Source organism: Magnolia sinica, chromosome 2 (assembly GCF_029962835.1).
Source record: "Magnolia sinica isolate HGM2019 chromosome 2, MsV1, whole genome shotgun sequence".
Taxonomy (NCBI): domain Eukaryota; kingdom Viridiplantae; phylum Streptophyta; class Magnoliopsida; order Magnoliales; family Magnoliaceae; genus Magnolia; species Magnolia sinica.
In genome coordinates, this window is record NC_080574.1 from 10,115,607 (window position 1) to 10,187,695 (window position 72,089).

The 72,089-nt window shown below is 39.6% G+C and overlaps 1 protein-coding gene across 2 annotated transcripts; it reads right to left on the bottom strand.

Moving 5' to 3' along the window:
• Positions 1-6,812: 6,812 nt before the first annotated feature.
• On the bottom strand, positions 6,813-29,933 carry LOC131234415 (uncharacterized). Of its 2 annotated transcripts, XR_009165707.1 has the most exons (10): positions 29,285-29,933; positions 23,321-23,527; positions 22,382-22,624; positions 14,312-14,378; positions 14,071-14,226; positions 13,780-13,871; positions 9,732-9,914; positions 9,510-9,649; positions 7,642-8,143; positions 6,813-7,488 (listed from the first exon to the last, which is right to left on the bottom strand). XR_009165707.1 is itself a non-coding variant. In XM_058231274.1 (9 exons), the coding sequence occupies exons 1-9, from the start codon at positions 29,804-29,806 to the stop codon at positions 7,933-7,935; spliced, it is 1,821 nt and encodes a 606-aa protein (XP_058087257.1). In that variant the 5' UTR covers positions 29,807-29,933; the 3' UTR covers positions 7,535-7,932. The 2 variants fall into 2 exon arrangements, 1 of the variants encoding a protein (XP_058087257.1); XM_058231274.1 differs by lacking the exon at positions 6,813-7,488 and having other exon boundaries at positions 7,535-8,143.
• Between the last annotated feature and the right edge of the window lie 42,156 nt (positions 29,934-72,089).

A 72,089-nucleotide genomic window follows, 5' to 3' on the forward strand; every position in this document is an offset into this window, starting at 1 on the left:
CATTTGTATCTATTTACAGCCATTTGTATGTATTTACAACCAACCAAACACACATATCATAGCCATTAGGATTGTTCAAAAGGCTAATCCAAATTAGGCCGGCTTATGTAGAAGTTAGGAGCAAGTTACATTTTCTTAAGTTAGATAAGTTTAGAGGTTTACTTGTCATGACAAGCAGTCCGTGTTGAGAGGGAGTGCTAGAGTGGTGATTTCGAACACAATGTTAAAAAGGGTGCAGAGCAGGCAAAAGAAGTGAGAGTTACTGTGAGAGGTGATTCTTGCTGTAATGATAAAAGTAATAAAATAACAATAATGGAGACTATTGGGAAGAACTATTAAAGGTTGAGCGTGTTTAAGATTAATTTTTTTTTGGCCGGATCCTTACTCTTGCTCAGGTGGTGCTCTCAGGAGTTTCAACACCCGGTCAAGGGTTCGAGTATCATAGGTGGTGAAATCCCACTGCGGCGTGAGTGTGTGGGGGTGTGTGTGCATGTGTAAAAGAAAAAGAATTTTTTATTTTTGGTTGATACGCATACAAGTAGCCCTAATCGAATAAGATACATGTTGTCGTTTTCTCAATAGGGTTTTGTTTAAGGAGTTAAGTACCTTTAAGTATGTCATATACAGTCTTTTAGGGTGGAGTTTGTGTACCTACTACAATACGTTAGACTATAAAAATGTTATTATTATTATTTTTTTTTGAAAGTTGTTGTTTACGCTTCATTTCTTTATTCTTTTTGTCCTTTTTCTTTTCCTTTTTTTTATCTAATCATTTATATCATACATAATACAAGTAGCTTTTAGACATTTTTATCCTTGTAATTAGTTTTATAAGGTAAAAAAACTTTCAATATTTCATGGATATGATAAGACATTTTAAGAACTTATTTGATTATCTAATTTTTTATGAAATGCAAAGTAAATAAGTCATTATTATCGTTTTTAAGTCTTTATTTAAACGAAAATTGTGGCTCAAAAAATGATATTCAAATAGACTTACTAAGGATGGGGGTAAATTAAATTGTAATCATTACGTGTTGAGATTATAAAATTATTACTTTTACTATGATTCATGGATGAAACAAACCTGATGTCACCACACAATAATTATAAGAGTAAATAATCATTACTCATTTATTACCATTTACTGTTTAATTGAAAAATCAAATAAGCTCTAAATGAAATGAAAGGTATCTTGATAATTGAAAAATATAATTATTATCTATCATGGAATTGAAATTTCTCCAAAAAATGCTTGCGATGGCTTAGATTTTACTTGTGTCTTTTCAACTCCATATCGTGCAACAAAGACTTCAAGCGGCTCACTACGATGATGGTGAGAAATCTCTACCCGATACCTATTGTTCTACCTCATGTTAGGACAACATCCTAAAAACAAGACAAATTTAAAACTTGAGTGGGCCATGACATGGAAAAACATAAAGATGAGTTGTCTGCCGTTGAATTGGCGATCGCCCGTCTCTCTTAAAAGACAATAAAAAGCAGTGCGTTGCATCAGTAGCCGGTGGTGTTTACATACACAATCATTTGGTCCCCGTGGGACCCACATTTCATGTGTTTACCTCGTGATCAGACCCACGTTGTGGAAGCGGATTGGCTGGTGTTTCTCACACTAGCTATATAGCTCTGCTTTATTGACGTCAGCAAGCTCTGCTATGTAACACGAGGTATGTGTTATATCCAAACCGTCCATCCATTTGGCGAGCTCTTATAAAGGCTTGAGACGAAAAATAAGATAGATATAACTATCAATGGACCACACTACAAAAAGTAGTGGGGGATTGAACGTCTACCATTAAAAAACCCTTTTTGGGGTTACAAAAGTTTTGGATTAATATGAAATTTGTTTTCCCTCTTCATTCAGGTCTTTGTGATCTCATAAACAGATTGTTAAAAAATAAATGTTATAGTGGGCCCTATAAATATTTTAACTGTGAAAATCATTATCTCCGCTGCTATTTATTGTGTGGTCCAGAATATCTTTGGATATAATTCCTTTTTTTGGATAATGCTCTAAAATAATCTCTAAAAGTAGATGAACGGTGTAGATATAATAAATACATCATTGTGGGGCCCATAAAACTTTGATCTCCTTTGAACCGTTCGTATAACTCAGACCTCGAGGAGAGTTAGTGCTCGTCTTCACACGACACTACCTAGAGCAGCTATATAGCTGGTGGAAAGGGATTGGCTACTCCCCCTCTACCAGCCAATGGCTGATGGTTGGTGGTCTTTGGGCCCCGCCATGATGTATGTGTTTCATCCATGCCGTCCATCTATTTTTAGAGATCATTTTACGTTATGAGAAAAAGAATGAGCTATATACCAATCTCAAATGGACCGCATTACAGGAAATAGTGTTGAATGAACGTAGAACGTTAAAAACATTTTGGGGGCCATAAAAGTTTTGGATCAAGCTGATTTTTTTTTATCCCTTCATCTGGGCCTGTATGACCTAATGAACAGATTGGATGTTAGATAAAAAATACAGTGGGCCTTAGGAGAATTTTTATGGTGGATATCCGATCACTATTGTTTTCATGTGGTGTGGTCCACCTGAGATTTATATCCCTCTCATTTTTTGGCTTAATCCCTAAAATCATCTGTAAATATTGATGAACGGAATGGATGAAACACATACATCATGGCGGAACCCACAGAGCTCCGACCACCAGCCCGGGGGTAGCCAATCCGTTTCCATAGCTGGTGTGGGGTACAGCAGCCAATCCGCTTCCGTTTTTCAGGGTGGGATGGAAAACTCGGTACGGTATCAACATTGGGTCTATGCACGTACGTACGTGTAACTAACAATACGAGTGCTGCAGAGTACTGCAATGTGAGTACGTCTTCACAGTTTTCTCGTGAATAGAAAGCGATATGCCTTCACACGTGGCACTAGAATCGCATGTGGTCCACCTCTTAATGGTGATATTGAGCTTTCTAACCCGAGGTGGGTCCCAGTCCCGGTCCCAGATGTGCCCTTTCCATCTGCTCAGCAGAAAACAAGTTCCATCTGATTTTGTCTCGGTAGCTTTCATTTTAAGAAAGCAACCTATCAACGCCAATGGAAAGACAGCCACCACATTTACTGCATTTCAAAACCCAACTTCCTGATAGATATCCAATTGATAACGCATGGTCACAAAACCACTGATTGGATGATCACAGCCATTGAACAATCCTGCAAAGTGGACCCATAAGACCGATCTAACTCTTCCCCCCACTTTGTTTGTCCTTATTGAACGGTTGCGATCATTCGTTCACGGTAATTTTGAACCATCCGCCATCCACGGTGGATCATCCAGTACAGTCCTGATCTACCGTCAAATCCCGTGCACACCCCAATATCCAAGCCGTCCATCTGGTGAGTATGACTGTGTAGATGTTATGGCCCAAAAGTTAAATCTGGTCCACTGATTAGACGGGCCATGACGTTAGGTTAGAGCGGCCCACCTGACCAGTGGACAACCTCATTTTTGGGCAGAGGATCTACCTAGTATAGTAATCTACTAATCCGATGAATGGATTGGATCCGGTACCCATTTGCCATGCTGGCACGTGTGGTGTACACCTAACTATCTCAAACACGGTGTGGTTTTCCGGCTTTGGCTCGTAGAGTGGATGGTTCATTGAATTCATGGGCGTATCATCTTGCGGTGGGAAGGTTCTAACGCAAATTTCCTGCCATAACTGTTGTAGTAAGCCCGTACAACATAAGGGCCTGTTTGGCCGGACCGATCCAACTGTATTAGGAGGGATGGGATCCCGGGATATGCATGACGAGCCAAACAGACCCCGGTGAACTTGTACCGAGATATAAGCAATTCCATGGATCTTAAAACAATTCACTGACATCACCATCGTTACCTTAAAATTGATCCCATCCCTTGGTTGGACGGATTGGAAGGTAAAATCCCAGGATATGCCGGGCATGCCAAACAGACCCAGTGAACTTGCCCCGGGCTATAGCAATCCCATGGATCTTGAACCAATCCACTGACACCATCATCGTTACCTTGAAATCCATCCCATCCCTCCTAATCCCATTGGATTCGCCCGGCCAAACAGGCCCTAAAGGCCTTTGGGGCCCACCATGATGTATACGAGACATCCACTCCGTCCATCATCTGACCCAGCTAATGTTAGTGCTCCGAAATCAGACCGATCCAAAATACAGGTGGACCACACATAGGGGACAGGAGGGATGCGGACGCCCACAATTTGAACCTTTTACTGATGGGGGGTTGCCTTATGAACGGTTTGGATGGCATAAAAACATTATTGTGGGCCCAGGAAGGTTTCATTGGTAGGCCTTCTCATTCCCACCTTTTCCTGTGGTGGGGCGCACTCGATTTTTGGATCTGCCTGATTTTGGGCTCATGTATTAACCTCATCTGGCCCAAATAAATAATGGACGAATTAAAGGTCACATTCACATCAAGGTGGGCCCCACAGCTTTTTGTTGCACGGTCTCTCTCCAACTGTCTCATCTGGAAGGTATCGTTATGACCCTGGGACCCACAAGGTCATTGATTAATAGTGTCGGTGGAAACCGTGTTGCAATCGAGAAAAGTTCGAGAGAGTGGGATGCTCCGTGGGCATCACACATAAACTGAACACGTGGCATACCTGGATCTGAAATTATACGTGCAGACAGGGGCGATGGACGGTCCACAGCCTAAGAATCCACTGCAATTATTATTCTAACCAGATGATTAGTATACATATGATGGGCCCCACTTGTAGATTCAAGATCAGAGCACACTGCATATTCTGCTTTCTTTCTTGGAGCATGGTATAATATAGGGCTAGACTCCTCTGTTGGCTCTGCACCGTTTGCAAATGGGTCTTCAACTGTATGCAGAGCAGTTGAAATCTCGACCGTCCAAATCCCTAACCCACTGGGGATGGAGCACGACCTAAAATTGCACTGAGAAGCTAATATTGACCATCTAACATTTCCCTTAGAATTTGGACCACTCATCATTTTACGTTTTCACCATTCGTTTGATCGCCATTAGTTGGATGGTTAGGATTTCTTTATACGAGTAATTTTAGTGACATGCTCCGACCGAAAGACCCACAAGTTGATGGTCCCGATAGCTGTAGTCAGGCCCACGTGCGAGGAGGACCAGTCACTCACCATTTTCAAAATGGTGGTGATCCAGCACGGGAGTCTACTCCTAGTAAAGGCGCCGCCTAAACTTGGAGAGATAATAATTCAGCACGTCAGATGTCGGGGACATTATGCTTAGGGCCTGTTTGGGAGCGTGGATTTGGAACCCCCTCGACTCGGAGCACTAGGATTAGAGACCCCTTGGATTTACAATCCTCAGGGTGAGTGAATCAACTTCAATCCAAAAGTACCAATCCATGGTAGGTTGGGGTTTGAATTTAATTACTAAATTAACTTTAATATGTCTAATTAGTGAGATATGTAATTTTTGACACAATGGTTGTGATAAGCCCGCATAAATATATGCTTTGCCTGAAATTGATGAAATTCTAAGTCTTAGTTGGGCTACAAGCACAAGATCATGCCTGAGTGACTAACCAGCGATTTTTAATCGTTGATTTACATGGGCAATGTTTGGATGGTGTTGATCATCATTAGTGGGCCATGTGCCCAGTAGAATGATAGTGTATAGTGACACACATATTACCTATATAACCATTGAAATGATTTTAGGTGTAATCCAAGCTCTCACAATGGTTGCAAACCCCCCTCAAATTTGAGGGGATTAGAAAACCCTTGGATTTGAAACCCGGTTACTTTATGCTGTCAAATAACCAGTGGATTTGAAACCCCCTCAGATCCCCTCCAATCCACGGTGCCAAACGACCCCCAGGATCTCATCAGTCGTCCACGTGCCAACTACCAAACATGGGAAATGCAAAAAGGACGAGGTGAATCGCAGCGCAAAACGCCATCTCACTCACTATGCCCTTTTCCCAACAGTGATGTTAGTCCGCTCATCTGGTGGGCCACATGCGCTGAGTTTGTGATCCATTTTCCTCGCACGATTGTGGATCCGCCCTAATTTCTTGGCCAAGTCATGCTGGTGGTTGGTCCCGCCTAATGATTGTTATCTAGGACTGGGTTTGGATTGAAAAACACCAGCCCAATTTGAATTCGGTGTTAGCAAGTTCGGGTCCGGGTTAGAATACCCATTTGAATTCGGGCCGAGGTAGATCGTGCTGGGAATACCCACATGTATTTGGGTTATTCAGGTGCAGTTGCACCTAGAAGACTTGGGGTTGGGCACCTCGTGTTGGAATTTGGGTCAGCTTGGGTTGAATCCTTTTCAGGTTAGCCCAACATAACCCGCCTAAATTGTACCCCTAGCATAGTCAATACAGAGTGTCCAAATTGTGGGGCCCACTGCTGACGGAGCATGGGCTGAGAATTCCACAGCTTTAAACAATGTCAACGGTCCAAATATTAGGCCATCAAATGGAGAGTTAGATTAAAATTTAAAATGTTGAATGGCCATCAGCTGTTAGTTTTCTCTTGGGTAGGGCAGTAGCCCAAAAACTGCAGTTACATTTCTTTCAAGTCAAGCTTAAAAAGTAAGGTAATTGCAATTCCTAGCTTAGATCATGAGTATGAATGGCTGCAGGTAGAGTTTGCCCATCCTTTGGGTAAAGCGTCCAAAGTGAACACAACCTTTTCTGTAATTGCCAAGGCATTCCCATATGGCAGTTCTACTCAAGGATAATGAATACACGAAACATGCATAAATTGGATGTGGGAGTGTTTGGGTGTACCAACCCTTGATTGGATAAACTGCTTTCATTAAGAATTGCAATGGTACACAAATCTGTGTAGTGGCGACTCCAGATCATCCATCTGGTGGCTCCAGGTGGGTGGCCCATGGTAGAAAACCAAACTGATGTTAATGCCAATTTTTCCAATTGCCAACTCCGACGACGGGTGGAAATGCAAATGATATAAAAGGTTTGGCAAGCGCAACCGAGAATGTACAGCCCTCCCAATTTACCAGCAAGCACAACGATGTGGCACAAGATCTGAGCCCTTCATTACATGGGACACGGTAATTAGTTCTGGCCTCATAATAAGGCTGTTTCACTCTTCGGGTGGGCCACTGTTTATAAAAACAAATGGATGGCTATAAGATTTTGATTTAACCATCCATTAGTTTTGTAAATTGTGAACCACCAGTGTTTTAAACAGCCTTATTGTTGAGGGAGAAGATTTGGTTGGTTTCCCACGTGATCAAAAGCTCGGCACTCCAACATGTGGTACGTGTGAATGGGCAGGTACCCTACAAAAACGCGCGCTTAGCAAACCTCTACCTAGAACAGAGTCCACAACTGGCATGGATTTTGTACCTTGGGTAATCCATAGCAGGAACCATCAGATGGATGGTCCTTCCAGATTAACCAACCACACAAACATGTGCACAGTAGCGAGCCGTGGTCAGCAGACCATGCGAAGAATGCTGCCTGAAGAAGCCAAGGAGATAACAGTCAGCACCAAAAAATACCAAGATTTATCAACTTTTTGTAACTTTCAAGTATAAAAAAATGATCTCTACAATGAGAACTTGTTTTCTTCTACAAAGAAAAGAATTAGGTTTACTTTGTTACAGCTCTTACCGGGCAATGACAATAAAATATTACAGCACAACGGATTAACACACTGATGCACAAAACCTGCAGCAAGTCTCTTCATCATCTAAGGCCTGGCCCACCATCCTACTACAATCAAACAACTCAGAGAAACTCGACACCAGTTGTGGCTAAGACATTAATGCATGCCTTACTGGACTCTGCAGCCTGTGGTTTGGCATTCTTGAGCTCTTCGCATGTTGGGACCATCAAACCGACGAAAAATCAGATTGCAAAAATTGATGGTTTATCTACAAACTTCTTAAATTGCTTGTGATTCTAATCATCATCGTCAACAGTCTTGATAGCATCTGTGAAGTGAAAATGGCTCTCGACCCCGAGGCATTTTGCAAGCCGGAGAATGTTGATTTCGACAGCTGCTGAGGTTGGAGAGACTGAATCAGGAAGATGAGGCAGGCAATCTGGCAGGTACTGATCACCATTTCCCAGTCGGCGGAAAAGAGAAAGGACAGATCGACAGAATATAAACCTGTGGAGGACATCATAACAGAGAAGAAAACCAAATATATGCGATCAAAGCTAGAGACAAAAAAGGAACAGGGGAATTGATCATGCCATTACAGTGTGTGGCCAACTTGCAGTTGTGTCGGCATAAATCACTAAACAGATCTTGGACATAGAATAACCCTGGGATTATGCAGAGGCTGGTGAATTCAATGTGCACCTGCCAAATCTCCAAGGACATTCATGGTTTCAAGGGCGTGTTTATTTTTAATGCAGGGGCATTTTCACACCGGGCTCAAGTGGGGTCACTTGTGGGATGCAGGGGCACACTTAGGATAGGTGCAGCCCACGGAGGAGGTCTCGTGTTCGAGACTTCTCACCGGGGGTGATTAATGCGCATTTCACACCAGGCTCGAGTGGGGTAGCCCGTGGGATACGGGGACACACTCGGGGTGGGCGGCCCATGTGATTTGGAGCCCACGAAGGGGGTTCGGCCGAGGTCCTAACCCATGCGATGTGGGGCCTGGGCTATGAGATAAATGGATTAATTCATCATACTCTAACAGTTCGAGCTTTTAGAGCAACTGGTTAATTGTCCTGCATCAGTTTTTGTTGAAACCATTTCGTGGATATGGAAAACGAGCACAGAATCTACAGGAAAACATGTATTACATATGAAATCTGTGCATTTGAATTGCAGCAAAGTATTCCATGGAATCATGCAGAAACATTAGAAAGTCAACAGTCAAATTGTGGTCTTCAGCAGTTGGAAATCAAGTTATCAACCTTTTCGCGACATAGATATCCCAGTTTCTGAGCATTTGCTTAGAAATGGGAAAAAGATTCTATGCCACTTTTTGTTTCACAAACAGTATCAAAGTTAGATTTTGTGCCTATCGTTTTCATTTCAAAGGTATTGCACAAAAACCAAACATGCCCTAGAGAAATTATATGATAAGCAGGCTACATATGGAGGATGGCACAGCCCCATTTAATCCAAACACATGGCACATATATAAAATGATCTGGTCCATTGACCAAGTATTCTACCAACTGCAGATGGGCTACTCAAAGGTTGAACTGACTGGGTGATTCTAACTTGCCAACTGATGGACTGCATATACAGAGAGAAACATACATATGCAATATCACATCACAAAGTTTTTGCAGGGGTTGAAGGGTCCAGATTATCATAAACGTGGCACATCGCCCACATGTCAGGTTTATAAGATGCCACACTCCATCCTCCATAGGAAAAGGCATCTAGGCTATAGTCCCATCGATGCGGCTTCACACCATCCAGACAAGATCCTTCTCATGTTAGTTATTTTTAAAAAAAAATAAACAAACAAACAAATTTTTTATGTCATCAAGAAATAAACCATCCTCACCTAAGAATCAGACGTCGTAGAAATGGATCGGACAAAACTTGGGCCCAAACCAGATCCAGGCATTTGGATGATGTACAGAGTATCACTTCCCACTCGGAAAAGCCAGAGGAAAGTATGGTGTCAGCCTCGTTGTACACATTCTGAAAGTACCCACAGGATGCATCAGAGCCAAGTGTATGCATATGATTCTTTGGAAAACTTCAAGTATTCGATCAAACTCACCATATCTGTATCTGAAGTGGAGAAACCGACCAATTGGCAGAAAGCTTGTAAAGGAGCAGTTAGGAAAAACGTAAACTGACTTCCATTATGTGTTAGATCAGCGGAAGACAGGCTTTGGAATGTTGGCCTCCCAGGGGAGAGGAGCAGGGCAGCTTTCTCACCTCTTTCCGCTCCATGCATGACCTGGAAAACTTTCAAATATGAGGACCTTAACAAATTGATACGAATGGACATTTACGAAGGACCCTAAATTCAGCAAAGACTCATATGACAAGGTGACATAAACAGACACATTAGTTGGAGACCCTGAAAAGGAAGACTAAACGGTGCTACCATAAGAAAGAATCATCATCATTGAAGCCTTATCCCAATTAATTGGGGTCGGCTACATGAACCCTGCTCTGCCATTCCACTCTATCACGGGCCAAACCTTCAGTTAAACCATAGGTCATCAAGTCTTCTCTTACTACCTCCATCCACATTTTTTTGGGCCTTCCCCTTGCTCTTTTAGAGCCTTCAACTTATACCAAGCAACTCATTCTAACTTGAGCGATTCTTGGTCTATACTGCATATGACTAAACCATATAAGTCTACTTTCCTTCGTCTTATTACCTATTGGTACAACTATTACGTTCCCTTGAAAATGCACTAATTTCTAATTCTATCCTTCTGTCACTCATCCATCTCAACATCCTCATTTCACCCGCACATCCTATGAACATTCTGTTCCATAAAGCATGGTTGGTTTTATAGATATCCTATAAGATGGAAAAAGATGGTTAAGGCTAAAAGACGTCCACATACTGCTTGAAACATTAACTAATCATGCTACATAAAAATTGGCTGCAAAAACCATGCCTGAGACCTTAAAATAGAAAAAAGAAAAAGAAAAAGAAAGAACCCTGCCCAAGAATGAGACATGATAAAGAGGGGTAAGGTCAAGATGTCCAAGAAGCTAAAAATGGTCCTTTCCATTATGAATAGCAATTGTATGGCTGATCATTGTGAGTATAATGGTAGATGCCCTCGCATTGTGCCTTAAAGAATTAATTGCTGGTTAGGAGGTATTGGTAGAAACTTTAAACATTGCAGAAATACAAACATTTAGCAAGAGCTCATACAACATGGTCGCATATCGCAGAAGTTCAGACCTCTTTCCATCATTTGGCCCATCACATCTGAATCTATACTCTAACAACAGAACAAGAGAACTCCAAGAGTAGATATTATATGGTGTGACTATCCTTGTCTGTCAAAGATATTGTGGTGAGGTCCTCTTTTAACGGCAAAAAGGGTACTGCACAATGGGGAGAGGGCCCCTGCTTTAGTGCATTGGAAGACCCATCCAGTCTGTCATCTTAATTTTTTTGGGTGCTCTTGGGGGAATCTGTGCCCAGTGTGGGTTGGACATCTCATTTAGGACTCAGATGGCAGGATCATCACTTATTTTTTGGGGCCTATTGGTATCCTTGACTCAAATTTCACCGACTGCAGAATTCCTCCATGCATGCAAAATTGTGGCAGAGATTTTGGACAGGTCCATCATCTTTGAATGGGACTCCCGGAATGCGATCTTGTGGGCAAATGGTGGGCCTTCCTCGTGGGATGTTGGTGGACCTAATCGGAAAAAAATACGATCGGGTTGGGAGTTTTCTTTTGTTCATATTCCTCAGGATGCTAATTCAGAAGAGGATTCCTTAGAGAATCATGGGGCCTTGAGAGGAGCTTTCGTGATTAATAGATACTAGCTGGGTGGTCTCTGTTGCAGTAGGGCCAGTGTTTGTAGTATTGGTATCGTTACATGCATAGCTGGCTGGAGATATGGAAACATCTATCAATATTGCCAATATTATCTCGCCGATACTCAGAAATGTATGCCTGACTGAGGCAAACAATGGCAGGAAACGTGGGGAAAATGGTGGAATTTCTCAATAAAATTTCAAGAAATGCTAAAATACACATTTGCATATTTAGGAATCAAATAATTGCAAAAAAGATGCATACATAATAAGCTTTCCTTTAATGAGGGCCTAAAAGCACGTAATGTTGACTCTGGGAAACAATGGGGAAACATGGAGAAAATGGTGGAATTTCTCAATGATACTTCAATAAATGCTAAAATACATATATTTGCATATTTAGGAATCAAATAATAGCAAAAAAGATGCATAAATAATAAGTTTGCCTTTAATGGGGGCTTAAAAGCATGTATCGTTGACTCAGGTAAACATTTGGGAAACATGGGGAAAATGATGGATTCATTCATCCATCCAACCATCCATCCATGCATACATACAATGACACGTACACATATATACTCATGCATGATCCAACCATGCACATAAAACACATATATACACATGCATGATCCATCCATCCATCTATGCACATGCATGATCCATCCATCCATCCATGCATGCATACATACATGCATGCATGCATCCATCCATCCATCCATGCATGCATGCATACACACATACATGCACACAAACACACACACAGGTACATGCATTTCATCACACAACCATGCACTTATTAAAAAAAAATTGATATGGATTTTTTTTAATAAATTGATTTTTGGCAATATCGATACATTGGCGATATGAGCGACATCTGGAGTCTATACAGTAAAAAATATTGCTATACATTGGCGATACTTTGTGATATATCAACAATACATCACCAATACTTGGAATTTCTGATACTTCTAGTGTTCTCGGTAAGCTGGTGATACTGATAATATTGCGGATACTGGGAACACCGTTGAGGATCCACTAAGATTATATACTTGAGGATAATGTGCACTCACGAAAATACAAATTTGGATTAAATAACATTGTACTTAATATCTCGCAATAACAACAGAATTTTTTTTGAGAAAATAAAGTAAAAGTGCCAGTGGTCTCCAATGCTTCACTGCCTCAAGAGGGCATTCCAGAGGCATCAGAGATCGGCCTCGCCTCTACTCGATTACTCTGAAGTCTGAATGGAACCTAATGAATTTTTTTTATAAAAAAATTTACCTTTAAATTAAGGGTACACATGAAAGGAATAAACCTTAAAAGATATTAAGGATTACATGTTATCTTGATGACATGTGGAGCAAAATTCTAGCTTCTCCCACATTCAAACATGGGGCAACTCTCCAGCTATATTTTTAAGTTGGAAGGTAGGTGGTTTCAAAATTCTATCTGTTCTTTTACGGTTGGGGGTATATGTTCTCTAGATATTTCCCAAAAGGGGAACAATAAATTGGTCTTGATTTCTCCCCTCCAATTTCGTACCACTAGTGCATTAGGGCATGCCCGTCCCATTGGTTTCTTTCACATGGCCTTGATCAGAAGTGATTTCAATGAAAGATAAGGAAAAGAATTGTCAATCCAGTTTGAGTACCTAGACAACCGTCTTCATATCCCTACAGAGATCTACTCAAGATTCATGTGCAGATCTAGCAATTGGTCCCTGTGCAAATCAGTTCAACAGATCAATTCCAATGACACATGCAAATCTAATAATAATCAACTAAGACTTCTCCCAACTAATTGGGGGGTCGGCGACATGATTCCTGTTCCACCATTCCAAAGAAGTGACAAAAGGAACCTAAACATGTCACTTGAAGAATCATACGCTGAAATAAGGTGCATACCTTGTGCTGGAGAATGAGCCAACTTAGATGTTGTTTTAGTCACAATATGGCTCGAGGATGTGGCTCAATGTCATCTCACAACTGGCTTTTAGGCACAGGTGGAAGCTTATGCCTCCAGCAGGCCTAGTCATTATTATAACAGCGTCCTATGGATAATATAAAATTATTACAAAAACATATACAGTTTTCAGTAGCAGCCCTGTAAAAATCTTTTACCAGTATCGCCCTCATTGCTTTTGAAGAAGCTTTACTCACCATTAGGCTCTAATAGATGCATGTAGATACAAATAGCAGATGCATCTATTGCACATTACCAAGCAATGCTAACTTTGGAAACTACATATTGCTCAAGATAAATCCAAATAAACTATCAAGTTGGAGAAAAGTTTTAACAAACCTGCCTTGAATGCATGGCTATTGTCACTATCAATGATCAGGAAAAGTGGCCTTCTTGTAAAAGGGATTATATCACCAGGGTGAAGATTGTTCAAATCTGAATATCAGAAATGCCTCCATAAGTGAACATGAAGAAGTACAAAAACCTCGACTACTTTACCAATTTGAATAGAAATACAAGAAATGCCAACTACATAAAGTTAATTCATATTCTTTTCTCCTTACGAATTTCTAAAGGAAATGAGATCACCATGGTTCAAGTGCAAGAAATCATGCAGTGCATGTTAGGCACATACCTCCACTGCCTCGAGAACCCAAGAATAGTGAACTCCCAAAACAGTCAGTTGATTCTCTCTTACCACTGATAGGGGGTTGAGAGAGTGAACTATCCCGTTCACAGTTTGAAGACTTCTTTGAAGCTCCAGAACTTTCTGTCTTCTGACCAGCCTTTCCTGCAGAAATAGCATAGGAGTCACTATTGAAGGTCCAGAAGCATGAGCAGATTATTAGAGCTGTGAGCAGGGAAGAAACGCAAACCTGATGCTGATATATATAATAGCAGAATACTATCTGGAGGGAGCTCTTCACAAATTGTAGCAATTACCTGTCCACACAGGGCGTAAAACCTTTAATTCCAGACATGCTTCTTGATTTCATGAACACCACATATCAAGTGAAGAATGCAATAGGCAGCCTCACATTAAGAAACTAATGCTAATACGTAATGGAAACAAGAAACTATATGTTTGATTGTGCTGAATTCATACAATTTCTAATCATAGAAAAAGTTAAAAGTTTGCATTTCAAGCAAGGTTCCCAAATAGCATATATAAATATGATAAAGGTCAATTAGCATTTAGCATACAACCTATTCCATCTATAATGGTAAAGATGTGTACACGGATATATGCAATACTCCCAACAAATCATATTTGACAGAGGTATGTATATGGGAGCTCTATTCCTGGCAAACCATATAGTGGATGGCATGATACAACAGGCATTGGATGCTCTCAATATGATCAACGGACTCCTATTGTCATGTAACTGTCCAGTCTGGACCATCCAGCAAGGTCATACCCTTTAAAATGCTCCCAATAGTCAATACAGAGCTTCTGCATGGACAACTAAACTGATTTGAGTTGTGGTGCAACCCAGTTATTGAGTCAATGAAACCTATACACCTGAATTGCAAAGAAATGAACAAGAGTACATCCACAAGAATATTTGAGTAGGGAGGGAGAAAGACTTTATTGATATTAAACTTCCTTCTTACAATACTTACGAAAAACTCATACTTAGAAAATTTGGAATGCCTACCTCCTACCCCACCACCCATTTTATAGACCCTTAATGAATCTTTAATGAGAATTCCCCCAACTACGAGATTGATTTCAGATCAATCTAATTTACCTAAGATGGTAACAAGCCTAGTAATAGTAAAAGGAAATTTTAAAAATAATCCTCAAAATCTTTAATCACATCTTAAATCAGCTCTCATATCTTCAATCACATCCCCCCATATCTCCCACAAATAGCAACTTGCAGTTCTTGATATTTAAGCCCTAAATCTATCAATAAACAGTCCAAAATCAGCACATACTAGGCCCTAAGGTGGGCCATGGGCCTGCATCATTCCCTCCAGGTTGAAAAGAACTCAATTTTGGCAAGTTGGATACTTCATATTAGTAGAGATTCAGATCCAATCATTTCAATTTGTCACTCGTGATCCATGTGCATTCAGAATAATCTTGTTCTTCCATTTCACCAAGTATTGCTTGTATTGGCCCTGGTGAGTGCCAATTGCCTTCATGCGCAACATTTGTTCTACTTCTTCCTTCTTTTTTCAGAAACTATTTATCCATATCGATAATGACTTCATCTTGCATGACAGACATGTTGCCATCGTACTCAAAAAAATCAGCCAGATGAAAGTCGGCAAGATACTTAAGTCATCTGGCAACTCAATCTCGTAGACAATGTCACTTGACTTCCTCTTTACTTGGCATATAGCAATCTTCTTAGACTTGAGCTTATTGTAAGTTCCCCTTGGAAATCTTTCTTTACAAAGAAAAACCATAACTAAGTCACCTTCTTTTTACATCTTTTGGTTGCAGTATTCATTTGCAACATCTTGGTACTTTGTTATGCTCTCTTTGATATCCTTCTTTCGCTTATTTTTCTTCTTTCTCTTTCCCTCTTAATTTTCTTTATGTTGGACCATTCAATCACCATTCAATCAACAGGACTTCGGCTTATTTGGCTGGAGTCATTTGGTAATGTTCAAGTTTTGGCGTGTTTGAGCCTAATGCCAAGTCAATATGATGTTGAATGATCCTCATAGGAGGAAGTCCAGTTTGGAGTTCTTTGGGCACCGTCTTAATATTCATGAAAGAGCTTTTGCATTAGAGGTGGAACGTTTGGTTGTTTTGCTTTTTATTTAGCAACTAAGACATAAATGATGTCAGTCTCCTTGCTTTCCTATTCAAACTTTTCTACATAGCAATTTCTTACCCTCGTCTTCATCAAATTTGGATGTTGGAATATGTTTCATTGGATGTAATGCAATATTAACACCATCCTTAATGAAGAAATGAGTATTAGCCTAAGTCTAATGTACCACATCTTAGTCCCACAACCATAGTCTGCCTAATAAAATGTGGCATGCATCCATGGGGACCACGTCACACCACACCTCATCCTTTTACTTAGATCAAATAGATACTGAAACTAAGCACCTGGAGTTAATAGAAACTTCTCCCCCTTTCTTGAACCAACAAATGATGTATGGGCATGGGTGCTTATATTCTTTGAGTTATAATTTATCCACTATTTCTTGCGAGACAATGTTCTCACTACTCCCGTCTACCAAAATCGTGCATGTCTTCCTACCAATAGTAAAAGTGTTGCAGAAGATATTGTGCCGCAACCATCACCCCAAATCAACCATCCAAGTTACTGATAGCATATTCCGTTGGATAACCAACGACTCGCACGCTATCTCCATACGCATCTTACCTATCTTCTCCAACATGCATTCCACCCTCATATGCATGTTCTATATATTCTATGTCATCTTTGGTTTTCATTTGGATGCAATCAGGAGCATCTTTAACATATTCTCCTTCCTCGGTCAAATTTACTTTAATTGTGTATTGATGTCCTGGAAAGTAAAAAGAAAAATGTCCTAGTTGCTGACACTTAAAGCACGTGAAGGGAGTTCCTTTTTTTTTTCTTCTTCTTCTTCTTGGGTGTACTAGCCCTTCGTCAATAACCACCTCTCTCAGGGTTGGGGCTTTGCTTCATTATTGGACAATGGCACATCGTCACTTGGCCTATGTGAGTACCTGTGGTTGCTTTAAGTGGAAAATTAGTGTGCTGCTCCAACATTGATGACGATCCTTATAGAGCACCAAATTGCCTCCCAAGTCCCAAATTAATTATCTCCTTGACTTTTAATGCAAGTGTGTATGCATCAAACATCTTAAATACATCTTTGAATGCCGATTCACTTCTAATGCCTGGATTAAGACCATTAAGATATCTTGAAATCTTTTGGTCTTTACACTCATGAAACCCTGCCCATAATGTCAATTTATAGAACTCCCCAGTGTATTCATTTACCGACGTAGATTACATCTTTGATAGAGGTCACATGCATTACTCATGGGTAAGAACTTCCTTTTAAACTTCTTCTTTTTTTTCCCATCATTTCTCATGATTTTACTCTCCTTAGCTGAATAAATTTGTTTGGCATAGAGATCAAACAATCATGCTAGCACATGACCGGAAAACTCTATAGTTACTAACTTAACCTTCCAATTCTCCCCAAGTTCCTTGTACTCGAACACCTTCTCTACCTTAGCTAATCGTTGAAGTCATTAACATGCAACCTATTATGGAGTTCTAGAATTTCTACTTCAATTCTGAACTCTCTCTCACGTTTTAACGATCAAAGAATTCGATTATTGATGTCTTCACAAGTCGGGGGTCACTCGTTGTTGGTTAGGGCCTTGGTAGGGACCTCCAACTTCAGCCTCTGGATTCCCTCACCTTGGAACTCTCCCACTTGATGAGTGAGATTGCCTACCGTATACGTGAGTTAATCTACTTTCTCTGTGAGTGCATGGATCAATTGGGTTACTTGCACAAACTCTTCCTGTGTCACCCCTTCGAAGCCATTAGGACATGACGTAGAGTCGAAAATTTCTAAAGATAACTTGCTCAGATACCAAAAATGGTGCAATCCGTTATCGAGTCAATGGGACCTCAACACCCAAATCATAAAGAAATGAACGCAAGTACACCCACGAGAATATTTGAGCAAGGGAATTTTTTTTAAAAGGTAATATTTTTATTGAAAGAAAAAGATCAATAGAACACAAACCAAACAGAAACAGAAAAACGAAGCAACAAGGGAAAGAAAAAGCAACAAAGAACAGAAAAACACCCCAACGGAGAAAGGGTTACTCCTCAGCAGCCTAACACCCCCCCCCCCCCTCTCACAAAAAAAAAAAAAAAAGACCCTAAAAAACTAAGGCACATAGTCTCTAAGGACTAGCACTCTAGAGAACATTCTTGCCGTTGAGCTTGAAATATTCCTGAAACAATTGTTGTTGCGCTCAACCCAAATGGCCTAGAAAACTGCTAGGAGGATCGTCCTCCATCTTCTTTTACCCAACACAATAATATGAGCTTTCGATCTAGAGCATATCTCTTTAACCTGATACCACTTATGAGGGCAGTCTAAACCTCGCACATTCCAAGAGAGGATCTTCATTGGTGGACTGACCTGACCCCTCCAACCTTTCTTTTCTCTCGGGGGTGAAACTCCATCACTCCCGATTCAATAAGACCAAGTCTGGCCAATTCCCTGTTAGGTTGGAACAACCTCTGAGTTATGATCGAGGATATCCCATCGACAATCACTTTGGAACCTCTCTGAGCCACTAGCTTGAAGAGAGCTATGTAGTCCTCATTAATGTCCAAACACCACCCCTAACAATCTTCCAACGTGTACAATTGCATCCCTAATCCAATGTTTTCTTTTGATAGCCTCCACCGGCCCTTCCAAAACTTCAGTTAGAATAACACAAGGAGACACTTCCTCCGACGAGGGAGAAGAACTCTCCAAATTGAAAGCCGTTCTGAGAGGAGGAACATCCAGGGCTTCCTCGGACGACATCCAGACCTAACTCTTGTCTCCTTCACCTTGGGGTTCATGCTGGATATTAACCAAAGCTATAGGTCCAATTGAAGACGATTCTATAGTCAAAGAAGATGAACCCGCATCCACTGCAAGGAAGGGAAAGGTGACAGACAGAAGAAGGGGAGGAAGGAGGAGTTTTAAAGACTTATACTGAAACGGCAGGGCCAAATGACAATTGAGAAAGGGGTCCTTCGAGACCTCATACGCGATTAGGGCGCAGAGACTAGGGTTGGCTTCTCGGATAATCTCATCATCTGAGGTGGAGGTCCAATTGCTTTCGGATCCATCTTCCTCCCTAGCCTCTAATTCTTCTTTTGATAAGGGATCGGGACTGGGGGGTCTTCTTGCTGGAGCTTTACAGAGGGGTCGGACACCTCTTTGAAAGAAAGGTCTTCGTCCGGCATATGAGACACGTTTCCCGCGTGAGATATATGTTCAACATCGCCTCCAAGCAACGTGGGTTCGAGAATTCGATGCCTCGTCTCTTTAGATGGGGCTCGAGAAGGACATGTGGACTGCATAGATGAAGGGTTTCCTTTCGAACCTTCTAGTTGCGTGGGTTCAAGAATTTCGTGCCACGTGTCTTAAGATGGGGCTCGAGAGGGACACGTGGATTTCATAGATGAGGGGTTTCCTTTAGAACCTTCTAGCTGCGGACACGTATAGCATTGGGCTCGAGGCGATCTTAACCCGGATAGGGAGATCTTTTGGGACCTCGGGAGAAATCGCTTTAAGTGTGCTATGAGAAGGGTCTTCCGATAAAACAGGAATGAGGCTTTGATTGCGTCTCGATATCTCGTTCTCCAAGATCTCGTTAACCGGGGTGATAAATTGAGTTGAGATGAAAGGTGACCTCTCCTGCTACAAAATCTAAAATGGGATTTCATCTCCCTTTTCCGATTCCATGCGTCCTTTATCGGGTAGAAGAGCGGCCTCCGCACGAGACATGTTCAAAGGTTGCAGATTGCACGTGACAAAGGGGCACATCGGTGCTCCGCGAAACACTTGAGGTTGGAGGTCCGGCGGTCGGCCGAACGACGAGAGGTGTCACTAAAGAAAGAACAATCCTTTCCAAAGACTCCTAAAAAGATGATTCCCTATACACTTTCAGAGAGAGAAAAAGGCCACCCACCTTGATTTTGATTTCTGCAAGAATTCCCCCTAGTCTCTTAACTCTAATCCGAAGTCTGGCGAAACAATGTTCCTCCCTATTGACAATAGCTTGGTCCACCTGCACAAGATCACCCAAACAAGAGGCAATATGATGCGAACATCATTGGTGCACCATTTAGAGTATACCAAAGAAGGAGGCGTTGCCGACAAAGTACCGGAGCGGAGGAGCTGATGTGGATGGACGTTGGGTCCATCGGACTCATTTTCTGACGCGTTACGAGTGTAGGGGCAGCATGACCGCACCTTGACCATAGATCCATGGGTCGGATTTCACACCCTACCACATGGTTGTTTTACTTTTAAGCATTTTTTTTTGTTCTTTTCCTTATTTTAGGGGCTTTATTGCACTTTCTGTACTTTTTGCCTTTTTTTAATTATTATTTTTCTTATTTTCAAGGGCTTTAGTACACTTTTACTTTTTCCATAGCTTATATATACGTTATGAGAAACCTTATTTTCATTATTATTGAATGAATAGAAATTCGTCTCTTTTCTTCTTCTTTATTCAAGAGATTAGGGTTTCAGGATTGGCCCTTAGGTGTTGAGGATTCCATCCCGATTTCAGGTTTCCTTCTTTTTAGATCTTCGAGATGTAGGAAAAGGTAAGAATCATCCTCCTCCTTTTCTTTTGACGACAAAAGGACCAGTACCTTCTTCATCTCGAACCCTTCATTTTTCACCCCTTTCGTTCCTCTCTGGATATCTCATTTCTAGTTTGAACGGAAAAGAGGTATGGTTAGTCAGTACGATCAAATCCAAACTTGACTGTGGACTGACTTATGCTAGATCTGGGATATCCTCATATCCATAGGTCCTCCCTTTTTACTGTTTACATGATTTTATGCTAAGGGGCATGATCCTGACAGAATGACCTTATCTTTGTTTTGAAATTTACCTAATCCCTTTGACTGGAAACGGTTAGTTAATTGGTGTATTTATTTGAATATTCTTTAACCTGATTATACATACATCTAGGATTAGGTCATCACATGTCCTTGCATCACAATAGCCTTAAAAAAGTCGACAGACCAAAGTTCAAGAGGAATAAAAGGGAAGATAAACCATTCTTCTTCAAAGCCAAGAATAGACCAATCTAACCAACTTCCCATGCCTTCCATAGGCTTGACTCTATTAGAGTTGGCTAAAATCAGGGGTCAGATGGAAAGCCACCAAGACATGGTTTAGATGGATTAACCTTAAGCTAAATGAATCAGGACTTAGGCCACAAAAGAACTAAAACCATAGGGAAAGGTCATGGAGAGTAGCACCACTCCTAAGGTATACCACCCTAACTATTTGAGGTTTTCTCTAGCTGTGGAGATCACATATTCCTACACCTGCACAACAGGGGAACTCGATTCATCACAAAGGTTAGAGAGGAGCTCGGGGGGAGGTCGAGGGAAGGAGCCTTGAGGAGAAGCAGGGGGAAGGAGCAGGTGAGCAGAAGTGGAGGCCTCCTTCAAGACAGAAGACGAGGAATCCAGATGGGGGACGGGGGGAGTCAGAGCTGGTGAAGAGGAAGGGGGCGCAGGGCTCGGAGTCGTTAGAGGAGAGCCATTGGGGGAACCTCCCAAAAGAATAGCTTTGAATGATTTCTCCACCCCAAGGGGGAGGAAGGTCTTTCCCAAGTAGATAGGGAAAATACTTTATTGATATAAAACTTCTTCCTACAATACTTATGAAAAACTCACACTTACAAATTTTAGAATGCATATCTCCTACTCCCCCCTTTATAGATACCCTAAATGAATCTTTAATGAGAATCCTTCAACTAAGAGACTGATTCAAAATCAATCTAATTTACCTACGATGGTGATAAGTCTAATAATAGTAAAAGCAAATCTAGGGAATAATATTCAAAATCTTCAATTACATCTTCCCCTTATCTTCAATCACAACGCCCCAGTATCTCCTCTAAATAGCATATTACAGTCTTGATATTTAGGCCCTAAATCTATTAATAAACAGTCCAAATTCAGTACATGCCACGCCCTATGGTGGGCCATGGGCCTGCATCAAGTTGCTTGAGATATCTGGCATGCGAGTATTGACCAAGCACCATATGTGACACCTGACATGAGATTCTAAGCTATGGGCTAAGCTAAGAAAAGGCACAAGTACAAAACCACCCAAAAGAACAAGATGACAATCATTCCAAATTGAATTGGCAAACAGAACAAGGGGTTTGGAAAGAATTCAATGAATATTACAGGTCTGACACTCACCGAAATCAAATGTGTGACAGAAGGACGATAAAGAATATACTTCCGTGGATTTGGAGGCAAAGTTGGATCAGTCATATCTGCAGCGAGATTTATATCAATCAGTCCAGACGGTCCAGACTGATCAGCATAAGCACCATTATTACTTGATTCCTTTGTACGCATTTGGTAGAATGATCCACTAGGTTCCCACTCCAAGCATTGCAGCATTCTGAACGTGTCCAGAGTAAGCTCCGTAAACTTGACCTAAATGTAAAATATAACAAGCATAAATTGCATGCATCCATCGTTCATTAATTCTCTTAAAAGTTTCTGCATGATTGACTAATAGAGAAATGCTCTAGTGCTCTCAAAGCACTATTAGTTGTAGTGCTCCTAGTTGCAGTACTTGCATTGGGACACTTGGAATATCCAATCCATTGATCTAGGCAGTTCACTAGGTCCACCACACATTTCATGGACAATCATGAAAGCGTCACACTAATCTTACAAATATTAACCATTCGATCAATGGTCTTTAATATGGATCGCCAAGATTCTTTACACAAAAAAAGGTCTAATCAACAAATCAATCTATCTATTTGTCAGAGACCAACGTTGCTTGCTTAGCAACTATAGCCATCGTTTCCATGGCTTGGAAAAAAGATGGCTACAGAAAATAAGGCCAAACCATCAAGGGATTGGATCGTCGGATTAGGGGCATCTTTGCATGGTAGCCTTAGAAATGGATTGTGGACTTGATGGACAGTTCAAATCAATCAATTGAATTGTTTAACTGAACTGATGCAACTAGGAGCACAATAACTTATAGTGCTCTGACAGCACTAGAGCATTTCTCTAACTTGCATAACCAAAATAGCTTACATTACCAGATGAATTCTAGCTATACGCATCTTCATTGCAAAGATACCTTATTGTTATAAACATGTAAAACTAGCTAACCTCATTCCGATGATAGCTCGTCAGTACAGCATCTTTAAGCTTTAGAATTCTCCTTGCATGGAAACGAGCCACGTGTGGAAGGGAAGCCGGATGTGAATCAAAAAGCATACAATAACGCAAAGGCCTGATATTCATAAAAGCTGTATCAGCTTTCAAAAACCTGACAATTTCTTGCACCACTTGCTTCCATTCTTTAAAATTTGTGTCCTGGTCACATGGTCCAAGAATTACTAAGAGGAACCAATATATATACACCATGATGTATTGCCTAATGAAATCTGTTAATAATAATGTCTTCTAAAATAAAATAATAAAAAAAAAGAAACAGGTGAAACTTGTCAAATCTTGTCGAAGAAGTGCAGGAATCACAGTGTAAACATAAAGTCTTTTGAATGACAAGAAACGGCAAATAAATTCCATTTCTGCATATGAAACTGCTTTCAATGTGGACATGTGAATTTAATATTAAAAATAAATAAATCAGAGATAATGAAGCAGCATAGATTATTTTTTTAAAAGTATATGGACAACCACTGGGAGCCATGGACTTGGGTTAAACTAGAATAGATAATATTATTATATAAAATCAACCCTGCTTCCTTTACACCTTAATCATTAATAGTGTGTGCCTTCATTGTCTTTCATTAACGGTTGTGGACATCTCTTTGTAAGTTTTTTCGGCCAAGTATTCTGGTAGAATAGACAAGGATGCCGTTTTTACAATTTAAATAAAACGGGCTTTCGTTAAATGGATATATTCCATGCAGGTGCCTCCTAGCTCCGGAGGTAGTGAGGTAAAAGGCACTTGAGGGCTGGGGAGGAGTACACACCTCACTTTGTATGGGTGATCAGATCAATTGACTGGAAACCAGAAAGTGCCAATTTTTTGGAGTCCAAAGCAGTGGTAGATGCTTAAGTAGAACTGAACCGAAACTGTCACCACCAAGACCGTTATTCCCACACTCATAAATCCCAAACCATAGAAATGTTTCTGAAGGAACCACCATTATTAGGCAGCCTCAAAATTTAGCTTTCCAGAGAAATTTCATTCAGTTCCAACTGCCGAATGTGTAAATTGTGGCCACATCCCAACACTTATTGCAGGAACCCAATACATGACCATTTAAACCAATATTCGATTGGTTTAACCGAGTACCCAGCATCAACTCCATTTGAACATATTCTAACATCCCTTTGGAGAAAGAATAGAAACTGCTAAACATGAGAAAATGGGAAACATCCAATAATGCATCCCTTAGATAATCCAAACCCCAAGAAGAATATACTAGAAGAGTAGAACCTAGTTTTGGACCAAAATAACCCTCACCAGGGAACTTAACCAAATGGCCTTCCAGCACATACCTCCATGCCGCCATCTCTCTGAAGAACTAGCAATTCTACCTGTGTTCTAACAATAAAAATGAACCTAGAATCTCTAATGACACATGTCACCATCTCTACATTTACTTTTAAGTAGTTAATTAAGCAGAACCCTATGCCTCTTTTTTTCTTTTTTCTTTTTTAATTTAACGACAAGAACCTGTGGTTTTTTTACTAGCCGCCCATGTTTCCCATCAGCAACCCACAGTCGTGGCACTAACCACATGATGAATGGAGGGGTTACTTAGTTCTAGGAAGCCATTTTCGCAGCATTTCTTGTCATCGGATGTTCCAGAATCATGACTTGAAGTGGCGAGCGATTTTTGTTATATTACTTGCTTAGTCGAATTTTGAATGTCTCTACAAATGGACAGATGTTGTGTCTTTTGAGGGCAAGAAAGGTTCCTAACACTCTCTTCTATAACTGGCAGGCTTACTCAGAATCTGTATTTGTACAATAAGATACCTAGATACTTCAAACGATGTACGTAGCTGCTGTGTGTCATGTCCAAAATTACCATGGTATGCATAAAATCTGTACCCTTGTCGTATTCATGTTGCACCTCTGGCTTTGCTTTCCAAGGACCTGGTTGGAGAAAACTCCTTGGCCATTAATTCAGCACTCTCTTTGATTCAGATCTTCATCTTTTGTCAGTAGATATGTCATGTAGGTCGTCATCATCTAAGCCTTATCCCAAACTGGGGTGGCTCGGCTACATGTCATGTAGGTCTTATGCTGGAAAAAAAAAAAAAAAGACCATGGAAATATGGAAAAGGAACAAGGTGGAGTGGATTCTCCGGAACATATTTCAAAGGGGAACGGTCACTGTGGTTATTGAGCAGGAACTAGAGGATAAGGCCTCAGTGTGCATCCCTTGTCTCTTCTATGGTTCTATTTCAACTGTTGATTACTTTCAAGAGATAGGAGCTTGCAGCTGCCAGGATCCTTGATCTCTGTCTCCATTTCACCACAAAGGTCTTTGAGAAGGCTATATCACATGAATCACAGGCATTTCCATTCGATGCCATCAGACAAGATTTTCCCATTGGGTAGTCTTTCATGTTATCATGAGATATCTTCGGGTCAAAATTTACTGAAGAGGCAAGTACATGAATGGGCGTATTAGTGGACCCATAAAAGTATGCTTCACAAGGTTTGATTATAGGGTGCCCATGGTAAGCTTGTCACCTAACCACTCAGGATCTTCTCCCTACCTACAGGGTAGGATCGCATATGAAACTTAGGTAGTTGGAGAAAGGGTCTCCCAGGGAAAAGGGGGATAATGCATTTATTAAGGTAATTTTTACAATAAGTTTTCTCATTACATACTTTTTTTGGTAAGCTCCTCAGTTAAAGATACAAAATCAGCTGAGCAGAATTCCAGGTGGTTGATAGCGGGATTCATTCCTATCAAGTAGAAAGCTGTTATAACTCTATTAGAAGGGATTTGGGGAATCAAGGATATTGATATGCTTCATCATTGAAGCCTCGACCCAGCGTTTGGGATGGCCTTTACAAATCCTGTTTATCCACCTTCAGAACAAGAATTCTAGTGATTGTTGGGCAAAAGTTAGGTGAACAGCTGCCCATCTAAATTCTAATATCAAACTTCTTGATTTACACAGGTTACAGATTAGCTAGCTGATCATTACCAGGCAGAGTTTCAGAGAATATTATATGTTTGCTCTGTATTGGATCAATGAAACAGCTACGAATCTAGAATAACTGAGGAGAAATGAAATTGAACGGATGAATAAATCATCCATGCATGTCAACTGGGCAGCGACCCGCGACATGGTAGAATGAAAACGCCTAGAAGTGGGGGTATCCATGATGATTTTGAGTAGTTTCACATAAGGAAAACATTTAGGGTGTAGATAGATGCTCAGTTGGACTAAATTGCAAAATTTCTATAGAATAGAGGAAAGGTCAAAATGGAGGGGGAACCATTCAAATTCATAATGACAACCCTGATTGCATTTCCATGTGTTTTGAGTTGGGCTTAAAATGACCCAAACTGCTATTTGTGGGGCTGGCTTCACTTGGAATAAGATTAGGCTAGCCCCACTAAGGTCATTCCACTTTACTGAACTTTATTATGCAGTTCAATTCAATTGAACATCCAAATCCAGACCGAGTTTGGGGATAGATCCCCATTGAGTTTTGGATAATTGCATACAGGTGGATCATGATCATCTGAGGTAAAAGTTGAAAAGAAGAAAATGTGGACTTCAAACAAGAGAGCTCTAGGGTGATGATGATTGAAGATTAATTGTAATCGATAACAGTAGCATGATTGACTCTGTGCTCATGGCCTCTTAGCTTCACTTCCGAGCCAGGTCAAACTTCTTCTGATTTTTCAACTGGTGACAGGTCGTTAAAGATATTTTCAACGCATCCAAAGAATCTCAATGGTACAGACTACAGACATATCAGCCAAATAGATCTAGCAGAATCTTGCTACTCCAATTCATGGAAGCCTTCAGAACTTAAACTAAATTTGACCACACAATGGATTTTCCCCTGCCTACCAGTATACCCATCTGACCATTTGATTCTTCACTCATGTAGGATTATTTTTTCATGTATGGGATATCTTGGTCTTTTCCATCATCCCCCAAGAAACCTCCTCATAGATGACCTCTTACCAATTGGACAACCTTGCAGAAGCTACGGGTGCAACTCAGGTGGGTTGGGTCAGGCTGAGGGTCAAACCGGGCCCAACCCACCTGCAATTGACCTGACCTGAATTCCCGCCGAGGGTGCCCAATCTGAATTCCGCTATGCTCAACCCAATCCAACCTGAATTTGCTCAACCCAAACCCAACCTGATTTCAAATTAGGCTGACTTTTTTACAATCCGAACCCAACCCGAGGACCTTGACGATGTCAATCGGGTATGTGTAGACCCAAACCCAAGTTGCAGCCCTAGTGAAAGCTCCCTTGCATAGCACAACATTTCCAGAAAGAATCCAATGCATGAACTTGCCACATTTACTTTCGCTCACATCACATCACACTATAATTACACCCTAATGCCCCTTATGGTTGCCACTAAAAAAATGAGTTCATCCTGTTTTACTTATAGGGCTCATTTGGGAACTTGTAATTGGAGGTGAATGGGAAATGGATCTGGAGGTAAATGAATTGGTAGTAAATGGCTTACATAGTTGTGTTTGGATGGGAGTAAATAAAATGCATTTTAAATCCAAATATTCTGTTTGGATGGGAGTAAATGAGAGGAATTGGAATGCATTTGAATTTTTCGATATATTTGCAAGAAAATATGGGACATCCCAAATCAGCTTTAATATCCCAACTTAGTCTACATATGCGATATTTAATAGAATGATTATAATAAGCCCATTGAAATATATACTGTAGCAAAAAATGAGGCAATTTCGAGCCTTGGGTAAGCCACTAATGTAAGCATCACAAACAAGCAACTTGCCAATTTTTTAAACCATCCATTTATATGGCCATCCTTTGGACGGCTTGGATCATTCTTCTGGTGTGATTTTAGTGATGTAGCCGATCATTGAATTATTTCGAAGCATCATTAGCATAAAACGTGTGTCGTGGACATGTGTGTAGTGGCACCTTTATTTGCACGTGTGACTCTCCAAGGGAACTCAAAAAGGCATTTCATCCCATTTACTTCCAAATCTTCTCTCGTATAGAGGATTTCATTTACATGCACATTTAATCCCATTTACATGCATTTACTCTCATCCAAACACACCTCAATTACCATTTACTCCCAATTACACCCATTTACCTCAATTTACTCCCATCCAAACAGCCCCATAATAATGATGAATTAGAGATTTTGGTGAGGATTAAAAGTAATCTTGATGGCCCATAATTTATATATTCTTTTGGTTTTCTTTTTTCACTTCCTTGAATGAGATAACCTGTAATTTATATAAAATATGATCTCTAAGACATAATTACTGCTAACTAAAATGAGAAGAAATCATTTTTAAGTCACAACCAAAAAGGGCCTTAGATATCCTATAAATTTTATAGCACAAAATCTGCACCCAATATATCCCATAAAACTCTAGATAAATTTCCTTTTAAAAAAAATAACAAAACAAATTACATCATTCTTTATGATAAACAAGCTACATAGTACAAAGTAATGATCCCCTAGAGCTGGTTGTAGGTAAGCTTAACATGCAACCACCACCTTCACACGGGCAGAACCCACAATTAAGATCTCCAGGTGCAAAAATCAGGCCGGTCCACTCATCAGGCAGCCAGCACAAGTATGTCAAATCTGACCTGACCATTGTCAGGTCAGATTTAAACTATCCATTGTTCTCATACAGAACGGCCACACGTCTGATGAGCAGGCCGGCCGAATTTCCATATCAGGCGATCTTCATGGCGGGGTCCATTCCTTGATTACACAGGTGCCAAGGCAGATTGTATGTTAAGCTAACGTACAATGGTTTGTGGGTGATGATTACGCATAGCTCAAAAATCAGATACAGAAAGAAAGCGGAACTCTAAGAAATAAAGAGAAATAAAAGAAATAAACAAAATTCAACATGCAGAACTTCAAGATAGGGAAATACCGGGAAAGCGGAGCGGCTGTCATCTACCAATGCCCTAAAGCGATCGACGAGGGCCCGCACCGTCTCCGTCCGATTCAACAACAGAGAAACGACTAGGAACCTCGCGAAGAAGCGTAATTCCTTGAACCGAAGGCCGAGATCCTTCTGCGGGCCCCCACTGCTGCAGCTGCCGGCTTCGAAGTAGCCGCGGTTGAGGATCGCCTCGTAGAAAACGTAGGATTCGAGCAAGAACCGGGCCTCGCTGGTCCTGAGGTACTGGCCGTAGTAGAGCTGGCCGATCCGGGAGGCGATTTCGCCGATTTCCCACCGGTTCAGACCGGATTGGACGAGCCGGGAGCGGTTCTCCTGCTGGAACTTCCAGAGCTTGGTGTAGGCCTTGAAGACCTTGTGGAAATAGTGTTGGTGGTGGGGCCCACGGGAGCCGTGTGTGGGAAGGTCGCGGACGCGGGCGAACTTGCGGTCGGCGGATTCGACCAGGGAGCGGAAGACCTTGGCAGTGGCGACGGTGTCGGTGTCGCCCATGGCGCAGGTTAATTCCGGGGCGGGTGGCGGGGGCTCATGTGCGCCGGTGGCGTTGCTGGAAACTCGTTTGGCCCGGAAATTGAGGGAGGGAGTTTGGTTTGAGAGTCGCTTTTATTTAGAGAGAGAGAGAGAGAGAGCGAGAGAGAGGGACTATGAGAAATGTCGCCGAGATTCTGAAAATATCGTTATTTATCTCCGAAATTTTCTTAAAAGATATTATCGCCAAAAATATCGCAATATTTTTTATTTTTAAAAAAAAAAAACTCTGCATTTTTTAATTTCCGCGATTTTAACATAATAAATATTTTTAAAAAGAAACATGTCAATTTCTACCGATATAAAAATTAAATAAATTTATTTATTAATTCACATAATATTTTAGTTATTTTACTTTCAGCCAGATTTTAGTTGCCAATAATATCGCGAGAAAAAAAAAAGTAAAAATATGAAAATCTCCTGAGAAAAAACCGGCCGATACATTCCGAGAACGAGATTTGTCGCTACGGAGAGAGCGGATAAATTCACGTCATCTAGCTAGAAGAAGAGGTTGCAGGGGCGATCAGTGCTGAGTGGCATAGATGTGCGGGAAACGGATTGGCTGGTGCACCACACACCTGCGATATAGCTGCTGTATTGACGTCAGTAAGTTCTGTGGATCCCATCATGATGTATGTGTTATATCCAAACCGTCTATCCATTTGTAGAGCTTGTACTAAGTCTTGAGGAGAAAAATATGACAGATCTAAAACTCAAGTTGACCACACTGAAAAAACCAGTGGGAATTGAACATCTACCATTGAAACCCTTTTGGGGTCACAGAAGTTTTGGATCAATATGGCTTTTTTTTTTCCTTTTCATTCAGGTCTTTGTGACCTTACGAACAGATTGGATGTAAAATAAACGTTATGGTGTGCCCTAAATATTGTTTAACAGTGAAAATCATTATCTCCTCTGGTATTTAGTTTGTGGTCCATATGATCTTCGGATATGATTCATTTTTTGGATAATATTCTAAAATGATATCTAAAAATATATTAACGGTGTAGATATAATAAATACATCACTATGGTGCCCATGTAACTTTGATCTCCTTTGAACCGTTCGTACAACTCGGAGCTCGAGTGCGCCAGTGATCGTCTTCGCACGACACGTACCTACAGCAGCTATATAGCTGCTGTGTGGTACACCAGCCAATCCGCTTCCGGCATAGATGTGCGGGATCTCACTCATCATGTGGGTCCCACCAGCTATCGTGCCTATCTCAAACGACTAGCTTGGTCCACTCTTCCAATGGGCCCTGCGGAAGCATTGACGGTTAAGAAATTAAGGATTAGAAGTCTACTTCCAGTGTACATTTGTGGCCCACGTGATGACTGGACTGGCTTGATTTTCTAGAAAAGATGGGCCTCACCTGATGAGTGGCCAAGATCTCTCACAAGTAATCTCAAGTGCCTCGAATGGCATCTTGAGTCTCTCTTTCGCGACTCGCCTTACCATTTCCATGCGAGTATGCAGTAATGCGGCATAAAAGTTCTATGCAGTTCCCTTCGCAAGGTGCACGAGGCATACGTGTGGTAATCTGTAATGTTGATCTGGTGTGGTCCCGTATGGATGAGCCATATGACAAAACTCGCAGCTATTGCACAAGTCTGACCATCGAATTTTTTAGCTAATTTTCAACAGTTACTTTAACCGTTTATTCAAAGTCACTTAAAAGGTGGCTATAACAATTCTGTCCAATTAATGTTATAAATATGATGTATCCATTGATGAACCACTAGAACAACGGTTCAGATCACTGTAATCTTCCAACATGCAGAGTTAGGAAGGTGCTGCATAGAAGTTGTATGCAGAGCGCGATGCATGTTAGTTTGCTGCGCGGAGAGGGCGTCCGGGATCGAGAAAACAATGACAGCGCTAGAATTTTCATGGGACACAATCGTCGGGGCAGTCCGTACGGGAGTGGATTACCTGGCGACCACTGCTGGCCAACTACACCTGGGCCCACTTGTCTGGTCATTCGGTTGCTGCTGATACGCGAGCTATCTTACGCTTGCATCGGTCGCATTTTCCCACACGCTTTCTTTCCGAATCGTAAATTTCTGTTTTCTGGATTCGAGTGGGGCTGTTTCAGTGAATCTTTTATCAGGTCGAATGTGGTCCACCAAGCCGGACTTTGATGGATCTTGTTGGAGGGTATGGATTGTTTGTAGTCCATCGGTCACAATTGGACGGTGGTAACTATGCTCGTTGATTGTGGGTCGCTGACATAGCTTGCTTTCCACCGTCCATTTTAAGGAGGCCGATCAACACGGGCTGACCGTTCATTAATTGTAGTACAACGTCATCAGATAAGTTGTTGCATCAACGAGGGCATGACCCACTACTACGATTAGATCCTCAGGCTATCAACCCTGGCAAAGGCGTCTTTGGAATACCAATCCAATCGCCTGAAAATGTATTCGATGTCCCGTGTTTGGTATATATTCGTTACTTTGCCCGGCTGTTTATTTCACCATTATCATAGTCACTTAAAAGAAATATGTAATGATTGCAATTCATTTTATCATGTGAAACTATAATAATGACATTTTTATATTATTTTAATGTCTAATCATCATCAAATTATATTGGCATTGTGGTTGGATTCAAGGATTTTAAGATGGAAATTTACATAAGTATGAATTCTTTTACTTAATCTCTTCTGTGAAAATGAATGGGATACCATTTGGCTATTGACACACTAGCTAGCTAGTTGGTGTAAAAGCTTTGTGAGCCCTATCATGATGTATATATTTTACCCACGTTATGTATCCATTTTGCCATATGAACCCAAAAATTAGTAAGATCATGCCTTTGATGGACCACACCTCAGAAACGTCAGTGATTGAATCCTTGGGATTGAAATCTTCTTGGAAGCTAGCAAAGTTTTGAATCAAGTTAATATTTGTGTTTTCCCTTCGTCAGGGTTTGTTTGACCTTATGAATGGGTGGGATGGTAATTGAACATTACATTGAGGCTTACAAAGTTTATAATGGTGAATGTTCAATCAACACTATTTTCTCGTAATGTGGTCCAATTGAGGTTTGAATCTACCTCATTTTTTGGGTTCTCCGTTGTAATGAGCTGTTAAAATGGATGGGTCTTTACTCTTACTCAGGTGGTAGAATCTCAGGAGTTTCAACACCGGGTCAAGGGGTCGAGTACCCATAGGTGGTGAAATTCCACTATAGCCTGCATGTGTACATGTGTAAAAAATAAATATTTTTTTTTAAAAAAAAGAGCTGTTAAAATGGATGGTTAGATGTGATAAAACACATACATCATGGTAGGGCCAATGGACAATTGACACCAACTAGCTGGCAGGTGTTGGGATCCCTAGCTAAATTGCATCCACATGAACTTAGCTGACATTATTTATTTAGAATGACAATAGTAAAATTATAATAATAACACATTTTTATATTAGGAAAATTGGCAAACCAAACAATTTTAATAGTAAATCATTACATTTTGATATTGATACGGTTGTTTGGTTAGAGATTTTCACAATAATATCATGGAAAAGTATGATTATTATAAAAAAATAAAAAACTACCTAACTTTAAAAATATTTAGACTTAACAGAGTTTTCTTGTTTGGTTTGCTGGTGAAAAAATTATAATAATAGCCTCGTTTTATGCATTAATGTCATAGCTGGTAACGCGAACAGCCTTGGGAAAAGAGACATAAAGGTCCGCATAAAAGAGGAAACATTTCCACATTTCAACGGTTGGACCATCCAATCAACATGTTTTGGGGGCCACCGCTCTCTCACAAATGTCCATCGGAAGGATCATGACCTAGCTCCATCCAGCTCGAAGGACCAGATGTCCACGAGACTTTCATTGTTAATATGCATCCACTGAGGATTATACACGTGGTAAACTCTTGACTTGAACGATACCATCCAAAATTGTGCAAAAATCAGTGATTTGACCATTTGTAGCTCTGATTGATTGATGGACATCTGTTTTTTTTTCTCTCTCTCTCTTCAATTTGGACCCTTGGCTAATTTCCATTCCATCAGCTCATTATTTGTCCGGCCAATTGGATAATTAGAATATTAATTGTGTTGGCTTTTTGGTTTGGTTTGGTCATGTGTGACCTCGCTATCATTGATTGTGTAACTCTATTCTTATCAAATAACTTGACCTCAAGTGTTAAAATAAGCAGATATATCAAATATGAGTATATAGGATGAGTCTTGAGAAGATTGATCAACTACTAAGTCACTCGTAATATGGTTGTAAGTTGATCAAGCAATGGTCGGAAATGGAGTTTTTTATTCGAAGATAGGTTGCACCTTGACTTCCGTACAAAATGACTTTTATGAAGAAAAATGATAAAAAAAAATTACTTATTCTAAATCATAAAGAGTAACAAAAAGATACATTTTTAAAAGATGAAGTGATTGTATTAGTATGAGAATAGTCTAGCAAAAAAAGATAGAATTAGATTACAACTAAAGATTAACGCAAGCTATAGAAAAGAACTAAGATATTATAAGAAAAAATAATTTGATTTATTTGTTAGATTGATATAAGACAACTTAATTTGTTAAATTTCTTATTATTTATAGATTTTTGTTGTAACTTATGTTTGTATGGCTCTCCTCTTTATTTCAACAGCTATGACATCTGAATTGTTGATACATCGGTCTTTTAGATCTTTCTATCTTTTTATGTTCCTTTAATCATTCTTTTTCACTTGATTGCTTTTCGTCTCTTAGATTTTTTAGACGTGCCTCGCCGTCAACTAACATATATTAGCCAGCTCAACACCAATTGACTTTGGTGAAAAAAACTCCAAATATCTCTAAAATCTTTCCTTTGCAATGACACATATCTTTCATCATTGGCTATTTTAGAAATAGTAAAAAGATAAAAAGGTACAACAAAATGAAATTCCTATCCACTAGGGAATTGCTAACAAGACTTCAGCCTTTCAGGTATTTTCACCCAATCTACAACTCGAGCTATGGACAAGGGTGTTGCATACATGTAATCTATCATACTCTGTAATAGCATCAATTCTCTCCTGGCCTATAAAACTATGTAAGGTACTCCAGCCTAGAGACTGTACAGTACGTTCAGTCCTCAAGTTTACTCAAGTAGAGTTCATGGTTCAGCGATCCAAAACGTTGATATGCGGGACCTACCCCAGATGGCCCTTGCACTAAGAAAACTTCCAAAAAAAGTCGATACTAGATATATAATATTTGGACTTTTATTGTTTCAATAAGCACTGTTGTTTTATTTTCTTTCCAAAACAGTTCCTTTATTGGCTACCTATTGAAAGATATAGGATCCTTCCAACCGCGAGAGATCTTTTCTTGGCTAGAACCTTTAGAGTAAGGTCCATAGTATCAACGGTTTAGATCACTTGTGGGCAATACGTGTATAAACTCGAAGCCCGAGCGGAACTACAAAATTTCTCGGCTCGAGCATTTTACAATACCTCGATTTCTCGGGAAAGGCTTTGAGGAGTTTGGGTGAATGAAATACGCACTTGGTGTTTTGCGTCATTTCTTAATTTCACAAGAGAAAACTTTCATACTCTGGCGGAGAGTGATGGATGATACGCAGGCACTTCACTATTATGTACAAAATGCAAATACGAAATAGAAAATTTTCACATCAAACCGTCCAAATTATTTATTTGATTTTCCGAAATTGGTGGAAATTTATTAGATCCAAAGTTCTTATTTAAAAAACAAGTTTCCATGAGTTATAGGTTAGAGTTGTTCGACCCATCTGATTTTTTTAAGGTTATCTAGTCACAGCGTTTTCCTCAATTCAGCGTGTTTAATTTTAGTTACTATATGCCATGTGGACCATTTCTAAGTGCCTGAGTATCAAGCGTCATGTGCAGCAAGAGTATCAAGTAACTCCCCGTTCCAGCCGGGCACTGCGATAGCCACTCCACGTGGCAACATTTATCCAAATCCAAACAGTTGAAATAGTGGGGGCAGCTGTAGATGTGTCACCAACCAAATCACAGTATAAAGGATCATAATGAGTTCATGACTCTCGGACTGGCGGCCAGGAAATGAAATGATGAAGTGAAAATTTCAAAAGTCCAACTGCAAAACAAAGTCATCCACTGACAACGTTTTCTCACCGTCCATTCAATCCAATTCCGAGGACATGCCTCGTTTAGATCGGGACCAAGATTTGAACGGCTTGGATTGTACTACATCCAAGCACGTGTAGAGCAGTAACTCTTCATAATAAAATAGAAGAATCTCTCTTCACGGTGAGAAACGATTACATACAGCGGCTGTATTTCCTGCCAACTTATCAGTTACAGGATATCCGATCCATGAAAAAGGTGTGACACGCCATGATAATTATGTGATATGAAGATCCAGAAAATAGACTAATTAGATGGGCCACTACATCAAAAAGATGAACAGACGGATAGAATAACTCGGTTGAATTGCGTGGGCCACTCAATAAGTGATCGGCTGATTTCGATATGAGTAGATTATCATTGTGTGGCCCACCATTTGCACGGCTCGGACATTCTATAAATGTGGTAGTTGTAGTAATTGAAGCACCTAAACTAGAAAGAAAAGTGGTGAATGTATAAAAAAAATCCGGCCACACCAATAGGTTCCAAGACGTATCGGTTCCGTAAAGATTTCACCGTTGAATCATAGTATTTCCCATGGCGTGTCTTACTTAAGGCTAATTAATGTTTTGGAATCATGCCCTAACATAACATAGTGAAATGGATGAACGGAGTGGATTCTCTTGATCATCACGGTGGGCCCCATAGCCCTGGGTCCTGGGTGAAGGTGAAATCAACTCCCTGTCTGACTTCCCCAGAGATGAGATTTGCAAAGCCCAAGGAGCGTGCGCTATACACCTCATGTACACCCACACGTCATAACATGTATTCAATTCACACTTCTAAGTTAATTCCCTAGCTAAGAACTGGTTGATTCGTTGGTTGGACAGGTGATATTTTGCAAAATGCAAATGTAGGGATTTAAAATACTTGAGAGGAGTTTTCTAACACGTTTGCCTATTTCCATAGAATTCGAATCCTCTTGTTGCCACAAGCAATAAATTCCTATTTATTGCAATATGATTATGGAACATCATCAAGAACTTCATAACTTCAGCATTGACATGGACCAATTATGTTGCAGGAGAAACAAGAATCTCTTATTGTGCTAGGTAAAAGAGGTACCACCTTTTGAGAGGACCGTATAAAGATTAACTTTAGAGCCTGTTGGATTTTCCAGGATATATTTAAATCCATGCTAAATAATTAATTATTCCTTTTTCACCTAATTCGAAAATGGGTGAGTAATTCAACCTTGAAAATCAGTTCAAAAGTGTTGTTTAAAAGTGTTGACTTAAATATGTAAGGCCCATTGTAATGTATATGATATATCTGTGCCGTCCATCTATTTTATCAGAATATTTTAATGCATCAACGAAAAAAATAAGGCAAACTCAACCCTCAAATGGTCCACACTAAAAGAAACAATGAGCTTAATTTTTTAAAATTTCTTTTTCGTTAACTTGTTAGTACACCTTATTGTCAGTTCACGATGGGCTTAATTCATCCACTGTTGAAAGTTATTTTCTTTGTTAAGCCCACATTAAGGTTCATTCATCATTTTACCAATTCATAGGGTCACATGACATGGATAAGTGGAAAGTACAAATATCAACTTGATCCAAAACTTTTAAGAGCCTCAGGAAGTTTTTAATGGTAGGCATTCATTTTCCATTATTTCCAATGTGTGGTTCACTTGAGCTTTAGATTTATCTCATTTTTTGAGCTCACACTCTAAATTCGGCTTGCGTAACAAATGGACAGTGTGGATAAGCCACATGCATTATAGTAGGCTTCACATTTATTTTACAACATCTTTAATTTTAGTGTTAAAAAAGTTAGCGGTGGCTATCTGCATTGGAAAAGACACAATAATTATCTACGTAAATAATTATTAACCATTTATAAAGTAATTACAGTTAAGCTCAAAAATCAAATAAATCCTTAGAGAAACCATGGGGTAGATATATTTGATTAAAAACCTATGTACCATGATATCATATGTGTGGAGGTGTATTGTTGTACACCAATGTACAGTTAACAAAGTTTCCAACAAGATATTTGGATATTTCTGATTTTGTGGATGCTTTTGCAATTTGGTATTTGCATAAAATGGAGGGCCATTGGCTACGCATGGGATGAAAGTCAAAATTTCTGAAAAAAATATTTTTAAAATTTAATTAACAAAGTGTTTATCTGACTTTGTCAAAGAAAATATTTTTATTTTCAAATTTGAAATTTATTCTTTTAGGCTTCAAGTGTGTTTGATTAACTGCTTAATTAATTAATTCTTTTAGAAAATACAAGATAAAAGTTTTATACTTTTTTCTACTGCTATATTTCCCTTACCTACCATCACTTCCACTTCTACAAATGTCTGAAATCTCTCGCAAAATGGAAGGATCTTTGTGCTCTACAAATGCGTATGTCTCAAATCTAATCTATCCCTCAATGGGGTCTGATCATGTCTTTCTTGACTTAATTTGGTGGAGTTATAAGGTGGGCTCCAATATTAAAAAATAAGTGAATGCAATAGAAAACTTCAACTAAAAGTTTTAGAGTCCTGCCTTTGTTTTGTAAAGTGTACTAATTGCAAAAATGCTCGTTAATACAGTGATGCCTATCTAATGAATGGATTGACTACCAAATCTATGTGCGATGGAGACAAATGTGTGGCTTGTACATGAGCTGTACTACACACCCATGCGGGCTTAATGCAGGGGTGGAGCTTTGTGGAGCCCACTATAATGAGCGTTGGACATCCACTTCATCATATTATGTTATGGCATGACTTCGAAATTGAGGTAAATCCAAGTCTTAAAGCAGGCCATGTCATAAGAGCCAATGTGATTCAATTCTCACCGTTAAAACTTTTATAAGAATTTTTATCTTATTTTATTAATCATGCTTACAGAACATGCACATTTTTGCATAAACAATTCTCAAAGAATAATTCTATTATGCCAAGCCGGCCTTATTATATATGTATAGAGAAAGAAGAATGCTCACTTGCACACAATCTTATGTGAGCAAACATGCACACCCTTGCACAATATAAGTGCAAAATTAATTTGAACGGCCCATGTGATGTGGCAACCCTTGAAATTCTTTAAGCCCATTTTCAGCTGGGTCCAAAACTCTAATAAACTATAGTAAAAAAAAGTTTTTAAAAAATTGCAAATCAAGGTATGAAACTATTTCCTTTTGCAATGGCTCACTAAATTTTTGTACCGAGCAAAGTTAGGCACGCAGGGTTTCTACTTAACTTGAGAGAGGACTAGCTTCCAACCTCTTAAGAGAATGCTACTTCCAACCTTTGCAATAGGTCCACTCCACTGAGAGGATCACCTAGCCAAAAAATCAGCAACATCTACTCATCAAGTGGCCACACCATAGAAAAAAAATCTAACCACTGCATAAGTAGAAAAATACAACTATGGTCCACTAGTGAGTGGATGTGGATGATTTTTACCTAAGGTAAATTACTTTGATGAGGCTAATCTATGAGAGGTTGGATGTCATACAAACATGGAAGGTGAAGTTATTAACCGGGTAAACCATGACCGGTGGTCCAACAGGTTAGACTCGAGATCACCCCATTAATTTATTAGTCTCGTGACAAATTCCCCCATCGTTTGTACTATTTTATAATAATAATTAAAAAGAAAAAAGAAAAGCAGAAATAATGGGTGTATTCATGAATGAAATTGGGTGGTGATAACACTGCCTTGGATTAGTGTCTGTAAAATAATCGGTATCGGCATTTTTATGTACCTTCTCAACAAGAAAGAAAAAAAAAAGTACTCATCCCCGCAGTCTCCAGCTGGGAACGGGTATGAGATTTCAGTGGCCACCGTGATGTATTGGTCTTATCCACACCGTCCATTCATGTTTTTCGTATCATTTTAGGTTATAACCTAAAAAATGAGGCGGATCCAGGGCTCAAGTGGACTAAGCAATGGAGATTAAATTCTTACCGTTGAAAACTTTTTGGGGGCCACAGAAGTTTTAGATGGAGCTGATATTTTTGTTTTCTCTTCATCCAGGTCTATGTAACTTTATAAATAGGTTGGATGGCAAATAAACATAACGACGGGCGCTAGAGTAGTTTCAACGGTGAGAATCATTATCACTTCTGCTTCCTGTGGTGTGGTCCACTTGAGCCTCGGATCAGCATCGTTTATAAATCCTTACCCTAAAATGATACGGAAAATGGATGGACGGTGTAGATAAGACTCATGCATCACGTTGTCCACTCAAAGCTCCTGCCGTTCCCAGCTAGAAACAGGCGGGGTAGGACGCAATCCGCGTCCCCCAGATCTAGAACGAGGTCGTTTTGTATTTGTCGAGACAGCTAAGAAACCATTAGTCTCGCTGTCACCACGTGCATGCGGAGCATGGCATGGTGATTCGTACCGTTCATCCAGTGGGCCCCACCGTGCAAGTCCCAAAAAATTATCAGTAATTGGACAGTCCATATTATATGTAGACCATTTCCCAACCTACTTGGAACCATCCATTTGCACGCAGCGTAACAAACGTGCAACGAGATTCACCAGCTAAATATTGTATTCCTCTTTCTCTCTCTCGTACTTTGATAATCACGCGTGTACGATACAGCTAATGCACAGGCCGTCACATGTGCCAACCTGCCATATTGGTACGAGATCTAATCCATTCATGAGCCACTCCAATTGTCAGATGGACCATTTCTAAGTGTCCAAATGTCCGAAGTTCTTCTAACTGTCCAAATGTTTCTGACATTGTGGACCACTGATCAATCCAACTGATTTATTTTTGGAAGAGAATACGAACGTAGCCAGGAGCATGTTATGATGGCTTTGGACATTGCGCCTTTCATCCACGCCAGCACATTTTGTATGCGCGTGTGGGCTTAGCGACGCCCCCGCCTCTCTCTCGGTATTTCTCGTGGCGGAGCTATTTGATACTCGGGCGGCGCATGATTCTTGATACACAAGAACTCAGAAATTGTACACGTGACATGCATTAGCACAAATTAATCTGAGAGAACTGGGAGCCAACTGCTGCAAACCTGTAATTAAAAATTACATTGGTGGAGAAATCCCAACCTCTGATTTGTGGACCCTTGTGTCTCAAAATGTGATAATTTTCATTTTTAACGGTCCATTGAATGACTGCCAAAAGGATGGTCAGATTAATAAAATTGCATAATTTTTTGTTAATGATGCATCTAACGAACACACGTAATTTGGAAACTTTTATTTGAATTAATTTCCAAGCGCCTGCTATGGAAGCTGTTTTAGTATATCCCAGACCGTGGGGCCCACCGTTATGTATGTGTGTTATCTCCATGCCATCCATCCCTTTGGCATATGATCCAAAAAAAATAAAATGTAGTAGATCCAAATCTTAGGTAGTGATGATTAACCATTCAAAACTTCTTAGGGGCTACAAAAGTTTTGAATCAATCTAATAATTGTGGTATTTTCCTCCAAGTTTTGGTGACCTTATTAACGGGTTGGATAGAGAAGTTTTTAACGGTAGCATTCAATTACCGCGATTTCCTGTGGTGTGGTTCACTTGAGATTTAAATCTGCTGCATTTTTAAATCAAACCGGTGAAACCACGGATACCATCGATATAAGACACATACATTATGGTGGGCCCTACAGTCAGGGATCCGCGAAGCCCCGTCCCCCACGTATCAGCCACTGGCCCTGCGAGACGATTTGCTTCGACTACCGTAACGGGGCGGTGCGGGTAGAAATCGTTCTTTCCCAATCCCATAATCATGAGATTTTCTTTACAAAGAATACACACGCCATTCCTGGCCTACTTGAACTTTAGGTGGACCCTAATGCTTTTTGACGCATTAACTTTCAGTTCTTTGAATCTACACCGTCCATATCCTCCATCCCAATCTTTAGTTGTCACTACCAAAAAGTCAGCTTTATCTGATCATAGTTTCCATCCTATGAATGCCCTGCAAAATCAACAGTTGGATTTCTAACCATAAAGAAAAGATTTTACTCGTTGATGTAATCTATACCAGTCTCTTGTCAGGGCCATGCATGTCTGCCCATCAACATGTATGAATGCTCACATGCACTCCTTCTTACGTGAACATCTATGAGTACCTTTGCACACGTGTCTTGTGCATAGAATCTGAATGGTCCATGTGTCGTGGCATCGTTTGAAACCGCACAAGCCTAATTTCCAGCTTGATTCAAAACTCTAGTGGGCCATAATAAAGAGAAATACAAATCAACGGAGAAAACTATTTCTTTTTGCCATGGCCTACCTGGGTTTTGTATCGGGCTGATAGTTAGATTTAATTTACGTTTGTCTTTGCCGTGGCCCACTAGGCTAGAAATGGAGCTTGTGAGGTTTCAACGGATGCCACATTACTAGACCATTCAGATTACATGCCTAAGACATGTGTGCAAAGGTACTCTTAGATGTTCATGTAAGAAGGTGTGCACGGTTAGCATTCCTTACACACACACACACACACACTAGACCATTCAGATTACATGCCTAAGACATGTGTACAAAGGTACTCATAGATGTTCATGTAAGAAGGTGTGCACGGTTAGCATTCTTTATGTGTGTGTGTGTGTGTGAAAATAGTTCTATGCAGTTAACCTCATGGGAACTTCTTATGAGGTCGAGTGTGTGTAGGCCTATAACACCCTGAATTTCGAAGGTCGAGCAAAGCTCTACTCACAAGATCTAGCACATCACTTATGCAACATGATTAATGATGTTTAGAATTCGTACATATTAATGAGTTAAACATGAGTGAGATTATACTAAAATAGCATATCATGCTCCAGATATAATTAAATTAAGCAAGCGGAAGTCTGAGGCATATGTATTTAAATATGGAAGTGCTTCACAAACTTTGAAGTATGAATATGTAACCGGGCTAAATATTTACATGTATTATTTCAAAATTGACAAAATATCAAAATGTAAAGTGTCCAACTAATCCATGTCTCTGTAATCCCGTCGAATCAGCACGAGGTCTACATAGACCCGCTTGAAAGCTGGCAGTAGGAGAACTCCTCCTCCTCGTTCCATGAAGTCCTGCTCCATCGCATAGACTTCATCATCACCTGCATCTAAATCAGAATCTGGTTGATGTTTTAAAATACCATCCCAGGGTGGGAATGAGTAGCCAACTCAGTAGTACTATAAGACAAAAGTTAACATGTTATCAAGTCAATCAAGCAGTAATGATAAAGTAATACAATAATCATTTCCTAACTACTCTTGTTAATGCAAGAATGATATGCAGTAATGATATATGCCCTCGTACAAAGCTCCCCCACAAGCAACTCCGACAACCAAGTTTGCGCATGACAACCTCCTTAAAGTGCACCTTCCTCGCCAAAGTACATGCAATGCAGTGCATGATCGTGTTAGCCGAGTACCTAATTAGGCTCATTCATACAACATATTTGGGAAGCTAAGGTACCTCTCTTTATATCATTGACCCAAATGAAGGATCCATCAACTAAGGTATCTTCCCTTTATCATTGACACAAACGAAGGATCCATCTAAGGTCGTCACCTTAGATGATTCAAATTGATGATAGGTCACCTTTTGTGTGGTTTAAAAAGTTTTGTGAGCCTCATAGTGATGTGTGTTGGACATCTACACCCTAAATTTGATGCACTCTTCTACGGTGGGCCATGGACTTAAAAATCAGGCCAATCCATGACTTAGGTGGGCCACACCATAGAGTTGAGAGTGGATGCCCACCCATTGAAACCTTCCTGACTATTTATAGGGCCCACTAAGATGCGATATAGACGTCTAACCCATTTATAGTGTGTCTCACTTGGAGGAGGGGTCATACCAAATTTCAAGTCATTCCAAAACTCTAGTGGGCCCCCGCGAGCATTTAAAAATGTTTTAAGCATGATTTTATTTGATTTCAGATTGTGTGGCCCACCTTAGTTTCAAATACGTCTAATTTTTGGAACATCCCATAAGCTAGAGAGGACCCACCAAATGCATAGTGTGGATATCTGACACACATCACGGTGGGCCCACAGAGCTCAACCTCACAGAACTTTTTCCCACATGCGTGTATCTTCAAAAACTTGTTTAACATGGGTTTTAATCAACCTATGGCTGCAAAAATGGGTTGAAAAAAACAAAAAAGAAAAAGATTAGTAGGGATCCCTTAGATGCCCATGAGTCAACTAGCTCAACCTGACATCCACTTTCCGTGACTTTCACATGTTTGGATGACCTGCAAGCAGTGAATCAGGTTCTCACAACTTACACAGGAGGAGACCATGCACAGCACATGTGCCAGTGCAATATAGTGTGCTAGATCTGGGCCATTCCTCAGATGGGGTCTATAGATAACATACCTTGGAAAAAAAAAATCAGGTTGTTCACTCATCAATTGAAATAGTACGTATGTCGAACATTACTAACAGTTAATAATACATGGTTCCAATTGACCTTAACTGACTTCCTAGGAGTTAAGAGTTACAAGGATTCAGGTTTCATCATGGAACATGATATAGGACAAGGGCCCATTTGGATACTACTAAATAAATTACTTTTTCTACTTACAACACTAGGGAAGTAACTTATTTCAGATAAGTAAGTTTGGTTTACGATTAGTTGCAACTTTTTTTAAACCTAAAAGTGCTTTGATCACTTCAGTTAACTTTTTTAACTTTTCTACTTTTTATAAGTTGCTGAAGAGGGGCCGAAAGATAAAAGATGTTTACTAAACATAGTTATCTTTTTAATAAGTAGAAACTAATGTAAGCTACTTGTGGCATAAGTAACTTGTTTTAAGCAACTTACGATCCAAATGCCTCCTAAGGATAATCTTAAAGAACAAAGATGAAGAAAATTTAAGCCGTATAATTCAAATGAGACAATAAAGGCTTGTTTGGATACCACCAAGTAAATCACTTTTTAATTTATTTTAAATTGTCAATAATCTTTTTTTAAAATAAAATAAAAATTATAACTTTGCTTTTCTACTCACAAAAAATAGCTTATACCAAGTCACCGTGTGAGCACTGCAATGTGCCCCGGAGCATGATGAATGGATGTGCCATTTGGGAATACATCCTATGGTGTTTTTAAGAAATTTACCCCCATCAGCTATTTTATTAGTATCATTTTAGGTGGTGGGCCTAAATATGAGGTAGATCCAATAGTCAAGTAGGCTACACAACTTGCAACAATGAAATCAAGCACCCATTATTGAAATCATTATTTCCCACTCATTTTAATTGGAGTTTGCAAATATAATGAAGATTAAAAAATTCAGATGGGCCACACAACTTTCCAGCCCATTTTCATTGGCTCATTTTTGGCAGCGGGGTCAAATATGAGGCAGATCCAACACTCAAGTGGGCCACACTTCTTGGAACAATGGTATTGAACTTCCATTATTGAAATTGTGGCAATCCAGGTCCACGTTTATTTTTTTGAAATATCCACCTGTCCACCTGTTTTTACACATGATCTTATGGGGGTAGGAATGACCTCATGACCAGTTTGAATAGCATATAATCATCACAATGGGCCTTATAAAGATTTCAATTGTGGTCGTTCAATCACTATTATTTCCTTCAATGTGGCTCACTTAAGCTTTGGATCTACCCTATTTTTGAGCTCAGTTCCTAGCATGATCTGGTAAAATTGATGGACATGAAAGTTTTCTAAGAAACACTAAGTTGGCCCTAGGCACGTGGAGTTACATTCCTCCGGGAATTTACGTCCAACAAGGTCAGAGCACAAGCCTGTTTAGCCAATCAGTGATGGTGGGCACACTTTAATGAATGTGTCATATATCCATGCCATCCATCCGTTTTTCTAGCTCATTTCAGGGCATGAGTCCAAAATAAAGCAAATCCGAATCTCAGGTGGACCACGCCACAAGAAACATGATGATTGAATTTTTGGCATTCAATGACCACTCTTTCCTGTAGTGTGGTCCACCTGATATTTGGATTCGGCCCATTTTTGGGCCAATGCCTTAAAATGAGCCGGCAAAACGGATAAATGGAGTAGATATTAACACATACATTATGATTGCCTCACCATGGCATTACCGAATTTGATATTTCAATAACCTAATAGCACTTTGGCTGAAGTATTTTACAAAATATACTTGCTAAACATATTTATCTGCTGATTAAGTAGAAATTAAGATAAATTACTTTAGAAAAAAGTAACTCATCTTCTAAACATGCCCTAAATAAAAAGGAAAAAAATAAAAGCACAAAAGTATATTATAACTCTTGATGGCCATAACACTTTAACTGATTTCTTATTTTATTCAAAATCCTTAAAAAGCTATTGGTGGGCTCTATATCCGGTAAGTAGACAACTCTTGAATAGTTTTTCAAAATTCAATTATTTTAGGAGTTAAAATGTGAGTTTTAAATTAAAATTTGCTAGTTTTTGTAAGTAATTACGATTTTTACTATTTTTAATTATTTAAGAGTTTGTAATTATTTCAAGAGAGGTTAGTTGAATCAGCAGTATTACCTATTTTTAGTAAGTAAACTATTTTTATAAAGTTTACTCTTCCAAAACAGTTATGAATTTAAGGTTTTGGACTTATATTAACATATTAATTACTTTGTAAATAAATTGTATTCATATTTCTTTAATAATATCTTTTTTCTTTTATTATTATTATTATTATCCCGAATTCAAAGTCTCCCTCCTTTTCAATTAAAGGTTTAAAACAGAGATGCTAAAACCCCACTTGCATCCGGCAGTAATTGATGGATCCTAGGGATTAGGGTTTAAGGTCTAGGATTTAGGGTTTAACTCAAGTGGTAAAATGAGTGAGAAGAAACTCATTTCAAGCGATGAGCCCATGATGTAATTAAATTTAAGATGAGAAAATGATAAAAGAGAACTTTTAGTGTAAATGCCCTAGCTTATAATTAACAAAATCTTTGCTTTGAACCATGGCAACAGTAGGGCCCACCGGGAAGATGACCAGACACAAAAGTCGGGGCTGTCCACTCAATAGGTGGGTCATACTCAAATGTTAAGTCAAAATGTCGGTTGTCCATTTGTTACTGCAGTGTGGCCCACCTGATGGACTGGCGTTTGAATATGCATGCTTACACCTCTGTGGCCCATGTGCACTTAAAAGTGGTTGAGCTTTGAACGATGCTTCAGGACGAATGGTCCAATTACCAATCAGGACCATCTATTTGTCTAATCTCCATGGACGGCTTTGAATGCGGCGTTCAGAAACTGTACTTCTACAAATGGGTCGTGGCCCGTGGGCAAAGTTAACCTACAGCCGCTTCGGGAGCGGATTAGGTGCGGCCTGGCCTCACCCAAGACGGTTGGGGCCCATGTATGTATTCTAAATCCATGCCGTCCGTCCATAACTGTTATCCTATCCCTAATTTTTTTTTTTTAAGTTTCATCAGAGATGAAACTCCAGATGTCCTTGTTCCTATCATTTTAGGGCTAAAAGAAGCAGATCCAATTCTCAGGTGAACCATACCATAACAAACAATGGTGATGGGCGCGGATTGGCTACTGACAGGTTCAGTAGCGAGACTGCTACTGAAGTGACGTCACCAAGTTCTGTGGGCTCCACCATGGTGTATGTTTTGTATCCCCACGCCGTCCATCCACTTGGAGAGATCATTTTAGGGTAAGATCCAAAGAATGAGTCACATCCAAAGCTCCAGTGGACCCCACCACAGAAAACAATGGGGAGAGGAGAGTGACACCACCATTAAAAACTTATAAAAACCACAAAAGTTTTATATTAAGCTGATATCTGTGTTTTCCCTTCTTTAATGTCTTTGTTAACTTTTGAACAAGTTGGATTTCGAAAAAACATCATGATAGGCCTTAGGAAGGTTTCAACAGTGGGCATCAATCTTCCCGCTGTTTTTTGTGATGGGGTCCACTAAAGCTTTGGATCTGCCTCATTATCTGGTTCACGCCTTAAAATATTATCTCCAAATGAATGGACGCTGTGGATACAACACATACATCACAGCGGGGTCCACATAACTTGGTGACATCACTTCAGCACCAAGTCTCACTACTCAACCTGTCAGTATCTAATCCGTGTCCAATGGTGATAGGCCATTAATGGGCCACAAAAGTTTGGGAACAAGCTGATATTTAATATTATATACACACACACACATACGGAAACGCTCACCTGGGAACCAGTTCGTACGTACGAACTTTTTTGAGAACCCATAGTACGTGATGTGGATCCAAAATCTGAACCGTTCATGTGAAGCAGCACCTCGTGAAATCCCCCGAGCCCAAGTTTTACTTTGATCTAAAACTTTGATGGCCCATGAAAATTGAAAACATTTTCCTCCCTTGATTTGCATTTCTCTTTGCTATGGCCTAACAGAATTTTAGATCAGGTGAAAATTTGTCACATGGGGTTTCATGAAATTCCACATCACATGGACCGTTCAGATTAGACACCCATGACACATGTGCAAAGGTGCGCACGTGCGTAGGTGCGCAGGGGAGCATGACTCTCTTTATATATATATATATATATATATATATATATATATATATATATATATATATATATATATATATATATATATATATATATATAACCAACAGTGACATGATATCAAAATACAGTGGGCTCTAGTAAGTTTTGAATGGTAGGGCCTTCAATCACCACTGTTTCCTTACAGTATGGCCCACTGTAGATTTGGATCTTCTTCATTTTTGGTCTTATGCTTTAAAATGGTCTGTCAAAACGGATGGATGGCGTGGATATAGAATACACATCAAGGTGGACCCCACAGTAAGGGCCCCACTGTCTTGGGTGATTAGTACCCTCCCCAACTTATTTTAATCTATCAACTCCTGTACACCTTAGTCACCTGAGCATACTTCCATGCATGGGCAGTCCAATTGTGGATCAGGTATTAGGGCTAAAAGTCAGGTGGGTTGGGTTGGGTCGGGTTAGTACTCAACCCTAGCCCAACCCAAGGTTCTTATACCTCAACCCTAACCCAACCCAACCGCGGATTGAAAATTCTCAACCCAAGCAGGCTCGATCAGGTTGATCGGGTTGGTCGGGTGGATACATGCTAATATTTTCATTATTACATTAGTTTATTGTATTTTAATATACGTCTTATTTTTTACATCTATGATTTTATTAATTATGTAAGTAGTTATTTATCATAAAGAACTCATTTTTTTTCTAAACAAACAAGCTAAAATATAGGACAACTATTTCTTTAAAAGTCGTGTTGGGTAGCACGCAATCTATTTGGGCAAGAGAAATCTGGCATATCTTATTAGCTTGAGTCATCAAAAATGTCATGGACCAACGAGACCCAAGAACACTGGAATTTCCTATGCCTTCGACATAGATGATTTACACTCAATTATAATTTATTAGTAACTTATATATTGATCAGGTTTGGGTTAGGTCAGGCAACCCAAGACCTCAACCCAAGCTCAACCCAAGTTTTATCAGGTTGGTGTTTGTATAACCTGAGTCTGAGATCAGACTCGATACATCTTGCCTGAGCCCAACTCAATGTCAAGTCTGTCACGGGTCGGTCGGGTTGAACCTACCCAACTTTCAGCCCTATCAGGTATTTGCCAAGTTAATTCAATCTCAATGGGCCACTTTGAAAATATTACACTCAACAAACAATCCTAACAATTGGATCATTCAACCTCCCTTATCATAATAATTAGTTTTGAAAGCCACAAGTGATGGCCACTATCAATCTATCATCTTGTTTATATATATATATATATATGTGTGTGTGTGTGTGTGTGTGTGTGTGTGTGTGTGTGTGTGTGTGTGCAGTGGAGCTCATGGGAACGTCCCATGAGTTGAGCTGTGTGGGCCCCATTGTGTTGTGATGCGTGTTGAACATTAACACCATGATTTTATGGGTCCCCTTAAAATTATGGGATATCCTAAAAAATCAGGTGGGCCATACCATCTAAAATCATGTGAAGACATGCCTAAAACATATAAAAGTATTTGACGGAGCCCACCTGAAAGTTGGATGCATCTTAAACTCGGTCTGATCCCTCATCCAAGTGGGACACACATAATGGATAAGATGGATTTGTGAACCACATCTGGGTGGGCCCAACAAATGATTATGAACTCTCAACTTTTGTATGTGGTGTGGCCTACACAAGTCATGGATTGACTTGATTTTTAAGCCTGAGGCCCACCATGGAATGGTGTATCTGATTGATGGGGTAAATGTTCGACATGCATCATGGTAGGGCCTCGTAATGTCCTGAATTTTTCAAAACTTGGAGATGGACGTCCTTGGGCAATGGGTCTATCATAATACCTTATCGACTTCTCAAAACTCAATCCCAAAGTCTCAAATCCTCTTTCAACCCATCTCCTTCAAAAAATCTCACCCTTCACCACCTTATTCTTTAAATTTTTCTAAGTACTTTCATATTAGACACAAATCTTAAAGCTCAAAGGATGAAGAACTATAATTAAACTAAAATTTACTATAAATAGTAAATATATAAATAAAATGAATTTTTGACCATTATCCTTTTGGAATCTCACAAAATAACTAGGTTATTTGGATAGCTTAGCTTCTCCTACCCCAAAATCATATATTGCACGTCGAATAACTCATTCCAATTTACAAGATACACTAGTTTCAAAAATCGAGTGGCAGAATCACACCAAGACCACCAGAGGGGCGCGTCGCACCGCCCGGTTAACGGCGCCCCGCCGGTGCACCGAATTTCGGTGGACCCTTGCTGAAATTTTCTGCATTTTCAGGTTGACTTCAAAAAGTCATATCTCTCTCAATATAACTCCGATTTAGGCGATTAAAAAGTCAGATTGAAGCTTGATTAGTTTAATTTCATATAAAAATAAATAAAAAATAGAATAACTTTTTCAATATAGTTAAATCTAGGTTGATGTGAAAACTGTCTAAAAATTATTAGTTCGGACAACTACTACTTCCAGAATTTTTAGAATTTTTCTAGAAACAAAATTTAATGAAATTTGATGCAGATAAAGTAGACTTGATGATGAACTAATGAAAAAATAATTAAAATAATATACTAACTAAAAGTGCCAAAAAACCATAAAACTACCCGAGGATCGCATCCTATAATTTAAGCTAAATTTAATTAAGTACTAAACTAGATAATTGGTGGATTAAACATGAACCACCATTTCCACAAACGAGAATACCTAAAACTATTAATACCAATGACTTAGCACTACACAAAGACCTAGGAAAAATTTCAAGAGCCCGTTGCTCTTGGGAGCACATTGAAACTCTGTATTGGACCTAGACCGTACGCAGAGATTTCGATGACCACGAAACTATAGGATTATGTCTGTCCTACTGGGCTTGACAACCATCACGGGAATTGAGCCCAGATAGTATTTAGAAACGCACAACTTGAGCTCTGAGCAAAGTGTGTGAGAAATGCGAATATCTTTATAAATTGTATTGAAACTTAAGTGAATTGGGTCATTCGCTCACGTACGAAATTGAGGATTTCGGACAGTCAGTTTCTGACCAAACTTCACCAATGGAAAAAAAAAAATTTCCCTACACATATCCGTATACTTGTAGCCCCGATCGAGCAAGGACGACCATTGATCTAACATGGGTCCTCCACGACCGATCGGCCTATCCAATCGCGTCGAGATCACATCCTGTCATAGATTCATTGTTAGGAAACTTACCCTATGATGTAAGTGAGTAGTGGACCTTCATATGAGCCCTGTTTGCCTGAAACAGACGCCCTTTGGATACAAACTAAGTATACTAGGGCACTAGGGCCATTTGCATCAGTTCTAGACCTATATAATGCCCTCAAAACACCCCCTCTCTCTCCCATACGAAATTCTCCAAACCCTAGGAGAGAGAAGAGAGAAAATGAGGGAAAAGAATAAAGAGAGAAGGGAAATCTTTGGAGATTGCTGCAGTAGTTCTCTCCCACTATTCCACGTACGGATTCACCTCCCCACTTCGCTACACAATCGATTTCGGTTACGATTTGGGTAATAAATCCTAACCTTAATCTTGATTTAGAAATCCAAATAGAGTAATCAACGAAATAGCTAACCTATTTCATTGTTTAGGTGCCCGACGTTCTGTTTTCGAGAACGTAGAATTCGAACCGCGTCCGAATCGAGTATTCCGACGAAAGGTGAGGATTATAAACGTTTAGGTTATGATTTTCAATGCTTTCAATGTCAGCTAATGATTTATGTCTGACTTAATTGCTACCATATTATCTTAGATACACCGCTTTCGATACAATATACTTGTGTGAACTATGTTCAACAAATATGCATCTTATGTGTTTTTGAAATGTTTGAATGAACATGAAAATATGATTTGTGTTTGCTATGTCTACTAATCTAGGATTCATCATTATTATATGCATGCTGACCTCTTTGTATAAGGATTTGCTAAAACATATGGTGTAACTAACCTAGTCTATATATTTGGTGAAGTGTAACTTAAGTATTTGATAAATTGTTTGAATGAGAAAATGTTGATGATTTGTATTTATAAATAGTATTAAGATAGGATTCTTAATTACTTTGTTCATATGCATAGTTTCTTTCATGTAACCATATTCGCCACTATGCAATTTATGGATAAAATGCAGGTGTTTGGTAACATGTTCTTACTAGATGATTCAAGATGATTGGAACTCTCTATTTTGATACAATTGAATGGAACCCTAGGATCACCTAATTGGCCTTTTTTTTTTCTTTTTTTACACACACTCACACCTTAATGGGATTTCACCACCTATGGATACTCGAACCCTTGACCGGGTGTTGAAACTCCTTAGAGTCTACCACCGGAGCAAGAGTAAGGATCACCTAATTGGCTTAAAATACAAGTAACTCAAATTATATTGACTAAATTATGGATCCAAGTATCGACGCACATGAACTAACAATGATATATATATATATATATATAGTTGAGGTGTTACAACAAACTAGCATCCATCAACCTAATGTCGTTAGGATTTTTCAGCCATTTAATTTTTGGGACTTTAACATTGGGTATATAACTCGGTCTAATATGTGCTAATGTGAGATGTGCAATTTCTAGCAATATGTGTCAAGAATCATATTCTACCTGGGTATAAATAAGATGCCAATTTCAAAAACCTAATTTTTGAATTAGAAGGAGAATTATTCATTTTCATTCTTCTATTTCTTTAAATTATAACAAATTTATGGGTTTTTGGTTTTACTATTGGTAAATGGCTAAAAATGGGTAATGATTACTTACTCTTTAATTATGAGGTGACGCCACTTAAATTCGGCTATAATGATAAATTTGCTTTTTAGTTCCACCTAGGCAGAAATCATGGTAGAAATGATAGTTTTATAATATGAAAATATAATGTTTACAATTTCTTTTTCAAGTGTTTTTAGCAGTTGATTTATAAGCCATAATTCTTATTTAAACAACTACCTTGAAATAATAATGAATTACCAAACTAAAAGAAAAATAGAAAAGAAATATAATTTAGAGGATTTTTATAAAATATAACTGATATTTACTCCCACCTCTAAAGATAAACACACCCACTTCTTTTTTTCTTTTTCTTTTTTCTTTTTACTTTGGTAATACAGTAGTAAAAAGAGATATTGGTCCATTCTCATAAGTAGAGAGGTTTTGTTTTTTTAATATATAAATCAGTATCGCAGTAATTGGGTCCCACAACTGTTTGGAATTAGCTATCCTTAATCCATTATTATATCTATTGGCAAAAGGCATGGGCCACCCACTGACCCACAAACGTCCACACATGTAATCCAACATTATGTGGGGCCCACTCCATCAGCTCATGATGAAAGAGGGGCCATGAAACGTGAGAAATACAGTCCTCCAGTAATTCAGCTGACTTTAGTAAAAGCATGAACGTTTGGCAACGACAACCACAACCTACTACATGATGAAATTGTCGTCTGCATGGGCCCATGTCCTTCACGGAAAATAGAGCGGTTGCAGGTTATTTTCAGAGTACAGAAAATACGGGGATACCAGCTTTCTAAATGACCAAATAGCCCTCGGTGCATTTTCATCATAGCTGATGGATCTATCGGGACCACTCGTCAGTTGCTGAGATTCACGCTGGAACATCGACTCTCAATTTTAAAGAGAGGGTTGGAAAACATATTTATTCCTACTCAGAGGTAGATGCACTGGAGTACCGATGTGTACCATACGCCAGAATATAAATATGGTAATGTTCATCTCTTACCAAAATCAAGTCATTTATAAATATTATCAGGAGGTCGGTGCAGATCTAGTATAATCTCCTTTTTTGCTTCACAAGGATCAAGATTTTTCAGTGGAACAGAGATATTTTTCTAACCTCTTAGTGACTAATGATTAATTGAGACACAAATTATTTAGTTTGGATCTTCCCGTAAAAAATGAAGGAGATTCTTTATTATTCAAGACCTAATTGAATCATATTTAATGATCATTGAAATTTCCTATATTTTCTTTTGGACCCTCTCTGTAGATGGAAGCCGATTACCTACCAAGTAATTCAGGAATGAGTAAATTCTGCAAGGGCCACCATGCATATATGTGTCTTATCCATGCCCTCCTTCCATTTTACCGGATCATTTTAGGGCATGAGCTAAGGCTTAAACCATATCCAAAGCTCAAGTGGACGACACCACTCGAAACTAAGACTTAAACTATATCCAAAGCTCAAGTGGACCACATCACTGGAAACAATGGGAATTGAATGCCTACCATCGAAAAATTCTTGGGGCCAATGAAGTTTTAAATCAAGCTGATATTTGTGTTTTCCCTTCATCCATGTCTGTGTGACCTTATGAACAGGTTGGATGACAAATAAATATCACTTTTGGCCCTATGAAGGTTTCAACGGTGGATGTCATTATACTGCGACAGTGTAGTCCACTTGAGGCTTGGATATGCTTCATTTTTTGGACTTATATCCTAAATTGATATTTAAAAACGGATAGATGGCATGGATAAGACACATATATGATTTTACCCACAGTACTTAGTACTCAATTTGCTTCCTCCGTAGATTGCCAGACTATTCAACACGTACCATGCATTTGGTGACCGAGTGACATTTGTTTTTGTAAGGGTTAGGGTTATTTTGGGAATAACTAACGCAGTACATGAGTCGAGCTTGGCACAGCTTGACTCGGCTCGGCCAGTAGCTAAGTTTGACTGGCCAGCTTAGCTCGGTTCAGTCAGCATCTCAGGCCAATTCAAGCTGAATTCGAGCCTGGATGACATTTTCTTAAACACATGAAGCGCACCTTCAATTCTCACATTGTATAAAACAATAACAACAGTTTACAGGTATTTCATTAAACAGTCGGTAGGTAGCATCAAAATCAAGATATGGGGGTAGTTTTATCATATAAAGTTTTTTTTTTTTTTTTCTATAGTGATTTGTTTCGTATCCATACCTTCCTCGGCAGTAGTCAATCCTTCGGAGAATATATGCACCTGAAACAATAGTTTGTTGAGTTATTTCATCACACATTTGGTGAGCAACGTTAATGTCAAAATAATAGAATCATTGAACTGATTCGATCTGAGTTTGATTTAAGTTGAGGTTTTATCTGAGTTGATTCGAGCGGACAAGCTTGAATTCAGCTCAAAATATTTTTGAGCTCCAAAAACCAACTCAACTCGGCTGAAACTCAGTTCCAAACAAAGTTGAACCGAGCTTTTTTGAGTAGAGTCGAGCAAATTAACCAAGCTAACAAGATTAGTGTAGTGCTAACTCAGTTCGTGTAAAACTCTAGAAATAACTTGGCATCGATTCCCTAGTGGGGTGGCTAACAGTGAAGTGTGATCTGACTGTGGGTGTAAACAAGCTAACAAAAAAAAAAAAACTAGTAGAGAAATGATCCAGTAGGCCTAGTGCATTGAAACCTTCTCATACACTTAATTGCGTTTGGGTGCGTTGGCATTCGTACATCACCGATCTGAACCGTCTGTCAGGTCCAGTTCGTCCTTCTTCAGCTACTGTACGAAAATCATAACAATTAAATGGTCCTAAATATCCATGGGTAGACCTACCTTCTTTAAACGATCTTTTCTGACTGTTTTTTCATGCAACTGATTGGACGGGTCGGATCATTTGATCAGTGGACAGCCCAGGTAGGTGATGCAGTCCAAATGCAACTAGATGCATGGGAAGGCTTCCATACATTAAGCCTCCTCGATCATTTCTCCTTCAACGCGTGTGGAGTTGTACATATCCACACCGAGAAACACTCGCAAATTTGAAACACAAGTGTAAGATCTGAGCCTTCCATAAGGTTGGAATGATTCTTAGATTTTCTTTCTAAAAAATCAGACAGTTTCATTCCTTCACGTGGACCACAATATACAACTTAAATTTGATATATAGTTAAAAGTATTTTTCTAGCCACTCATTTATTTTGATTTCTATGGCCCACTTGAGGCGTAGAGCACCTATAATTAGAAGGGATTAGGTGGGATGGGATTCAAAAAACATAATTGTTACCCATGGCAGTGATTGTCCCCTTTTGCAGTGGGATAAGATTAATGCCCTACTTTGTTGATAATATTGTAGTACATTGAATGGATATATCCACCATCATTTGAAATTACTGGGAATAACACATATATCTAAGCTGTTTAGTTGTTTTGTAACCTCATTTTATGGCATGGGCCTAAAAATGAGGTAGATCTGAAACTTATGTAGCCCAAAGAAGTTTTCAACGGTAAGTATTCAATTCCCGTTGCTTTCTATGGTGGGGTCCACTTGAGCATTAGATTTACCTGAATTTTTGGTCCATGCTCTGAAATAATCTCGATGAATGGGTGGACGGTGTGGATATAGCCCACACATCATGGTGGGACCTACAACAACTTGCTAACATTCAGTGAAATTGGCAGGGGACCAATGCAATTCTATTTAATGTAATTCCAAGCTTTCCCAAACATGGAGTGGAATTGGCACAGGACAAGATGAATCCCATCCCACCTAATCCCTTCTAATCCCACCGCCCAAACAGACCCTAATGGAAATCTTAGATACCACAAAACTATCCCGTTTTGACGCATGTGCCCGCGTGTGGATGTGTACTGGTCTCTCACACGCATGTGAATCAGCAAACCTCCAAAGGACGATAATGAGGTAGGGACTGCATTGAATATGCGTTTGGGTACTCCGCGACTGAGGGCTGCCATTATGTATTGGACTAGTGGGCCCACATGCTCAAGTGATCTGATGATCAGAACCATCATGTTCTTAATGATACTCTACACAGGCCATGATAAGAAACCTCACTTGAACAGATGATCCTAACCATCAGTACGACTCTATATTCAGGCCATGGTAAGAAACTTGAGTTAAATAGATGATCCTGACCATCACTATGAACATTGAGAATACATTTTCAATTGCTTACATTCTCCTCCAAAAGTCGAAGGTCAGGATATTTTTTTAAATGTGATTATTAGACCAATAACATTTATGGTACAACACAAAAAATGGATCGACCCAATCATAGGGCTATCTCTGCACGTGGGCTCGAAGGGGTAACACATATATTTTAGTGGGATCGCCAGCTTGCATCGGCTCCTATAAAGCGGAAACGGATTAGCTAGTGACCCAGCCACTAGCCAATAGCTATGGTCGGTTCTATGTGGGCCCCACCATGATGTATTTGCTTCATCCATGCCATCCGTCCATTTTTCCAGATCATTTTATGATATGATCCTGACAATGAGGTAGATCCAAATCTCAAGTGCACCACACATTGTTGATTGAACGATCACCATTAAAAACTTATCGTGGGCCACAAAAGTTTTGGATCAAGCTGATTTTTCTTTTTCCCCTTCATACAGGTATGTACAACCTAATCAACAGGTTGGATGTCAAATGAACATTACAGTGGGACCGAAGAAGTTTTTAATGATGGACATTCAATCACTACTGTTTTCCGTTGTGTCATCCACATGAATTTTATATTTTCCTTATTTTTGATATCAATCCTAAAATGATCTTTAAAAATGAATGGTCGGCGTGGATAAAACAAATATATTATGGTGGGGCCCACACAGCAGCGACCACTAGCCACCTGGCTAGAGGTAGCGTCACTAGCCAAACCGCGTCCCTATAAAGCAACCGTAGCCGTCCGATTGGATTCGGGCCTTCGCTGGTCCATATCTTTTTTTTTTTGACGACCTGGATCCGATTGGGTTCCTGCAGCTGTTGGGTTTCCAACGGATATTTGAGCCTTAGTTCTGAGTCAGGTCTGGATTGGATCCATATCAAATGCGGGCAACTATATGACCGGGCCCACCAGATGAATAGATTAGATCACACAGTTGTATCATTTTGACACGTGCGTAGGTATTTAAACCATGGTTCTAAAACTTGACTACGTAGTATTTAACTCGAAACTCGGACGAGTCAACTCAGCACAGTGAGATTTTGAGTCAACCAAAGATGACTCAGCTGACCCAAACCAAGTCAGGCCTAGAATCAAATGGACTTTTGGTGATAATAAAAAAAGACTGGCAATATTCAAACGGCCAACTCACAACGTGGTTGCAGAGACCGTCACCACATTGCCATTCGCTATATTCATTATAAATAATAAAACACTATCTTATGCTCATATATTCTATAAAGATATGTTGTTAAGCTAATCATTTTTTAGTTTAATTATTAAATATCAAGTCGGTTTGAGGGGTGTTTAGGTTGACCTGACCCAGTTGAGCTTCAAGTGAGTTGAGTTTTATGGTTTTTAACTATGGATGTAAAATGGGGATGTGGATTAGCTATTGACGGTTTTAATACGCATCTCGCTATTGAAGTGACGTTGTAAAGTTTTGTGGGCCCCACCATGCTGTATGTGTTGTATATACATTGTCCATACATTTGGAGAGATTGTTTTAAGACATACGGCAAAGTATGAGGTATATCCAAAGCGGAAGTGTACCCACTAAATAAGATGGTGGGACATTGACGCCCACCCTTGAAACCTTATTAGGACTAACCATGATGTTTATAAGAGATCCAACTTATTCAAAAGATCACATGAAGGAAAAACACAAATATTAGCTTGACCAAAAACCTCTTTCTTCCAAGGAGATTTTAATGGTAAGTGTTCAATTCCCCTAGTCTGTTTTAGTGGGTCCACTTAAGCTTTGGATTTACTTCATTATTTGAGTCATGTCTTAAAATGATCTCTCCAAATGAATAGCTGGTATGAATACACCGTATACATCATAGTGGGGCCCATAGAACTTGGTGAGATCTCTTGCATGCAAATTAATGACCTAGCAAACCTCGTTGCACGGCTAAAATAACTAATATATGCCATTTATACATAATATATTATTATTATTAAAATTAATCTAATGCAACTAAACCTTATATTAACTGTTCCAATACCATCGACCTGGCCCCAACCTGGCTAGACATGTCTTTTAACCGGGTCCAAAAGGTAGACTCAACTCAAATCAGGCTCCCACAGTTGCAATGGGTTTGAAATAATGGTTCTTATTTAATTAAAATAGAATTAAAATAAAAGGCATGATTCTCCTCTTTATTGGAAATACATAAAGCAGAGATGCATCTTTCTCAAGTTTGAAATAATGGTTTCTTATTTAATTAAAATAAAACTAGAATAAAAGGCATGATCCTCTTCTTTATTGGAAATATATAAAGCACAGATGCATAAGAGGGCCAGAACGGGGGTTAGTTATATGTCAGTCTGGTTAATAATAAAAAAATGTATAGGATTCAGTGTGCGTCTAATGCCATTTTGTAAGCGATATCACGCTGCCCAAGGAAGATAAATCCCAGCAGGCTGTCCGATTAGTAGACCAGCATTTGGGGTGTGGATTTGAAACCAACGGCCCCATGACCTAGCCAGCGACAGATGGTACTTTCAGGGATCTACAGGGACCAGTATAATGTGTATGTTTTATCGGCACTGTTCACCAATTTTGATATATCGTCCAAGTGCGTGAGCCTAAAAAGGAGGTAGATTGAAAGGTGTAGACCACACCACAGGGAAGAGGAGATTAAATTCTCACCTTGAAAGCTTAGATGTATATGTTTTATCTACACCGTCCATCCATTTTGATTGATCATTTCAGGGCATGAGCCAAAAAAATGAGGTAGATTAAAGGCTCAGGTGGACCACACCATAATGAGTGGGGAATAAATTCCTACCGTTGAGAACTTAGTAAAGCCCACGGCATTGTTTATTTGTCATCTAACTTGCTAATAGGATCACATAGACCTAGCTTCCGATCCTTGCCCGAGTGGTAGGCTTCAAGTAGTTTCAATGCGAGGTCTTGTGTTCGAAACCAATAGGTGGCTCATCCAAAACTTCTGTGCTCTACCTGTCGGTATTGTCCACTTGAACCTTTAGTTTGCTTCATTTTTGGGCTTTATGTCCAAAAACGGTATGTAAAAGTGGATGAGACGGGTAGATAAAACATATACATCACGGTGGGCTCATAGAGCTCCTAATAGAACCGTAGATAAAACATATGCATCACGGTGGGCCCACAGAGCTCCTGATAGGACCATCCGGTCTCTAGCTAGGTCCTGGTGGGGGAATATCCAATCCGCGCCCAGTTTTTGCATGAGAAATTCCAATTGAAGCCTCTCATACGAGCCATCTCTTTTTTCATAGGAAAATGCTTGAGCAATGGTCTAGAGAGAAAATCTAGAGGATGGAATTTTTATCATCGGCTCATCCATCTAGTGGCCTATTAATTGCTCGGTTCGGATTGATAGACGCATTTACTATTCTTATCTTTTAAAGATTTACTACCGTTTAGCAAACGGTAGCTGATGCACGACGAATCCAACCACCGTAAAGTAAAAACCAAGGTTCTTCGCCATCCCACCTTCTCTTTTGTATCTTTGCATGTATAGTCCTTTTCTTCTGCTTTATTAGGTAAAAGCTCTCCTTCTCTCTATTCCTCGTCAGTGTCTTTAACTTTTGGCGTTTTCTTTCATGCAAAACATCTCATTTTCACTTTGTTTTTTGTGGGTATGACTTAAGCAATCTCTTAGAGAACAGGTGGGCCATCATCTTATAGAGAAAATCAAATCAAAAGCTATAAGTGGACAATGCACATGGTAGAAATAGTGCATGGTCCCACATTGTCAAGTTCGACCATGATATTAGAGAAAATCCAACCAAATGCTTACAGCTTATGAGTGGACAATGCACATTGTAGAAATAATGTGTGGTCCCAGCTCTTCAATGTGATGGTTGGAGGCATAATCGTATAACTAGGTTGTTGCTTGCTGGTGTGTCGCGGTATTTCAATGTGATAAAAAGTAAGACCGCCAACGGATGATCAGATCTGCAGTTAAGGTAGCCAACGGTCCAGATCCAGCTAAACTAGTCTGGTCCAATTACCAGATCCATTTAATAATCGAGTGGAGTTGAGATCGTCCACCACATGGTTTGAAGACTTGGACGCGTCTGATGCGACGCAGTGCCAGTCAACTCACAGCTCACCCCCATTCAGCCCCGGATTTTCATACCACGTGATCATCATGTGTGGCCCACTTAATGAATAGGTTAGTTTAATTTCGAGAGAGATAATCCTCGTGTTGCTGCACACCTTTTACATATATATTATGTCCTAAAGAATTGATAATATTGCTAGAAATACGAGCATTCTAAGCTCGCATACAGCTGGACGCGGATTGCGTCCTACGCCCGCCCGTCTCTAGCTCCGAACGGGCAGTTCTGTGGGTGGGCCCACCGTGATGTATTAGTTTATCGAAGCCGTCCATCCCTTTTCTAAGATCATTTTAAGGCATGAGCACAAAAGTGAGTCAAATCCAACGCTCAAATAAACCACATCACACATCACTCTTGTATTTAATACAACTGGCATTTAATACCATGTGCATTTAATGCAACCAAGCTTATTATTTTGTGTGGTCCACGACGTCAATTTTGTATTTTTGCCTTAAAATTACCTTAGAAAAGGGATGGACGGCTTGGATAAACAGATAAATCACGTTGCCCCACCTACAGAACTGCCCGTTCGGGACTAGATACGGGTGGGGTACGACGTAGTTAGCGCTGCACTCGCGCGCATGGGAAAAGGTACTGCAGTCTGCAGCGGTCAGCCTTATGGCAGCTTCAAATAACGTTGAGCTCCGTCAGCCCACCGTGACCTGTGCAGGACATCTGAACCGTGCATCTAGTGAGTGCTCTCTAGGTCATGGGATACAAAAAATCAGCCCTATCCGGAACTTACGCGAGCAACACCATTTGGAACCGTGTGAAATCATACCTAAAACATCTAACGTTACTTGGTGTGGCCCACCTGATTACGTGTATACGTGTATTTATGTGCTGTGGAAGGTAGTTCTCGTAGATCCTTACTGCTTAAAATAGGGTTGCAGTCTGCCTACGAAAATCATCTGGTGCAACTCTTTGAAGTTTGCACTATAGTACTGTTCTTTCCATCCTCTCCATTCATTGTTCATAGGCCACTTTACCAAGATTGCAGCAGCAGATTGATCTCGAACCGTTGGAGCTTTTTGTTACAGCCATCCATTTTACAAGTTGCTGAATAGATGATCATAATCATCCTACCAAAGTGAGCTACAGAGCCATGCATGATCCATGGTGGATCTTATTAGATGAACAAGCATCGTCCCTGACTGGACTTTTTTCACAAATGGCTTGGACGGTCTATTTGCAGTACTCCATCAATAGGATGATTAAGACCGTCCAATTATTTTGAATTTTGGAGTGGTGGCCCATGAAGAATCGGATGGATTAGATGGATGCTCTGGATTAATGATTGTGCATGTTCAGTGCACACGAGTTGCATGATATATGGCGTGCATCACATGATCCTGATTGGTTAACCTATTCGATGGGGATGAGCTGCACTATAAAATGGTGTAAATGACATGCACTGGAATTTCGAGCCTTACAAAGATTGTCAAGGGCAGTCGTAAAAATCCTGTCCTATCCGTGTGGGACGTGTGTGAGTTCTAGGCCATTCATCCGGTTGGATACGCTGTTACCATGTTGGTGGCAGAGATCTGCTTATTAGTGGGGAAGGGGATTGCCTGTGACCCCCGACTGCAGGAATTTCCACACGTGGGAAGATAGGTGGGGCTCACCCTGATGTTTGTGTGACATCTACTCAATCCATCCGTTTTTTCAGCTCATGTCAGGACGTGAGCCCAAAAACAAGGCAAAAACTAAATTCAAGTGGCCACGAGGCAGGAAAATGTGCAAAGGGAAGTACTTATGGTGCGGAGAGGGAGGTGATGACGTCGATCACCGTAGTTCTCAGGAAATAACCACTCTGAATTCACGGTGCTCTCTATGCTCACAGAGTGAATAAAAGCATGAATAATTCTCACAGAATTCAAAATAATTTAATTAATGATAAAAATAAAAATAAAATTATAGTCTTTTAAATAATGAGCTCAAACTTGAAAGTTATTTTTAGACTTAGACTCCAACTCAAACATCCTACAAACTAAAGGTGGGCAAGACGTGACTCGATCCGGCGGATCCGACTTGTCCAACTCAACCCGAACCGAATACTGGAGTCGAGTTCGGATCAAGTAGACCTAGCCAGATCCGAATCCCGGCCGAGTCGAGTTCGAGTTACATAGTAACCCGATTCGACTCGAATTGAAACTCGATCTGGTCAGATCAGAACCGATCTGAAACCCGACTCAATCCGTGGTGGGGCCCACGTTCTATACTTTTTTGTGGTCCAACAGACTACTAAAAATAGTCTTTTAAAATGACTTTACCGGCAACTCTCCTCCGTTTCCCCCTTTCAATCTCTGCATTTCGGAACGGATCACTCTCTTTTCCGACCCTCGTTGATCCAATGAATCCCTTCTCTGACACGTTCTTCACCTCTATTTTCCGAAGAAGATGGAATCTTCCATATGAAATGCTTGATTCTTATATGGAGAGAATAATTTTTTTCTTTCGATTTTTCAATAATATGCAGATCTTTTCTTGCTTGAAGTGTGTGATTTCTTCACAAATCATAAAAAAGAAAAGAAAAAACAGAAATTTTCTATCTTTTGATGATCTGGTGACTCAATCTGAACTGTAACCAACTCATTCTGACTCGGTATCTCTGATCGAGTCGAATTCAGTTCTGATCAACCCAACGAAGATCTGGTTCGGATTGAGTCAGGCTCGCTGGACTCGGTCCTGAGTCAGATGAAGTTCAGGTGAAGGTTTTCACAAATATCGGATTGAGTTGAGTTGGACCTAACTCGGACCAACTTAACACGATGCCCACCTCTACTAAAAATGAGACTTACTATTTAAAGACAACCTCCATTCCTATTAGATATCATGGTTTTCAGCCAAAAATAATTAGTGTCCAATTTGGCTCAACCACGTTATTCTTCTAACTTTTCTAAACCATTTTTATGTTGTCATGACTTCTACAACTCAAAGGATCAAAAGTTAGATTCAAACTAAAACTTACTGTTTATAGTAAAAATGAAATTAAATGGGACTTTTGACTATCGATCTAATGGAATCTCGTAAATCTAGCGTGGGCAACCTGACATAACGAGTTGGTTGACTTAAGTAAGTTCTCCTACTCCAAAAACAGATGTAATATGTTGAAAAGCTCATCCTGGTTTACAAGATACCATTGATTTAAGATTCGGACAATTTGAATCATTTCCACCTCCGATCAAACCTTCTCTAGTCCATCTTTGCCATGAAAATGCCTATAACCTACTTTACATTAGCCTACCCTTGAAACTTTCCCATGTCTATCGTGATGTTTATATGCCATTCAAACATTCATGAAGTAATTCTCACTTAGATGAGGTGAAAACATTCTCTCATGAAATGTTTCAATGGTGTAAGTTAAATCCCCATTGTTTCAGACAGCATGGATTACTTGAGTTTTGAATTTACCTCATTTTTTGGCTCATATTTTAATATGATCGGAAAAACAAATGAGAAAAGTAAATTTCACATAAACATCACAATGGGCTCCAGCTAACTCTCGAATTGTAGGAATATCTTATTGTCAAGGTTGTAGGCAATCCATGTCCATTAGTCGGAGACGTGTATAAGAAAAATGATCAATGTGCACGTTCACCAGCCAATGATTGGACCAACCATAGAGTTGTACACGAGTCGAGCTTGGCACAACTCGACTCGGCTCGGCGACTAGCTGACCCTAGCTCTAACTCGGCTCGATCTTCAAGCCTGACTGGCCAGCTCGGCTCAGTTTGGTCAATAGCTTGGGCTAGTTCGAGCCAAGTTCAAGCCTTTGCGGCATTTTCTTAAACACATTAAGTGCACCTTTAATTTCTTACAATTTGTAAAACAGCCACAGCAGTTTACAGGTATTTCATTAAACACTTAGTAGGCAGTATTAAAATCAAGATCCAATGGTAGTTTTATCATGTAATGTTTATTTTTTTTGTTGTAATTTGTTTCATATCCATACCTCCTTGCCACCGGCGGATTCCCAGAGAATGTATCCACCCAAAGCAACACTTCGTTGAGTCATTTCATCAAACACTCGGTGAGCAACATCAATATAAAAATAACTGAGTCCCTGAACTAGTTCGATCCGAGTTGACTCGAGCTTGGCGAAGTTCGAACTTGGCTCGAAATTTTTTTGAGCTCCAAAAATCAGCTCAACTTGGCTCTAACTCAGTTTCCAACTGAGTCGAACCGTGCTTTTTCGAGTTGAGTCAAGCAAGTTAACCAAGCTAACTCGATTCGCGTACAGCTCTAACCAACCATGATTAAAAGACTCGGCGACTTGATTCATTCGGCTTTGAGTTGAGTAGTACTTGGCTAAGACTAAGGCAGGGGTAACTCATGGCATCAACCTGAATCGGGTCATGAGTTTGAGTCGATTGGGATAAGTTGCATCAAACTCATCCCAGTCATAAAACCTTGGGACCAGCCTTATTTTTGGTGGTCCAATGTGATGAATGACCCATATCTGATCTTCTACCTATGCCTGCCAACTAGTGACAACCACAATAATAGTTTCTTCAACAGTCTCTCTCAAATTAAATGTTTCAAGTCATGGGCCCATTACTAAATGGATTGTAACCCAAATACGCGCTAAGTAAATAATAATAAGTGTCAGAAAATTGTGCATATTCAAGAAACCAATGTCCATTTAACCAAGGGTCAGGATGGTCTACTCAATCTGATTTTTGGCGCTATGGCCCATCTACACCGGGCCTTTTTTTTTGGACAATTTAATTTGAGACAAATGCATGCACATCCGTTTCAACGCCTGATTAGGCACGAGCTCAAAGATGAAGCCGATCCAAATCTCAGGTGGACCACACCACAACAAACATTGATTGACAATTTAAAATTCTCGTGTACCATAAAAATTTTGGATCAAGCTGATATTTCTTTTTCTCCCTTATATCCAGGTCTATGTGACCTTAACAATAGTTTGATGGCAAATAAACATTACCTTTAGGCACGGAATTAGAGTAGGTTACCATGAGATAAAAGATCTTTCTAAGGAAATACTATTCTATGTCCAATGTCCAATATTGAAATCATTTAAGAGACTTTTTCCTTCTTTTGTCGGTGTCACAGCAATGACTTTGCATAACAGGTCCGAGTCAAATAATAATGATTTGAAGCACTTCTATTTACACAATTTCCAAACCTAAAGACTTGATGGTATGAATACGTAGGCCTTAGGAAGTTTTTAATGGTGAGCATCTAATCACCATGTGGTATTGTCCACCTGAGATTCGGATCTGCTTTTTAGGCTTATGCCCTAAAATGAGCTGGTAAAATGGATGAATTATGTGGATATACAATACATACATCAAGGTGGGCCCATGGTCAAGGCTAGATTGCGTTGGTGAGGCGCGCACCTAATTCGCTCCTATAATTGAAGGGCAAAATTGACCAGATGGTACTGTTCTTGTAAAGATAAAATTATTTATGACTACACGTGTGGAGCCCACCTTCATGTAAAGGCTACATCCATGCCTTCCTTGAGGTGTCCCCTTCATATTTTATTCATTGTACCAAAAATCACGGTCATGCCAAATACCGCAGGAACTGTTGGGATGGGGTCACCATTAAAACCTTCCAGCCTGAGAGGTGGGCCAACTTCTTTTGTATGCCGCCCAATAAAACTATTTTTTTTTCACTTCTTTTGTATGCCGTCCATTAAAACCTTATTTTTTTTGGTTAGTTTGTTAGTACACCCTACTGTCAATTCACACTTCACTGTTAGCCACCCCTGCAGAGATCGATATCATAACCTTAGTGTTGAAACGAGTTGTCTTTCACTCAATCTACCACTTGAGCAATAGATCAGGGTGTCCATTAAAACCTTGCATCCAATACAAGGACCAATGAATACCCAAAAATCATGCAATTCCATAATACAATGGGACACACACGACGTGATTGTAAAGGCGCATGATTTTATAGTGACGTGGCCACTCGAGTTTTAAAACAGCCTGATTTTTGGGCTTGGAAAAAAATAACTTGGGCTCACATGGTAAATGGTTTAGATGGACTTGGATTAGTAGTGACTCCTTCGGCAGAAGGTAATAGCCTATTCAAAAAAAGTTTTGGTAACCCATTATGATGTGTGTGTTTTATCCACGTTGTCAACCGTCTTCCTAAATCATTTCAGGGCATGAGCTAAAAATGAGGTAATTCAAATCTCAAGTGGACCACACCATAAGAAATAGTAATAATTAAAAACCCATCATTAAAAACTTTCAAAAGACTAATATAATGTTTATTTGTCATTTATCCGCCACATAGACATACATGAAATGAAAACACAAATATCAGCTCAATCTAAAACTTTTACAGCCCCAAATTTTTTTAAACGGTGGCATTCAATCACCAGTAGTATGGCCCACTTAAGATTTGCATGCTTCATTTTTTATCTCGTGACCTAAAATAAAATAAAATTATAAAATGACTGGACATCGCAGATAAAACGCACGTCACGGTGGAGCTCACATAGCATTTCTCACCAACTAGCACCAACCTGAAGTAGGCACAGGAGGCGTCATTACTGAATCCATGTTCATTTTAGATGTCACTCACACATCATGGTGGCCCCACACACCATGTAGTAAAATGAAGCTTATTCTACAAAAGCTTTAGAGGAACGGGCCCAAAAAACAAAAAAGCATTCAGCTGAGAAGATTTTATACCCTCGTTGAGAATCTTCTAAGTCATTATTACGCCTGTATGGAAGTCAAAAGAGAGTGAGAGCACATGAAACTAAAGTTAATGGCTAATGACACTAAAAAGCATCCAACCAATGAAAGAAATGTGAGGGTTGAATTTAGACACTTGTCATGTCTATTGAAGCTCCAGGCTCTCAGCTATCGAACACGTGTCCTAACGGTTGATGGCTGTTGTCCCATCCTTGAGGTCATGGCTAGAACTTGGCTTACATGCGTGGATAGGAAATGAAAAGAAAATAAAGAAAAGACAGATATCTCTTGAATTCACAAGGGCTATAGTGCGTTTGGATGCAATATCAAATTCAATTGATAAAATGTAAATGGCCAAATTACTTTTTTTTCTTTTTTCCATGGTCTCAACTTTCGGTTGCTGGCTCATGGTGAATACCATTTCACGATTTTATTTTATTTGTGTATTCAAACGCAGTTTTAATGGTTAGATGATTACCCATGGAATTGGGATTGCATAGAAACTACACAGTCGGACATGATGGTTTCAATGTTGGGCTTTCTATCCTCACTTTTATCTCTGATTTGCCTCACTTGAGTCTTGGATCCGCGTGATTTTTGCACTCACGTCCTATCATGAGCCGTCTCTACCTCTAAAATGACAGAAAGAGACACTTATGAAAGATCTAAGCTTTCCTTCCAAATGGAAACAATGCTTAGGTATCATGGCTCACAAATACAGATGCTTCGCTCATCACCTTATCATGTGGGCCAACCATGTCAGTTGGGTCAAATGTCAGCTGATTAGTTCACCTGATTTGCAGAGTAGCTTCTTCATATATATATATATATATATATATATATATATATATATATATATATATATGACAAGTGATCTCGCCAAGCATATGCTTGTAATAATTTAGCCCAGTACACTAAGCTTATATCAGAGAGTGTTATTTGTCAAAGTCTAACAAGGGCTAAAGTCATCAGAATATACAAAATTTAGGGCTTGTTTACTATGTAGAATTATGAAAGTGCATGTGAATTACATATGGTGGAATATAAATTACATTCGATGTTTGGAAATCAATGGAAATTAATGACTGGATTAATTCATTTAGGGAGTATTTGATTTTTCATTTTTTTTAGTAAAATGGAAGTTAAACAAGCCATTATTATCATTTCTAAGTGTTTGCTTAAAAATGAATTATGACTTGTAGATAAAGAATTAAATATTGAAAGAAAAAGGTAAAGTAAAATATACTCATTGCATTTTGTACCTCATAAAATTATTATTTTAAAGATGATTTCAAGGTAAAACAAATAATATAACAAAATCATTATTATTATAACCAAATGCACATGATGTGAACTATCGAATTACAAAGAAAATAATTATAACCAATTTACAACCGTTTACGATTGTAACTAAAAATTCAAACATCCTTAATTAAACTTCCAATCCTAACAAGAACTATAACCAGAATTCTGGTGAACTTCGAAATCCATTATATTTGTGGGCTCTACATTAATATATGCGTTTCATCCATGTTGTCCATCCACATATGTCTATTACATGTGATTTTCTTAGTGATTTTTTTCTAAAGGAAGAATTAGATCCCAAATATAGGATTGGATGGTCAAAATAACAAGATACTTCCAAACATATAATTATTGTACAATAATCGTGTTAATTTCATCTAAGGAAGCACGAAGGGTGTATAAGAAGTGCATTTTGGCTAACACTTTTGCAAGTTTCATATATTTTAAAGAAAATTTTAGTAGTTGAATAATTTTTGTATTAAAAATTTTAAAATAATATTATTTTAATACTTTTAAAAAAAAAATTTAAAAGAAGAAAAAAGTCCAAGCTTTCACACTCCTGTATGGAATCTTCCAAAGCATTATCATGCCTATGTAAGTTAAAAGAGACTTGGAGCCACAAGATGTTAATGGCTCATGACACAAAAAGCATCAAACCTATGAAAGTTAGGGTTGAATTAAGACACCTGTGGTGTGGATTGAAGCTCCAAGTTTGGAAATAGAATTGCCTAGTGAGGTGAAATATCTCTAACCACCAATATGGAAAGATTTGATTGGGTAACATGCTACTATGAAAGATGAGGTCATGTAAAACATGTATTAAAGTTGTAGAAAGGAATTTGTATTTAACCAGCCACAATAGCACATGGCACAATCAAATTCTACCAATTTAGGTAAGATGTCCATATAGGTCACTAGGCAATCTGCTTTTTAGAGTTCGGGCCCCAGTAATCGAACACGCGTCTGGTGTGGATTCCCAAGAGTGTGAATCATGGCTAGAACTTGGCTTACATGCCTGAAAAGGAAAGGAAGAGTAAAGAAAAAGGACGGATCATCTCTCAAATCAATGGCTATGCCTTTGCAATTCAATCGCAATGGTCGGTATGATAAAGTCGAAATAGTCAAATTGTAATAATTTTTTTCAAATTGCAACCATTTCATAATTCAACTCATTTGTGCATCCAAACGCATCTTAATGATACTGCAAGGTTGCCAAAAATGTTGAAAGTATACCAAATCAAATTTTAATAATCTACTAACCAATGGTTAGATGATTATTGGTCAAGGTTGCAGATGGTCTGGGCCTGGGTTTACTTGGGTCTGGATTCTGAACTGATGGGCTGGGTCCATAGAAAATTTCGTAATTTGCTCGGCCAAGGCGGGGCAGATTGGTCAACTACGGATGGTTGATTATGCTCTCAGTTCTTCAGTGAAGGAGGAAAAAAATCCCACTCTCAACTAGGTCTGATGTGAATGCAGACGTCCATTCAGTGGGCCGAAATGCAGGGGGTTGAATGCAGGATTAAGGACCCAAGATTCAAATGCAAAGTACATTAATAAAGTGGCTTTGGTTTCTTTGATGAGTGTGGTTTTGGTGCTCTGGGCCACTCATGGACGCATCCTAAAAAAATGTAATTCCCATTTGTTTTTTTTTTTTTGTTAGCTTAGTACACCAACTGTTACACTTCACTGTTAGCCACCCACACTAGGGAATCGATGCCAAGACCTCGGTGTTGAAACTAGGTATCTTTCACTCAGTCTACCACTTGAGCTATGCATCTAGGTGTCATCCTTGGTTAGGCAAAGCATGCATCTTGAATATGGAACGTTGATTTCATTCCTCTGTCTATTTTGTTGCGTGTGTGTGGCCCACTTGATCGACGGATGGATTAGAAACAATTATGTGGCAAATACTAGTTATCATTTTCGGGCCGGGTTGGGCAAACTACTTTTTGGTCGGGCTTGGGCGTGATGGGGTAGGACGCGGATTTCCTGAGAATGCTTTAGCAGGAAGTTCCTGCGCAAGGATTCTGGGTGGGATCCACTGTAATGTTTGTAAGAAATCCAGCCCGTCCATCCGTTTTTCTAGATCATTTTAGGTTGCATGACCAAATATAATGTGGATCCAAAACTCAAATGGGCCACACGAGAGGAAATAGTGAGAATTTAGTGACAACCGTTGAAATATTTATATGGCCACAAAAGTTTTGTATCGGTCTAAGTTTCTGGTGTTTTCAATTCATGCCAGTGAAAATGACCTTATCAACGGTTTGGATGGCATATAAACATCAAGGTGGAGACTAAGATGGTTTCAAATGTAGGAAATCCTTTCCCTACTGTTTCATCTTTTATGGCTCAGTTGAGTTTTGGATACTCCTCATTGTTGGTCTCATGTCCTAAAATGAGGTCGAAAATTGGATGGACGGGCTGGATTTTTAAGAAAAATCACAGTGGGCCCATCCAGAATCCTTGCGCAGAAACGTACTGCCAAAGGCTTTCGCAGGAGATCCGCGTCCGATGGGGTAGCCCATTCCTGGGCTTGGACTCCGGCCTTCGTAAGACCGGGTGGCCCATCGCCAAACCTTCTCGTCTGTCCAAGACCATGGCTTGTCGAGTCGTAAATCTTA

What these genes read in the sequence shown, in the direction of transcription:
- LOC131234415 (XM_058231274.1), bottom strand. Translation starts at nt 29,806, where the DNA reads ATGGGCGACACCGACACCGTCGCCACTGCCAAGGTCTTCCGCTCCCTG. An exon ending in ATTATATATATCAGCATCAG is followed by an intron (nt 14,227 to 14,311) that starts GTTTGCGTTTCT and finishes CTATTTCTGCAG; the next exon opens with GAAAGGCTGGTCAGAAGACA. An exon ending in ACAATAGCCATGCATTCAAG is followed by an intron (nt 9,915 to 13,779) that starts GCAGGTTTGTTA and finishes AAAGTTTTCCAG; the next exon opens with GTCATGCATGGAGCGGAAAG.